Here is a 72,089-nt window from a genome sequence, read left to right as displayed (position 1 = left end):
AACAGTTTTAGGCCCATACAACATGTATTTGTCGAGGTATGAGCATTTTCAGAACATTGGACGGTTTGCTGTCTAGCTGAATTAGAGAAACACCGAACCATTGTCTCTTCAGAGGTGAATGATTCAGAATGCTGCAGTACAGCATAGAAATTTAATTAATATGATGAACTATTATGTGCTTCTTAAGTGTTTCTCACAGATTTCTAGGCCCATCTAACATGTATTTGTGGAGTTATGATCATTTTCATCATTGTGTGCACATGTGGGAAAAAACGCATTTTCAGCCGATTTAAACGTCGAAAAGGGGAATTGGTTAAACGCTTCAGTCATTACTCTGTGTGACAGTGTCAGACAGTTTAAATACAATGGTGAACTAGTATATGCTGCTAAATTGTTGTTTGTCAAACAGTTTTAGGCCCATCTAACATGTATTTGTCGAGTTATGGTCATTTTCATCATTATGTGCACATGTGGGAAAAAACGCATTTTCAGCCGATTTAAACGTCGAAAAGGGGAATTGGTTAAACGCTTCAGTCATTACTCTGTGTGACAGTGTCAGACAGTTTAAATACAATGGTGAACTAGTATATGCTGCTAAAGCGTTGTTTGTCAAACAGTTTTAGGCCCATCTAACATGTATTTTTCGAGTTATGATCATTTTCATCATTATGTGCACATGTGGGAAAAAACGCATTTTCAGCCGATTTAAACGTCGAAAAGGGGAATTGGTTAAACGCTTCAGTCATTACTCTGTGTGACAGTGTCAGACAGTTTAAATACAATGGTGAACTAGTATATGCTGCTAAAGCGTTGTTTGTCAAACAGTTTTAGGCCCATACAACATGTATTTGTCGAGGTATGAGCATTTTAAGAACATTGGACGGTTTGCTGTCTAGCTGAATTAGAGAAACACCGAACCATTGTCTCTTCAGAGGTGAATGATTCAGAATGCTGCAGTACAGCATTGAAATTTAATTAATATGATGAACTATTATGTGCTTCCTAAGTTTTTCTCTCAGATTTCTATGCCCATCTAACATGTATTTCTGGAGTTATGATCATTTTCAGAACTTGTGACGGTTTGCTGTCTAGCTGAATTAGAGAAACACCGAACCATTGTCTCTTCAGAGGTGAATGATTCCGAATGCTGCAGTACAGCATAGAAATTTAATTAATATGATGAACTATTATGTGCTTCTTAAGTGTTTCTCACAGATTTCTAGGCCCATCTAACATGTATTTGTGGAGTTATGATCATTTTCATCATTGTGTGCACATGTGGGAAAAAACGCATTTTCAGCCGATTTAAACGTCGAAAAGGGGAATTGGTTAAACGCTTCAGTCATAACTCTGTGTGACAGTGTCAGACAGTTTAAATACAATGGTGAACTAGTATATGCTACTAAAGTGTTGTTTGTCAAACAGTTTTAGGCCCATGTAAAATGTATTTGTGGAGTTATGATTATTTTCATCATTGTGTGCACATGTGGGAAAAAACGCATTTTCAGCCGATTTAAACGTCGAAAAGGGGAATTGCTTAAACGCTTCAGTCATTACTCTGTGTGACAGTGTCAGACAGTTTAAATACAATGGTGAACTAGTATATGCTGCTAAAGTGTTGTTTTTCAAACAGTTTTAGGCCCATCTAACATGTATTTGTCGAGTTATGATCATTTTCATCATTATGTGCACATGTGGGAAAAAATGCATTTTCAGCCGATTTAAACGTCGAAAAGGGGAATTGGTTAAACGCTTCAGTCATTACTCTGTGTGACAGTGTCAGACAGTTTAAATACAATGGTGAACTAGTATATGCTGCTAAAGCGTTGTTTGTCAAACAGTTTTAGGCCCATACAACATGTATTTGTCGAGGTATGAGCATTTTCAGAACATTGGACGGTTTGCTGTCTAGCTGAATTAGAGAAACACCGAACCATTGTCTCTTCAGAGGTGAATGATTCAGAATGCTGCAGTACAGCATAGAAATTTTATTAATATGATGAACTATTATGTGCTTCCTAAGTTTTTCTCTGAGATTTCTATGCCCATCTAACATGTATTTGTGGAGTTAGGATCATTTTCATCATAGTGTGCACATGTGGGAAAAAACGCATTTTCAGCCGATTTAAACGTCGAAAAGGGGAATTGGTTAAACGCTTCAGTCATAACTCTGTGTGACAGTGTCAGACAGTTTAAATACAATGGTGAACTAGTATATGCTACTAAAGTGTTGTTTGTCAAACAGTTTTAGGCCCATGCAAAATGTATTTGTCGAGTTATGATTATTTTCATCATTGTGTGCACATGTGGGAAAAAACGCATTTTCAGCCGATTTAAACGTCGAAAAGGGGAATTGCTTAAACGCTTCAGTCATTACTCTGTGTGACAGTGTCAGACAGTTTAAATACAATGGTGAACTAGTATATGCTGCTAAAGTGTTGTTTGTCAAACAGTTTTAGGCCCATCTAACATGTATTTGTCGAGTTATGATCATTTTCATCATTATGTGCACATGTGGGAAAAAACGCATTTTCAGCCGATTTAAACGTCGAAAAGGGGAATTGCTTAAACGCTTCAGTCATTACTCTGTGTGACAGTGTCAGACAGTTTAAATACAATGGTGAACTAGTATATGCTGCTAAAGTGTTGTTTTTCAAACAGTTTTAGGCCCATCTAACATGTATTTGTCGAGTTATGATCATTTTCATCATTATGTGCACATGTGGGAAAAAATGCATTTTCAGCCGATTTAAACGTCGAAAAGGGGAATTGGTTAAACGCTTCAGTCATTACTCTGTGTGACAGTGTCAGACAGTTTAAATACAATGGTGAACTAGTATATGCTGCTAAAGCGTTGTTTGTCAAACAGTTTTAGGCCCATACAACATGTATTTGTCGAGGTATGAGCATTTTCAGAACATTGGACGGTTTGCTGTCTAGCTGAATTAGAGAAACACCGAACCATTGTCTCTTCAGAGGTGAATGATTCAGAATGCTGCAGTACAGCATAGAAATTTAATTAATATGATGAACTATTATGTGCTTCTTAAGTGTTTCTCACAGATTTCTAGGCCCATCTAACATGTATTTGTGGAGTTATGATCATTTTCATCATTGTGTGCACATGTGGGAAAAAACGCATTTTCAGCCGATTTAAACGTCGAAAAGGGGAATTGGTTAAACGCTTCAGTCATTACTCTGTGTGACAGTGTCAGACAGTTTAAATACAATGGTGAACTAGTATATGCTGCTAAATTGTTGTTTGTCAAACAGTTTTAGGCCCATCTAACATGTATTTGTCGAGTTATGGTCATTTTCATCATTATGTGCACATGTGGGAAAAAACGCATTTTCAGCCGATTTAAACGTCGAAAAGGGGAATTGGTTAAACGCTTCAGTCATTACTCTGTGTGACAGTGTCAGACAGTTTAAATACAATGGTGAACTAGTATATGCTGCTAAAGCGTTGTTTGTCAAACAGTTTTAGGCCCATCTAACATGTATTTTTCGAGTTATGATCATTTTCATCATTATGTGCACATGTGGGAAAAAACGCATTTTCAGCCGATTTAAACGTCGAAAAGGGGAATTGGTTAAACGCTTCAGTCATTACTCTGTGTGACAGTGTCAGACAGTTTAAATACAATGGTGAACTAGTATATGCTGCTAAAGCGTTGTTTGTCAAACAGTTTTAGGCCCATACAACATGTATTTGTCGAGGTATGAGCATTTTAAGAACATTGGACGGTTTGCTGTCTAGCTGAATTAGAGAAACACCGAACCATTGTCTCTTCAGAGGTGAATGATTCAGAATGCTGCAGTACAGCATTGAAATTTAATTAATATGATGAACTATTATGTGCTTCCTAAGTTTTTCTCTCAGATTTCTATGCCCATCTAACATGTATTTCTGGAGTTATGATCATTTTCAGAACTTGTGACGGTTTGCTGTCTAGCTGAATTAGAGAAACACCGAACCATTGTCTCTTCAGAGGTGAATGATTCCGAATGCTGCAGTACAGCATAGAAATTTAATTAATATGATGAACTATTATGTGCTTCTTAAGTGTTTCTCACAGATTTCTAGGCCCATCTAACATGTATTTGTGGAGTTATGATCATTTTCATCATTGTGTGCACATGTGGGAAAAAACGCATTTTCAGCCGATTTAAACGTCGAAAAGGGGAATTGGTTAAACGCTTCAGTCATAACTCTGTGTGACAGTGTCAGACAGTTTAAATACAATGGTGAACTAGTATATGCTACTAAAGTGTTGTTTGTCAAACAGTTTTAGGCCCATGTAAAATGTATTTGTGGAGTTATGATTATTTTCATCATTGTGTGCACATGTGGGAAAAAACGCATTTTCAGCCGATTTAAACGTCGAAAAGGGGAATTGCTTAAACGCTTCAGTCATTACTCTGTGTGACAGTGTCAGACAGTTTAAATACAATGGTGAACTAGTATATGCTGCTAAAGTGTTGTTTTTCAAACAGTTTTAGGCCCATCTAACATGTATTTGTCGAGTTATGATCATTTTCATCATTATGTGCACATGTGGGAAAAAATGCATTTTCAGCCGATTTAAACGTCGAAAAGGGGAATTGGTTAAACGCTTCAGTCATTACTCTGTGTGACAGTGTCAGACAGTTTAAATACAATGGTGAACTAGTATATGCTGCTAAAGCGTTGTTTGTCAAACAGTTTTAGGCCCATACAACATGTATTTGTCGAGGTATGAGCATTTTCAGAACATTGGACGGTTTGCTGTCTAGCTGAATTAGAGAAACACCGAACCATTGTCTCTTCAGAGGTGAATGATTCAGAATGCTGCAGTACAGCATAGAAATTTTATTAATATGATGAACTATTATGTGCTTCCTAAGTTTTTCTCTGAGATTTCTATGCCCATCTAACATGTATTTGTGGAGTTAGGATCATTTTCATCATAGTGTGCACATGTGGGAAAAAACGCATTTTCAGCCGATTTAAACGTCGAAAAGGGGAATTGGTTAAACGCTTCAGTCATAACTCTGTGTGACAGTGTCAGACAGTTTAAATACAATGGTGAACTAGTATATGCTACTAAAGTGTTGTTTGTCAAACAGTTTTAGGCCCATGCAAAATGTATTTGTCGAGTTATGATTATTTTCATCATTGTGTGCACATGTGGGAAAAAACGCATTTTCAGCCGATTTAAACGTCGAAAAGGGGAATTGCTTAAACGCTTCAGTCATTACTCTGTGTGACAGTGTCAGACAGTTTAAATACAATGGTGAACTAGTATATGCTGCTAAAGTGTTGTTTGTCAAACAGTTTTAGGCCCATCTAACATGTATTTGTCGAGTTATGATCATTTTCATCATTATGTGCACATGTGGGAAAAAACGCATTTTCAGCCGATTTAAACGTCGAAAAGGGGAATTGGTTAAACGCTTCAGTCATTACTCTGTGTGACAGTGTCAGACAGTTTAAATACAATGGTGAACTAGTATATGCTGCTAAAGCGTTGTTTGTCAAACAGTTTTAGGCCCATACAACATGTATTTGTCGAGGTATGAGCATTTTCAGAACATTGGACGGTTTGCTGTCTAGCTGAATTAGAGAAACACCGAACCATTGTCTCTTCAGAGGTGAATGATTCAGAATGCTGCAGTACAGCATAGAAATTTAATTAATATGATGAACTATTATGTGCTTCTTAAGTGTTTCTCACAGATTTCTAGGCCCATCTAACATGTATTTGTGGAGTTATGATCATTTTCATCATTGTGTGCACATGTGGGAAAAAACGCATTTTCAGCCGATTTAAACGTCGAAAAGGGGAATTGGTTAAACGCTTCAGTCATTACTCTGTGTGACAGTGTCAGACAGTTTAAATACAATGGTGAACTAGTATATGCTGCTAAAGCGTTGTTTGTCAAACAGTTTTAGGCCCATCTAACATGTATTTTTCGAGTTATGATCATTTTCATCATTATGTGCACATGTGGGAAAAAACGCATTTTCAGCCGATTTAAACGTCGAAAAGGGGAATTGGTTAAACGCTTCAGTCATTACTCTGTGTGACAGTGTCAGACAGTTTAAATACAATGGTGAACTAGTTTATGCTGCTAAAGTGTTGTTTGTCAAACAGTTTTAGGCCCATCTAACATGTATTTGTCGAGTTATGATCATTTTCATCATTGTGTGCACATGTGGGAAAAAAACGCATTTTCAGCCGATTTAAACGTCGAAAAGGGGAATTGGTTAAACGCTTCAGTCATTACTCTGTGTGACAGTGTCACACAGTTTAAATACAATGGTGAACTAGTATATGCTACTAAAGTGTTTTTTGTCAAACAGTTTTAGGCCCATGTAAAATGTATTTGTCGAGTAATGATTATTTTCTTCATTGTGTGCAGATGTGGGAAAAAACGCATTTTCAGCCGATTTAAACGTCGAAAAGGGGAATTGGTTAAACGCTTCAGTCATAACTCTGTGTGACAGTGTCAGACAGTTTAAATACAATGGTGAACTAGTATATGCTGCTAAAGCGTTGTTTGTCAAACAGTTTTAGGCCCATACAACATGTATTTGTCGAGGTATGAGCATTTTAAGAACATTGGACGGTTTGCTGTCTAGCTGAATTAGAGAAACACCGAACCATTGTCTCTTCAGAGGTGAATGATTCAGAATGCTGCAGTACAGCATTGAAATTTAATTAATATGATGAACTATTATGTGCTTCCTAAGTTTTTCTCTCAGATTTCTATGCCCATCTAACATGTATTTCTGGAGTTATGATCATTTTCAGAACTTGTGACGGTTTGCTGTCTAGCTGAATTAGAGAAACACCGAACCATTGTCTCTTCAGAGGTGAATGATTCAGAATGCTGCAGTACAGCATAGAAATTTAATAATATGATGAACTATTATGTGCTTCTTAAGTGTTTCTCACAGATTTATAGGCCCATCTAACATGTATTTGTCGAGTTATGATCATTTTCATCATTGTGTGCACATGTGGGAAAAAAACGCATTTTCAGCCGATTTAAACGTTGAAAAGGGGAATTGGTTAAACGCTTCAGTCATTACTCTGTGTGACAGTGTCAGACAGTCTAAATACAATGGTGAACTAGTATATGCTACTAAACTGTGTTTGTCAAACAGTTTTAGGCCCATGTAAAATGTATTTGTCCAGTTATGATTATTTTCATCATTATGTGCACATGTGGGAAAAAACGCATTTTCAGCCGATTTAAACGTCGAAAAGGGGAATTGGTTAAACGCTTCAGTCATTACTCTGTGTGACAGTGTCAGACAGTTTAAATACAATGGTGAACTAGTATATGCTGCTAAAGTGTTGTTTGTCAAACAGTTTCAGGCCCATACAACATGTATTTGTCAAGGTATGAGCATTTTCAGAACTTGTGACGGTTTGCTGTCTAGCTGAATTAGAGAAACACCGAACCATTGTCTCTTCAGAGGTGAATGATTCAGAATGCTGCAGTACAGCATAGAAATTTAATTAATATGATGAACTATTATGTGCTTCTTAAGTGTTTCTCACAGATTTCTAGGCCCATCTAACATGTATTTGTGGAGTTATGATTATTTTCATCATTGTGTGCACATGTGGGAAAAAACGCATTTTCAGCCGATTTAAACGTCGAAAAGGTGAATTGCTTAAACGCTTCAGTCATTACTCTGTGTGACAGTGTCAGACAGTTTAAATACAATGGTGAACTAGTATATGCTGCTAAAGTGTTGTTTTTCAAACAGTTTTAGGCCCATCTAACATGTATTTGTCGAGTTATGATCATTTTCATCATTATGTGCACATGTGGGAAAAAATGCATTTTCAGCCGATTTAAACGTCGAAAAGGGGAATTGGTTAAACGCTTCAGTCATTACTCTGTGTGACAGTGTCAGACAGTTTAAATACAATGGTGAACTAGTATATGCTGCTAAAGCGTTGTTTGTCAAACAGTTTTAGGCCCATACAACATGTATTTGTCGAGGTATGAGCATTTTCAGAATATTGGACGGTTTGCTGTCTAGCTGAATTAGAGAAACACCGAACCATTGTCTCTTCAGAGGTGAATGATTCAGAATGCTGCAGTACAGCATAGAAATTTTATTAATATGATGAACTATTATGTGCTTCCTAAGTTTTTCTCTGAGATTTCTATGCCCATCTAACATGTATTTGTGGAGTTAGGATCATTTTCATCATAGTGTGCACATGTGGGAAAAAACGCATTTTCAGCCGATTTAAACGTCGAAAAGGGGAATTGGTTAAACGCTTCAGTCATAACTCTGTGTGACAGTGTCAGACAGTTTAAATACAATGGTGAACTAGTATATGCTACTAAAGTGTTGTTTGTCAAACAGTTTTAGGCCCATGCAAAATGTATTTGTCGAGTTATGATTATTTTCATCATTGTGTGCACATGTGGGAAAAAACGCATTTTCAGCCGATTTAAACGTCGAAAAGGGGAATTGCTTAAACGCTTCAGTCATTACTCTGTGTGACAGTGTCAGACAGTTTAAATACAATGGTGAACTAGTATATGCTGCTTTAGCAGCATATACTAGTTCACCATTGTATTTAAACTGAAAATGCTATTTATTCTGAAAATGCTCATACCTCGACAAATACATGTTGTATGGGCCTAAAACTGTTTGACAAACAACGCTTTAGCAGCATATACTAGTTCACCATTGTATTTAAACTGTCTGACACTGTCACACAGAGTAATGACTGAAGCGTTTAACCAATTCCCCTTTTCGACGTTTAAATCGGCTGAAAATGCATTTTTTCCCACATGTGCACATAATGATGAAAATGATCATAACTCGACAAATACATGTTAGATGGGCCTAAAACTGTTTGAAAAACAACACTTTAGCAGCATATACTAGTTCACCATTGTATTTAAACTGTCTGACACTGTCACACAGAGTAATGACTGAAGCGTTTAAGCAATTCACCTTTTCGACGTTTAAATCGGCTGAAAATGCGTTTTTTCCCACATGTGCACACAATGATGAAAACACGTTGTGTTGTTTGTCAAACAGTTTTAGGCCCATCTAACATGTATTTGTCGAGTTATGATCATTTTCATCATTATGTGCACATGTGGGAAAAAACGCATTTTCAGCCGATTTAAACGTCGAAAAGGGGAATTGGTTAAACGCTTCAGTCATTACTCTGTGTGACAGTGTCAGACAGTTTAAATACAATGGTGAACTAGTATATGCTGCTAAAGCGTTGTTTGTCAAACAGTTTTAGGCCCAAACAACATGTATTTGTCGAGGTATGAGCATTTTCAGAACATTGGACGGTTTGCTGTCTAGCTGAATTAGAGAAACACCGAACCATTGTCTCTTCAGAGGTGAATGATTCAGAATGCTGCAGTACAGCATAGAAATTTAATTAATATGATGAACTATTATGTGCTTCTTAAGTGTTTCTCACAGATTTCTAGGCCCATCTAACATGTATTTGTGGAGATATGATCATTTTCATCATTGTGTGCACATGTGGGAAAAAACGCATTTTCAGCCGATTTAAACGTCGAAAAGGGGAATTGGTTAAACGCTTCAGTCATTACTCTGTGTGACAGTGTCAGACAGTTTAAATACAATGGTGAACTAGTATATGCTGCTAAATTGTTGTTTGTCAAACAGTTTAAGGCCCATCTAACATGTATTTGTCGAGTTATGGTCATTTTCATCATTATGTGCACATGTGGGAAAAAACGCATTTTCAGCCGATTTAAACGTCGAAAAGGGGAATTGCTTAAACGCTTCAGTCATTACTCTGTGTGACAGTGTCAGACAGTTTAAATACAATGGTGAACTAGTATATGCTGCTAAAGCGTTTTTTGTCAAACAGTTTTAGGCCCATACAACATGTATTTGTCGAGGTATGAGCATTTTCAGAACATTGGACGGTTTGCTGTCTAGCTGAATTAGAGAAACACCGAACCATTGTCTCTTCAGAGGTGAATGATTCAGAATGCTGCAGTACAGCATAGAAATTTTATTAATATGATGAACTATTATGTGCTTCCTAAGTTTTTCTCTCAGATTTCTATGCCCATCTAACATGTATTTGTGGAGTTACGATCATTTTCATCATTGTGTGCACATGTGGGAAAAAACGCATTTCCAGCCGATTTAAACGTCGAAAAGGGGAATTGGTTAAACGCTTCAGTCATTACTCTGTGTGACAGTGTCAGACAGTTTAAATACAATGGTGAACTAGTATATGCTGCTAAAGTGTTGTTTGTCAAACAGTTTTAGGCCCATCTAACATGTATTTGTCGAGTTATGATCATTTTCATCATTGTGTGCACATGTGGGAAAAAAACGCATTTTCAGCCGATTTAAACGTCGAAAAGGGGAATTGGTTAAACGCTTCAGTCATTACTCTGTGTGACAGTGTCAGACAGTTTAAATACAATGGTGAACTAGTATATGCTACTAAAGTGTTGTTTTTCAAACAGTTTTAGGCCCATGTAAAATGTATTTGTCGAGTTAGGATTATTTTCATCATTGTGTGCACATGTGGGAAAAAACGCATTTTCAGCCGATTTAAACGTCGAAAAGGGGAATTGCTTAAACGCTTCAGTCATTACTCTGTGTGGCAGTGTCAGACAGTTTAAATACAATGGTGAACTAGTATATGCTGCTAAAGTGTTGTTTGTCAAACAGTTTTAGGCCCATGTAAAATGTATTTTTCGACTAATGATTATTTTCATCATTTTGTGCACATGTGGGAAAAAACGCATTTTCAGCCGATTTAAACGTCGAAAAGGGGAATTGGTTAAACGCTTCAGTCATTACTCTGTGTGACAGTGTCAGACAGTTTAAATACAATGGTGAAATAGTACATGCTGCTAAAGTGTTGTTTGTCAAACAGTTTTAGGCCCATACAACATGTATTTGTCGAGGTATGAGCATTTTCAGAACATTGGACGGTTTGCTGTCTAGCTGAATTAGAGAAACACCGAACCATTGTCTCTTCAGAGGTGAATGATTCAGAATGCTGCAGTACAGCATAGAAATTTTATTAATATGATGAACTATTATGTGCTCCCTAAGTTTTTCTCTCAGATTTCTATGCCCATCTAACATGTATTTGTGGAGTTAGGATCATTTTCATCATAGTGTGCACATGTGGGAAAAAACGCATTTTCAGCCGATTTAAACGTCGAAAAGGGGAATTGGTTAAACGCTTCAGTCATAACTCTGTGTGACAGTGTCAGACAGTTTAAATACAATGGTGAACTAGTATATGCTACTAAAGTGTTGTTTGTCAAACAGTTTTAGGCCCATGTAAAATGTATTTGTCGAGTTATGATTATTTTCATCATTGTGTGCACATGTGGGAAAAAACGCATTTTCAGCCGATTTAAACGTCGAAAAGGGGAATTGCTTAAACGCTTCAGTCATTACTCTGTGTGACAGTGTCAGACAGTTTAAATACAATGGTGAACTAGTATATGCTGCCAAAGTGTTGTTTGTCAAACAGTTTTAGGCCCATCTAACATGTATTTTTCGACTTATGATTATTTTCATCATTATGTGCACATGTGGGAAAAAACGCATTTTCAGCCGATTTAAACGTCGAAAAGGGGAATTGGTTAAACGCTTCAGTCATTACTCTGTGTGACAGTGTCAGACAGTTTAAATACAATGGTGAACTAGTATATGCTGCTAAAGCGTTGTTTGTCAAACAGTTTTAGGCCCATACAACATGTATTTGTCGAGGTATGAGCATTTTCAGAACATTGGACGGTTTGCTGTCTAGCTGAATTAGAGAAACACCGAACCATTGTCTCTTCAGAGGTGAATGATTCAGAATGCTGCAGTACAGCATAGAAATTTTATTAATATGATGAACTATTATGTGCTTCCTAAGTTTTTCTCTCAGATTTCTATGCCCATCTAACATGTATTTGTGGAGTTACGATCATTTTCATCATTGTGTGCACATGTGGGAAAAAACGCATTTCCAGCCGATTTAAACGTCGAAAAGGGGAATTGGTTAAACGCTTCAGTCATTACTCTGTGTGACAGTGTCAGACAGTTTAAATACAATGGTGAACTAGTATATGCTGCTAAAGTGTTGTTTGTCAAACAGTTTTAGGCCCATCTAACATGTATTTGTCGAGTTATGATCATTTTCATCATTGTGTGCACATGTGGGAAAAAACGCATTTTCAGCCGATTTAAACGTCGAAAAGGGGAATTGGTTAAACGCTTCAGTCATTACTCTGTGTGACAGTGTCAGACAGTTTAAATACAATGGTGAACTAGTATATGCTGCTAAAGTGTTGTTTGTCAACCAGTTTTAGGCCCATCTAACATGTACTTGTCGAGTTATGATCATTTTCATCATTATGTGCACATGTGGGAAAAAACGCATTTTCAGCCGATTTAAACGTCGAAAAGGGGAATTGGTTAAACGCTTCAGTCATTACTCTGTGTGACAGTGTCAGACAGTTTAAATACAATGGTGAACTAGTATATGCTGCTAAAGCGTTGTTTGTCAAACAGTTTTAGGCCCATACAACATGTATTTGTCCAGGTATGAGCATTTTCAGAACATTGGACGGTTTGCTGTCTAGCTGAATTAGAGAAACACCGAACCATTGTCTCTTCAGAGGTGAATGATTCAGAATGCTGCAGTACAGCATAGAAATTTTATTAATATGATGAACTATTATGTGCTTCCTAAGTTTTTCTCTCAGATTTCTATGCCCATCTAACATGTATTTGTGGAGTTAGGATCATTTTCATCATAGTGTGCACATGTGGGAAAAAACGCATTTTCAGCCGATTTAAACGTCGAAAAGGGGAATTGGTTAAACGCTTCAGTCATTACTCTGTGTGACAGTGTCAGACAGTTTAAATACAATGGTGAACTAGTATATGCTGCTAAAGCGTTGTTTGTCAAACAGTTTTAGGCCCATACAACATGTATTTGTCGAGGTATGAGCATTTTCAGAACATTGGACGGTTTGCTGTCTAGCTGAATTAGAGAAACACCAAACCATTGTCTCTTCAGAGGTGAATGATTCAGAATGCTGCAGTACAGCATAGAAATTTTATTAATATGATGAACTATTATGTGCTTCCTAAGTTTTTCTCTCAGATTTCTATGCCCATCTAACATGTATTTGTGGAGTTAGGATCATTTTCATCATAGTGTGCACATGTGGGAAAAAACGCATTTTCAGCCGATTTAAACGTCGAAAAGGGGAATTGCTTAAACGCTTCAGTCATTACTCTGTGTGACAGTGTCAGACAGTTTAAATACAATGGTGAACTAGTATATGCTGCCAAAGTGTTGTTTGTCAAACAGTTTTAGGCCCATCTAACATGTATTTTTCGACTTATGATTATTTTCATCATTATGTGCACATGTGGGAAAAAACGCATTTTCAGCCGATTTAAACGTCGAAAAGGGGAATTGGTTAAACGCTTCAGTCATTACTCTGTGTGACAGTGTCAGACAGTTTAAATACAATGGTGAACTAGTATATGCTGCTAAAGCGTTGTTTGTCAAACAGTTTTAGGCCCATACAACATGTATTTGTCGAGGTATGAGCATTTTCAGAACATTGGACGGTTTGCTGTCTAGCTGAATTAGAGAAACACCGAACCATTGTCTCTTCAGAGGTGAATGATTCAGAATGCTGCAGTACAGCATAGAAATTTTATTAATATGATGAACTATTATGTGCTTCCTAAGTTTTTCTCTCAGATTTCTATGCCCATCTAACATGTATTTGTGGAGTTACGATCATTTTCATCATTGTGTGCACATGTGGGAAAAAACGCATTTCCAGCCGATTTAAACGTCGAAAAGGGGAATTGGTTAAACGCTTCAGTCATTACTCTGTGTGACAGTGTCAGACAGTTTAAATACAATGGTGAACTAGTATATGCTGCTAAAGTGTTGTTTGTCAAACAGTTTTAGGCCCATCTAACATGTATTTGTCGAGTTATGATCATTTTCATCATTGTGTGCACATGTGGGAAAAAACGCATTTTCAGCCGATTTAAACGTCGAAAAGGGGAATTGGTTAAACGCTTCAGTCATTACTCTGTGTGACAGTGTCAGACAGTTTAAATACAATGGTGAACTAGTATATGCTGCTAAAGTGTTGTTTGTCAACCAGTTTTAGGCCCATCTAACATGTACTTGTCGAGTTATGATCATTTTCATCATTATGTGCACATGTGGGAAAAAACGCATTTTCAGCCGATTTAAACGTCGAAAAGGGGAATTGGTTAAACGCTTCAGTCATTACTCTGTGTGACAGTGTCAGACAGTTTAAATACAATGGTGAACTAGTATATGCTGCTAAAGCGTTGTTTGTCAAACAGTTTTAGGCCCATACAACATGTATTTGTCCAGGTATGAGCATTTTCAGAACATTGGACGGTTTGCTGTCTAGCTGAATTAGAGAAACACCGAACCATTGTCTCTTCAGAGGTGAATGATTCAGAATGCTGCAGTACAGCATAGAAATTTTATTAATATGATGAACTATTATGTGCTTCCTAAGTTTTTCTCTCAGATTTCTATGCCCATCTAACATGTATTTGTGGAGTTAGGATCATTTTCATCATAGTGTGCACATGTGGGAAAAAACGCATTTTCAGCCGATTTAAACGTCGAAAAGGGGAATTGGTTAAACGCTTCAGTCATTACTCTGTGTGACAGTGTCAGACAGTTTAAATACAATGGTGAACTAGTATATGCTGCTAAAGCGTTGTTTGTCAAACAGTTTTAGGCCCATACAACATGTATTTGTCGAGGTATGAGCATTTTCAGAACATTGGACGGTTTGCTGTCTAGCTGAATTAGAGAAACACCGAACCATTGTCTCTTCAGAGGTGAATGATTCAGAATGCTGCAGTACAGCATAGAAATTTTATTAATATGATGAACTATTATGTGCTTCCTAAGTTTTTCTCTCAGATTTCTATGCCCATCTAACATGTATTTCTGGAGTTATGATCATTTTCAGAACTTGTGACGGTTTGCTGTCTAGCTGAATTAGAGAAACACCGAACCATTGTCTCTTCAGAGGTGAATGATTCAGAATGCTGCAGTAAAGCATAGAAATTTAATTAATATGATGAACTATTATGTGCTTCTTAAGTGTTTCTCACAGATTTCTAGGCCCATCTAACATGTATTTGTGGAGTTATGATCATTTTCATCATTGTGTGCACATGTGGGAAAAAACGCATTTTCCGCCGATTTAAACGTCGAAAAGGGGAATTGCTTAAACGCTTCAGTCATTACTCTGTGTGACAGTGTCAGACAGTTTAAATACAATGGTGAACTAGTATATGCTGCCAAAGTGTTGTTTGTCAAACAGTTTTAGGCCCATCTAACATGTATTTTTCGACTTATGATTATTTTCATCATTATGTGCACATGTGGGAAAAAACGCATTTTCAGCCGATTTAAACGTCGAAAAGGGGAATTGGTTAAACGCTTCAGTCATTACTCTGTGTGACAGTGTCAGACAGTTTAAATACAATGGTGAACTAGTATATGCTGCTAAAGCGTTGTTTGTCAAACAGTTTTAGGCCCATACAACATGTATTTGTCGAGGTATGAGCATTTTCAGAACATTGGACGGTTTGCTGTCTAGCTGAATTAGAGAAACACCGAACCATTGTCTCTTCAGAGGTGAATGATTCAGAATGCTGCAGTACAGCATAGACATTTTATTAATATGATGAACTATTATGTGCTTCCTAAGTTTTTCTCTCAGATTTCTATGCCCATCTAACATGTATTTGTGGAGTTACGATCATTTTCATCATTGTGTGCACATGTGGGAAAAAACGCATTTCCAGCCGATTTAAACGTCGAAAAGGGGAATTGGTTAAACGCTTCAGTCATTACTCTGTGTGACAGTGTCAGACAGTTTAAATACAATGGTGAACTAGTATATGCTGCTAAAGTGTTGTTTGTCAAACAGTTTTAGGCCCATCTAACATGTATTTGTCGAGTTATGATCATTTTCATCATTGTGTGCACATGTGGGAAAAAACGCATTTTCAGCCGATTTAAACGTCGAAAAGGGGAATTGGTTAAACGCTTCAGTCATTACTCTGTGTGACAGTGTCAGACAGTTTAAATACAATGGTGAACTAGTATATGCTGCTAAAGTGTTGTTTGTCAACCAGTTTTAGGCCCATCTAACATGTACTTGTCGAGTTATGATCATTTTCATCATTATGTGCACATGTGGGAAAAAACGCATTTTCAGCCGATTTAAACGTCGAAAAGGGGAATTGGTTAAACGCTTCAGTCATTACTCTGTGTGACAGTGTCAGACAGTTTAAATACAATGGTGAACTAGTATATGCTGCTAAAGCGTTGTTTGTCAAACAGTTTTAGGCCCATACAACATGTATTTGTCCAGGTATGAGCATTTTCAGAACATTGGACGGTTTGCTGTCTAGCTGAATTAGAGAAACACCGAACCATTGTCTCTTCAGAGGTGAATGATTCAGAATGCTGCAGTACAGCATAGAAATTTTATTAATATGATGAACTATTATGTGCTTCCTAAGTTTTTCTCTCAGATTTCTATGCCCATCTAACATGTATTTGTGGAGTTAGGATCATTTTCATCATAGTGTGACATGTGGGAAAAAACGCATTTTCAGCCGATTTAAACGTCGAAAAGGGGAATTGGTTAAACGCTTCAGTCATTACTCTGTGTGACAGTGTCAGACAGTTTAAATACAATGGTGAACTAGCATATGCTGCTAAAGCGTTGTTTGTCAAACAGTTTTAGGCCCATACAACATGTATTTGTCGAGGTATGAGCATTTTCAGAACATTGGACGGTTTGCTGTCTAGCTGAATTAGAGAAACACCGAACCATTGTCTCTTCAGAGGTGAATGATTCAGAATGCTGCAGTACAGCATAGAAATTTTATTAATATGATGAACTATTATGTGCTTCCTAAGTTTTTCTCTCAGATTTCTATGCCCATCTAACATGTATTTCTGGAGTTATGATCATTTTCAGAACTTGTGACGGTTTGCTGTCTAGCTGAATTAGAGAAACACCGAACCATTGTCTCTTCAGAGGTGAATGATTCAGAATGCTGCAGTAAAGCATAGAAATTTAATTAATATGATGAACTATTATGTGCTTCTTAAGTGTTTCTCACAGATTTCTAGGCCCATCTAACATGTATTTGTGGAGTTATGATCATTTTCATCATTGTGTGCACATGTGGGAAAAAACGCATTTTCCGCCGATTTAAACGTCGAAAAGGGGAATTGGTTAAACGCTTCAGTCATTACTCTGTGTGACAGTGTCAGACAGTTTAAATACAATGGTGAACTAGTATATGCTGCTAAAGTGTTGTTTGTCAACCAGTTATAGGCCCATCTAACATGTATTTGTGGAGTTATGATCATTTTCATCATTATGTGCACATGTGGGAAAAAATGCATTTTCAGCCGATTTAAACGTCGAAAAGGGGAATTGGTTAAACGCTTCAGTCATTACTCTGTGTGACAGTGTCAGACAGTTTAAATACAATGGTGAACTAGTATATGCTGCTAAAGCGTTGTTTGTCAAACAGTTTTAGGCCCAAACAACATGTATTTGTCGAGGTATGAGCATTTTCAGAACATTGGACAGTTTGCTGTCTAGCTGAATTAGAGAAACACCGAACCATTGTCTCTTCAGAGGTGAATGATTCAGAATGCTGCAGTACAGCATTGAAATTTAATTAATATGATGAACTATTATGTGCTTCCTAAGTTTTTCTCTCAGATTTCTATTCCCATCTAACATGTATTTCTGGAGATATGATCATTTTCAGAACTTGTGACGGTTTGCTGTCTAGCTGAATTAGAGAAACACCGAACCATTGTCTCTTCAGAGGTGAATGATTCAGAATGCTGCAGTACAGCATAGAAATTTTATTAATATGATGAACTATTATGTGCTTCCTAAGTTTTTCTCTCAGATTTCTATGCCCATCTAACATGTATTTGTGGAGTTAGGATCATTTTCATCATAGTGTGCACATGTGGGAAAAAACGCATTTTCAGCCGATTTAAACGTCGAAAAGGGGAATTGGTTAAACGCTTCAGTCATTACTCTGTGTGACAGTGTCAGACAGTTTAAATACAATGGTGAACTAGTATATGCTGCTAAAGCGTTGTTTGTCAAACAGTTTTAGGCCCATACAACATGTATTTGTCGAGGTATGAGCATTTTCAGAACATTGGACGGTTTGCTGTCTAGCTGAATTAGAGAAACACCGAACCAATGTCTCTTCAGAGGTGAATGATTCAGAATGCTGCAGTACAGCATAGAAATTTTATTAATATGATGAACTATTATGTGCTTCCTAAGTTTTTCTCTCAGATTTCTATGCCCATCTAACATGTATTTCTGGAGTTATGATCATTTTCAGAACTTGTGACGGTTTGCTGTCTAGCTGAATTAGAGAAACACCGAACCATTGTCTCTTCAGAGGTGAATGATTCAGAATGCTGCAGTAAAGCATAGAAATTTAATTAATATGATGAACTATTATGTGCTTCTTAAGTGTTTCTCACAGATTTCTAGGCCCATCTAACATGTATTTGTGGAGTTATGATCATTTTCATCATTGTGTGCACATGTGGGAAAAAACGCATTTTCCGCCGATTTAAACGTCGAAAAGGGGAATTGGTTAAACGCTTCAGTCATTACTCTGTGTGACAGTGTCAGACAGTTTAAATACAATGGTGAACTAGTATATGCTGCTAAAGTGTTGTTTGTCAACCAGTTATAGGCCCATCTAACATGTATTTGTGGAGTTATGATCATTTTCATCATTATGTGCACATGTGGGAAAAAATGCATTTTCAGCCGATTTAAACGTCGAAAAGGGGAATTGGTTAAACGCTTCAGTCATTACTCTGTGTGACAGTGTCAGACAGTTTAAATACAATGGTGAACTAGTATATGCTGCTAAAGCGTTGTTTGTCAAACAGTTTTAGGCCCAAACAACATGTATTTGTCGAGGTATGAGCATTTTCAGAACATTGGACAGTTTGCTGTCTAGCTGAATTAGAGAAACACCGAACCATTGTCTCTTCCTAGGTGAATGATTCAGAATGCTGCAGTACAGCATTGAAATTAAATTAATATGATGAACTATTATGTGCTTCCTAAGTTTTTCTCTCAGATTTCTATGCCCATCTAATATGTATTTCTGGAGTTATGATCATTTTCAGAACTTGTGACGGTTTGCTGTCTAGCTGAATTAGAGAAACACCGAACCATTGTCTCTTCAGAGGTGACTGATTCAGAATGCTGCAGTACAGCATAGAAATTTAATTAATATGATGAACCATTATGTGCTTCTTAAGTGTTTCTCACAGATTTCGAGGCCCATCTAACATGTATTTGTGGAGTTATGATCATTTTCATCATTGTGTGCACATGTGGGAAAAAACGCATTTTCAGCCGATTTAAACGTCGAAAAGGGGAATTGGTTAAACGCTTTAGTCATTACTCTGTGTGACAGTGTCAGACAGTTTAAATACAATGGTGAACTAGTATATGCTGCTAAAGTGTTGTTTGTCAACCAGTTATAGGCCCATCTAACATGTATTTGTCGAGTTATGATCATTTTCATCATTATGTGTACATGTGGGAAAAAACGCATTTTCAGCCGATTTAAACGTCGAAAAGGGGAATTGCTTAAACGCTTCAGTCATTACTCTGTGTGACAGTGTCAGACAGTTTAAATACAATGGTGAACTAGTATATGCTGCTAAAGTGTTGTTTGTCAAACAGTTTTAGGCCCATCTAACATGTATTTGTCGAGTTATGGTCATTTTCATCATTATGTGCACATATGGGAAAAAACGCATTTTCAGCCGATTTAAACGTCGAAAAGGGGAATTGCTTAAACGCTTCAGTCATTACTCTGTGTGACAGTGTCAGACAGTTTAAATACAATGGTGAACTAGTATATGCTGCTAAAATGTTGTTTATCAAACAGATTTAGGCCCATCTAACATGTATTTGTCGAGTTATGATCATTTTCATCATTATGTGCACATGTGGGAAAAAACGCATTTTCAGCCGATTTAAACGTCGAAAAGGGGAATTGGTTAAACGCTTCAGTCATTACTCTGTGTGACAGTGTCAGACAGTTTAAATACAATGGTGAACTAGTATATGCTGCTAAAGCGTTGTTTGTCAAACAGTTTTAGGTCCATACAACATGTATTTGTCGAGGTATGAGCATCTTCAGAACATTGGACGGTTTGCTGTCTAGCTGAATTAGAGAAACACCGAACCATTGTCTCTTCAGAGGTGAATGATTCAGAATGCTGCAGTACAGCATTGAAATTTTATTAATATGATGAACTATTATGTGCTTCCTAAGTTTTTCTCTCAGATTTCTATGCCCATCTAAAATGTATTTGTGGAGTTAGGATCATTTTCATCATAGTGTGCACATGTGGGAAAAAACGCATTTTCAGCCGATTTAAACGTCGAAAAGGGGAATTGGTTAAACGCTTCAGTCATTACTCTGTGTGACAGTGTCAGACAGTTTAAATACAATGGTGAACTAGTATATGCTTCTAAAGTGTTGTTTGTCAACCAGTTTTAGGCCCATCTAACATGTATTTGTCGAGTTATGATCATTTTCATCATTATGTGTACATGTGGGAAAAAACGCATTTTCAGCCGATTTAAACGTCGAAAAGGGGAATTGGTTAAACGCTTCAGTCATTACTCTGTGTGACAGTGTCAGACAGTTTAAATGCAATGGTGAACTAGTATATGCTGCTAAAGCGTTGTTTGTCAAACAGTTTTAGGCCCATACAACATGTATTTGTCGAGGAATGAGCATTTTCAGAACATTGGACGGTTTGCTGTCTAGCTGAATTAGAGAAACTCCGAACCATTGTCTCTTCAGAGGGGAATGATTCAGAATGCTGCAGTACAGCATTGAAATTTAATTAATGTGATGAACTATTATGTGCTTCCTAAGTTTTTCTCTCAGATTTCTATGCCCATCTAACATGTATTTCTGGAGTTATGATCATTTTCAGAACTTGTGACGGTTTTCTGTCTAGCTGAATAAGAGAAACACCGAACCATTGTCTCTTCAGAGGTGAATGATTCAGAATGCTGCAGTACAGCATTGAAATTTAATTAATATGATGAACTATTATGTGCTTCCTAAGTTTTTCTCTCAGATTTCTATTCCCATCTAACATGTATTACTGGAGATATGATCATTTTCAGAACTTGTGACGGTTTGCTGTCTAGCTGAATTAGAGAAACACCGAACCATTGTCTCTTCAGAGGTGAATGATTGAGAATGCTGCAGTACAGCATAGAAATTTAATTAATATGATGAACTATTATGTGCTTCTTAAGTGTTTCTCACAGATTTCTAGGCCCATCTAACATGTATTTGTGGAGTTATGATCATTTTCATCATTGTGTGCACATGTTGGAAAAAACGCATTTTCAGCCGATTTAAACGTCGAAAAGGGGAATTGGTTAAACGCTTTAGTCATTACTCTGTGTGACAGTGTCAGACAGTTTAAATACAATGGTGAACTAGAATATGCTGCTAAAGTGTTGTTTGTCAACCAGTTTTAGGCCCATCTAACATGTATTTGTCGAGTTATGATCATTTTCATCATTATGTGTACATGTGGGAAAAAACGCATGTTCAGCCGATTTAAACGTCGAAAAGGGGAATTGCTTAAACGCTTCAGTCATTACTCTGTGTGACAGTGTCAGACAGTTTAAATACAATGGTGAACTAGTATATGCTGCTAAAGTGTTGTTTGTCAACCAGTTTTAGGCCCATCTAACATGTATTTGTCGAGTTATGGTCATTTTCATCATTATGTGCACATGTGGGAAAAAACGCATTTTCAGCCGATTTAAACGTCGAAAAGGGGAATTGCTTAAACGCTTCAGTCATTACTCTGTGTGACAGTGTCAGACAGTTTAAATGCAATGGTGAACTAGTATATGCTGCTAAAGCGTTGTTTGTCAAACAGTTTTAGGCCCATACAACATGTATTTGTCGAGGTATGAGCATTTTCAGAACATTGGACGGTTTGCTGTCTAGCTGAATTAGAGAAACACCGAACCATTGTCTCTTCAGAGGTGAATGATTCAGAATGCTGCAGTACAGCATTGAAATTTAATTAATATGATGAACTATTATGTGCTTCCTAAGTTTTTCTCTCAGATTTCTATTCCCATCTAACATGTATTTCTGGAGATATGATCATTTTCAGAACTTGTGACGGTTTGCTGTCTAGCTGAATTAGAGAAACACCGAACCATTGTCTCTTCAGAGGTGAATGATTGAGAATGCTGCAGTACAGCATAGAAATTTAATTAATATGATGAACTATTATGTGCTTCTTAAGTGTTTCTCACAGATTTCTAGGCCCATCTAACATGTATTTGTGGAGTTATGATCATTTTCATCATTGTGTGCACATGTGGGAAAAAACGCATTTTCAGCCGATTTAAACGTCGAAAAGGGGAATTGGTTAAACGCTTTAGTCATTACTCTGTGTGACAGTGTCAGAAAAAAAGAAAGATTGAAAGAAAGATTGAAAAAAGAAAGAAAGATTGAAAGATTGAAAGAATTATTGAAAGACAGAAAGATTGAAAGAAATAATGAAAGAAAGATTGAAAGATTAAAAAAAAGAATGAAAGAATGAAAGAAAGATTGAAAGATTAAACAATTGAAAGAAAGATTGAAAGAAAGAATGAAAGAAAGATTGAAAGAAAGAATGAAAGAAAGATTGAAAGATTGAAAGAAAGAATGAAGGAAAGATTGAAAGATTGAAATATTGAAAGAAAGAATGAAAGAAATATTGAAAGATTGAAAGAAAGATTGAAAAAAAGATTGAAAGACTGAAAGAAAGAATGAAAGAAAGATTGAAAGAAAGATTTAAAGGAGGATTGAAAGATTGAAATATTGAAAGAAAGATTTAAAGAAAGATTGATTGAAAGAAAGATATAAAGAATGAAAGATTTAAAGAAAGATTGAAAGACTAAAAGTAAGAATGAAAAAAAAGAATGAAAGAAAGATTGAAAAAAAGAAAGATTGAAAGAAAGAAAGATTTATAGAAAGAATGAAAGAACGATTGAAAAAAGAAAGAAAGATTGAAAGAAAGATTGAAAGAAAGAAAGATTGAAAGAAATATTGAAAGAAAGATTGAAAGATTGAAAGAAAGAATGAAAGAAAGACTGAAAAAAAGATTTAAAAAAAGAAAGATTGAAAGAAAGATTGAAAGAAAGATTGAAAGATTGAAAGAAAGAATGAAAGAAAGATTGAAAGATTAAAAGAAAGAATGAAAGAAAAATTGAAAGATTGAAAGATAGAAAGAAAGATTGAAAGAAAGATTTAAAGAAAGATTGAAAGACTGAAAGAAAGAATGAATAAAAGAATTAAAGAAAGATTGAAAGATTGAAAGAAAGAATGAAAGAAAGATTGAAAAAAAGATTGAAAAAAGAAAGAATGAAAGAAAGATTGAAAGAAAGATTGAAAGAAAGATTGAAAGATTGAAAAAAAGAATGAAAGAAAGATTGAAAGATTGAAAGAAAGAATGAAAGATAGATTGAAAAAATGATTGAAAAAAAGAAAGATTGAAAGAAAGATTGAAAAAAGAAAGAAAGATTGAAAGATTGAAAGAAATATTGAAAGACAGAAAGATTGAAAGAAATAATGAAAGAAAGATTGAAAGATTAAAAGAAATATTGAAAGACAGAAAGATTGAAAGAAATAATGAAAGAAAGATTGAAAGATTAAAAGAAATAATGAAAGAATGAAAGAAAGATTGAAAGATTAAACAATTGAAAGAAAGATTGAAAGATTGAAATATTGAAAGAAAGAATGAAAGAAAGATTGAAAGATTGAAAGAAAGATTGAAAAAAAGATTGAAAGACTGAAAGAAAGAATGAAAGAAAGATTGAAAGAAAGATTTAAAGGAGGATTGAAAGATTGAAATATTGAAAGAAAGATTGAAAGAAAGATTGATTGAAAGAAAGATATAAAGAATGAAAGATTTAAAGAAAGATTGAAAGACTAAAAGTAAGAATGAAAAAAAAGAATGAAAGAAAGATTGAAAAAAAGAAAGATTGAAAGAAAGAAAGATTTATAGAAAGAATGAAAGAACGATTGAAAAAAGAAAGAAAGATTGAAAGAAAGATTGAAAGAAAGAAAGATTGAAAGAAATATTGAAAGAAAGATTGAAAGATTGAAAGAAAGAATGAAAGAAAGATTTAAAGAAAGATTGAAAGACTGAAAGAAAGAATGAATCAATGAATTAAAGAAAGATTGAAAGATTGAAAGAAAGAATGAAAGAAAGATTGAAAAAAAGATTGAAAAAAAGAAAGAATGAAAGAAAGATTGAAAGATTGAAAAAAAGAATGAAAGAAAGATTGAAAGATTGAAAGAAAGAATGAAAGAAAGATTGAAAAAAAGATTGAAAAAAAGAAAGATTGAAAGAAAGATTGAAAAAAGAAAGAAAGATTGAAAGATTGAAAGAAATATTGAAAGACAGAAAGATTGAAAGAAATAATGAAAGAAAGATTGAAAGATTAAAAGAAATAATGAAAGAATGAAAGAAAGATTGAAACATTAAACAATTGAAAGAAAGATTGCAAGAAAGATTGAAAAAAGAAAGATTGAAAGAAAGAATGAAAGAAAGATTGAAAGAAAGATGGAAAGAAAGATTGAAAGAAAGTTTGAAAGAAATAATGAAAGAAAGATTGAACGATTGGAAGAAATATTGAAAGATAGAAAAATTGAAAGTAAGAAAGATTGAAAGAAAGAATGAAAGAAAGATTGAAAGATTGAAAGAAAGAATGAAAGAAAGATTGAAAGATTGAAATTTTGAAAGAAAGAATGAAAGAAAGATTGAAAGATTGAAAGAAAGATTGAAAAAAAGTTTGAAAGACCGAAAGAAAGAATGAAAGAAAGATTGAAAGATAAAACAATTGAAAGAAAGATTGCAAAAAAGATTGAAAAAACAAAGAATGAAAGAAAGAATGAAAGAAAGATTGAAAGATTGAAATATTGAAAGAAAGAAAGATTGAAAGATTGAACGATTGAAAGAAAGATTGAAAGAAAGATTGAAAGATTGAAAGATTGAAATAAAGATTGAAAGTTTGAAAGAAAGATTGAAAGAAAGATTTAAAGAAAGAAAGATTGAAATATTGAAATTAAGATTGAAAGTTTGAAAGAAAGATTGAAAGAAAGATTTAAAGAAAGAAAGATTGAAAGTAATAAAGATTGAAAGAAATATTCAAAGAAAGATTGAAATATTGAAAGAAAGAATGAAAGAAAGATTGAAAGAAAGATTGAAAGAAAGATTGAAAGTAATAAAGATTGAAAGAAAGAATGAAAGAAAAATTGAAAGATTGAAAGATTGAAAGAAAGATTGAAAGAAAGATTTAAAGAAAGATTGAAAGACTGAAAGAAAGAATGAATAAAAGATTTATAGAAAGATTGAAAGATTGAAAGATTGAAAGAAAGATTGAAATAAAGAAAGATTTATAGTAAGAATGAGAGAAAGATTGAAAAAAGAAAGAAAGATTGAAAGAAAGATTAAAAGAAAGAATGAAAGAAAGATTGAAAGAAAGATTGAAAAAAATAAAGATTGTAAGAAATATTGAAAGAATGAAAGAAACATTGAAAGAGAGATGGAAAGAAAGATTGAAAGAAAGAAAGATTGAAAGAATAACAAAAGAAAGATTGAAATAAAGATTGAAAGACTGAAGGAAAGAATGAAAGAAAGATGGAAAGAAAGATTGAAAGAAAGAAAGATTGTAAGAAATATTGAAAGAATGAAAGAAACATTGAAAGAGAGATGGAAAGAAAGATTGAAAGAAAGAAAGATTGAAAGAATAACAAAAGAAAGATTGAAAGATTGGAAGAAATATTGAAAGATAGAAAAATTGAAAGAAAGAAAGATTGAAAGAAAGATGGAAAGAAAGATTGAAAGCTTGAAAGAAAGATTGATAGAAAGATATTAAGCAAGGTTGAACGACTGAAAGAAAGAATGAAAGATTGAAAGAAAGAATGAAAGAACGATTGAAAGAATGAATGAAAGAATGAAAGAAAGATTGAAAGCTTGAAAGAAATATTGAAAGAAAGAGAGAATGAAAGTAAGAAAGATTGAAAGAAAGAATGAAAGAAAAATTGAAAGATTGAAAGATTGAAAGAAAGAATGAAAGAAAAATTGAAAGATTGAAAGATTGAAAGAAAGATTGAAGGAAAGATTTAGAGAAAGATTGAATGATTGAAATATTGAAAGAAAGATTGAAAGAAAGATTGAAAGAAAGAAAGATATAAAGAATGAAAGATTTAAAGAAAGATTGAAAGACTAAAAGAAAGAATGAAAAAAAAGAATGAAAGAAAGATTGAAAAAAAGAAAGATTGAAAGAAAGAAAGATTTATAGAAAGAATGAAAGAACGATTGAAAAAAGAAAGAAAGATTGAAAGAAAGATTGAAAGAAAGATTGAAAGAAAGATTGAAAGATTGAAAGAAAGAATGAAAGAAAGATTGAAAGATTGAAAGAAAGATTGAAAGAAAGATTGAAAGATTGAAAGAAAGAATGAAAGAAAGATTGAAAGATTAAACAATTGAAAGAAAGATTGCAAGAAAGATTGAAAAAAGAAAGATTGAAAGAAAGAATGAAAGAAAGATTGAACGATTGGAAGAAAGAATGAAAGAAAGATTGAAGGATTGAAATATTGAAAGAAAGAATGAAAGAAAGATTGAAATATTGAAAGAAAGATTGAAAAAAGATTGAAAGACTGAAAGAAAGAATGAAAGAAAGATTGAAAGATAAAACAATTGAAAGAAAGATTGCAAAAAAGATTTAATAAACAAAGATTGAAATAAAGAATGAAAGAAAGATTGAAAGATTGGAAGAAATATTGAAAGATAGAAAAATTGAAAGAAAGAAAGATTGAAAGAAAGAATTAAAGAAAGATTGAAAGATTGAAAGAAAGAATGAAAGAAAGATTGAAAGATTGAAATATTGAAAGAAAGAATGAAAGAAAGATTGAACGATTGAAAGAAAGATTGAAAGATTGAAAGATTGAAATAAAGATTGAAAGTTTGAAAGAAAGATTGAAAGAAAGATTTAAAGAAAGATAGATTGAAATATTGAAATAAAGATTGAAAGTTTGAAAGAAAGATTGAAAGAAATATTTAAAGAAAGAAAGATTGAAAGTAAGAAAGATTGAAAGAAATATTCAAAGAAAGATTGAAAGTAATAAAGATTGAAAGAAAGAATGAAAGAAAAATTGAAAGATTGAAAGATTGAAAGAAAGATTGAAAGAAAGATTTAAAGAAAGATTGAAAGACTGAAAGAAAGAATGAATAAAAGATTTAAAGAAAGATTGAAAGATTGAAAGATTGAAAGAAAGATTGAAAGAAAGAAAGATTTATAGAAAGAATGAAAGAAAGATTGAAAAAAGAAAGAAAGATTGAAAGAAAGATCGAAAGATTGTAAGAAAGAATGAAGGAAAGATTAAAAGAAAGATTGAAAAAAATAAAGATTGAAAGAAAGATTGAAATAAAGATTGAAAGACTGAAGGAAAGAATGAAAGAAAGATGGAAAGAAAGATTGAAAGAAAGAAAGATTGAAAGAAATATTGAAAGAAAGATTGAAAGATTGAAAGAAAGAATGAAAGAAAGATTGAAGGATTGAAATATTGAAAGAAAGAATGAAAGAAAGATTGAAAGATTGAAAGAAAGATTGAAAAAAAGATTGAAAGACTGAAAGAAAGAATGAAAGAAAGATTGAAAGATAAAACAATTGAAAGAAAGATTGCAAAAAAGATTGAAAAAACAAAGAATGAAATAAAGAATGAAAGAAAGATTGAAAGATTGGAAGAAATATTAAAAGATAGAAAAAGTGAAAGAAAGAAAGATTGAAAGAAAGAATTAAAGAAAGATTGAAAGATTGAAAGAAAGAAAGATTGAAAGAAAGAAAGATTTATAGAAAGAATGAAAGAACGATTGAAAAAAGAAAGAAAGATTGAAAGAAAGATTGAAAGAAAGAAAGATTTAAAGAAATATTGAAAGAAAGATTGAAAGATTGAAAGAAAGAATGAAAGAAAGATTGAAAAAAAGATTGAAAAAAAGAAAGATTGAAAGAAAGATTGAAAGAAAGATTGAAAGATTGAAAGAAAGAATGAAAGAAAGATTGAACGATTAAAAGAAAGAATGAAAGAAAAATTGAAAGATTGAAAGATTGAAAGAAAGATTGAAAGAAAGATTTAAAGAAAGATTGAAAGACTGAAAGAAAGAATGAATAAAATAATTAAAGAAAGATTGAAATATTGAAAGAAAGAATGAAAGAAAGATTGAAAAAAAGATTGAAAAAAAGAAAGAATGAAAGAAAGATTGAAAGAAAGATTGAAAGAAAGATTGAAAGATTGAAAAAAAGAATGAAAGAAAGATTGAAAGATTGAAAGAAAGAATGAAAGAAAGATTGAAAAAAAGATTGAAAAAAAGAAAGATTGAAAGAAAGATTGAAAAAAGAAAGAAAGATTGAAAGAAAGAATTAAAGAAAGATTGAAAGATTGAAAGAAAGAAAGATTGAAAGAAAGAAAGATTTATAGAAAGAATGAAAGAACGATTGAAAAAAGAAAGAAAGATTGAAAGAAAGATTGAAAGAAAGAAAGATTGAAAGAAATATTGAAAGAAAGATTGAAAAATTGAAAGGAAGAATGAAAGAAAGATTGAAAAAAAGATTGAAAAAAAGAAAGATTGAAAGAAAGATTGAAAGAAAGATTGAAAGATTGAAAGAAAGAATGAAAGAAAGATTGAACGATTAAAAGAAAGAATGAAAGAAAAATTGAAAGATTGAAAGATTGAAAGAAAGATTGAAAGAAAGATTTAAAGAAAGATTGAAAGACTGAAAGAAAGAATGAATAAAAGAATTAAAGAAAGATTGAAAGATTGAAAGAAAGAATGAAAGAAAGATTGAAAAAAAGATTGAAAAAAAGAAAGAATGAAAGAAAGATTGAAAGAAAGATTGAAAGAAAGATTGAAAGATTGAAAAAAAGAATGAAAGAAAGATTGAAAGATTGAAAGAAAGAATGAAAGAAAGATTGAAAAAAAGATTGAAAAAAAAGAAAGATTGAAAGAAAGATTGAAAAAAGAAAGAAAGATTGAAAGATTGAAAGAAATATTGAAAGACAGAAAGATATAAAGAAAGATTGAAAGAAAGAAAGATATAAAGAATGAAAGATTTAAAGAAAGATTGAAAGACTAAAAGTAATAATGAAAAAAAAGAATGAAAGAAAGATTGAAAAAAAGAAAGATTGAAAGAAAGAAAGATTTATAGGAAGAATGAAAGAACGATTGAAAAAAGAAAGAAAGATTGAAAGAAAGAAAGATTGAAAGAAATATTGAAAGAAAGATTGAAAGATTGAAAGAAAGAATGAAGGAAAGATTGAAAAAATGATTGAAAAAAAGAAAGATTGAAAGAAAGATTGAAAGATTGAAAGAAAGAATGAAAGAAAGATTGAACGATTATAGGAAAGAATGAAAGAAAAATTGAAAGATTGAAAGATTGAAAGAAAGATTGAAAGAAAGATTTAAAGAAAGATTGAAAGACTGAAAGAAAGAATGAATAAAATAATTAAAGAAAGATTGAAATATTGAAAGAAAGAATGAAAGAAAGATTGAAAAAAAGATTGAAAAAAAGAAAGAATGAAAGAAAGATTGAAAGAAAGATTGAAAGAAAGATTGAAAGAAAGATTGAAAGATTGAAAAAAAGAACGAAAGAAAGATTGAAAGATTGAAAGAAAGAATGAAAGAAAGATTGAAAAAAAGATTGAAAAAAAGAAAGATTGAAAGAAAGATTGAAAAAAGAAAGAAAGATTGAAAGAAAGAATTAAAGAAAGATTGAAAGAAAGAAAGATTGAAAGAAAGAAAGATTTATAGAAAGAATGAAAGAACGATTGAAAAAAGAAAGAAAGATTGAAAGAAAGATTGAAAGAAAGAAAGATTGAAAGAAATATTGAAAGAAAGATTGAAAGATTGAAAGAAAGAATGAAAGAAAGATTGAAAAAAAGATTGAAAAAAAGAAAGATTGAAAGAAAGATTGAAAGAAAGATTGAAAGATTGAAAGAAAGAATGAAAGAAAGATTGAACGATTAAAAGAAAGAATGAAAGAAAAATTGAAAGATTGAAAGATTGAAAGAAAGATTGAAAGAAAGATTTAAAGAAAGATTGAAAGACTGAAAGAAAGAATGAATAAAAGAATTAAAGAAAGATTGAAAGATTGAAAGAAAGAATGAAAGAAAGATTGAAAAAAAGATTGAAAAAAAGAAAGAATGAAAGAAAGATTGAAAGAAAGATTGAAAGAAAGATTGAAAGATTGAAAAAAAGAATGAAAGAAAGATTGAAAGATTGAAAGAAAGAATGAAAGAAAGATTGAAAAAAAGATTGAAAAAAAGAAAGATTGAAAGAAAGATTGAAAAAAGAAAGAAAGATTGAAAGATTGAAAGAAATATTGAAAGACAGAAAGATATAAAGAAAGATTGAAAGAAAGAAAGATATAAAGAATGAAAGATTTAAAGAAAGATTGAAAGACTAAAAGTAATAATGAAAAAAAAGAATGAAAGAAAGATTGAAAAAAAGAAAGATTGAAAGAATGAAAGATTTATAGAAAGAATGAAAGAACGATTGAAAAAAGAAAGAAAGATTGAAAGAAAGATTGAAAGAAAGATTGAAAGAAAGAATGAAAGAAAGATTGAAAAAAAATTGAAAAAAAGAAAGATTGAAAGAAAGATTGAAAGAAAGATTGAAAGATTGAAAGAAAGAATGAAAGAAAGATTGAAAGATTGAAAGAAAGAATGAAAGAAAGATTGAAAGATTAAACAATTGAAAGAAAGATTGCAAGAAAGATTGAAAAAAGAAAGATTGAAAGAAAGAATGAAAGAAAGTTTGAAAGAAAGATGGAAAGAAAGATTGAAAGAAAGAAAGTTTGAAAGAAATAATGAAAGAAAGATTGTACGATTGGAAGAAATATTGAAAGATAGAAAAATTGAAAGTAAGAAAGATTGAAAGAAAGAATGAAAGAAAGATTGAAAGATGAAAGAAAGAATGAAAGAAAGATTGAAGGATTGAAATATTGAAAGAAAGAATGAAGGAAAGATTGAAAGATTGAAAGAAAGATTGAAAAAAAGATTGAAAGACTGAAAGAAAGAATGAAAGAAAGATTGAAAGATAAAACAATTGAAAGAAAGATTGCAAAAAAGATTGAAAAAACAAAGATTGAAATAAAGAATGAAAGAAAGATTGAAAGATTGGAAGAAATATTGAAAGATAGAAAAATTGAAAGAAAGAAAGATTGAAAGAAAGAATTAAAGAAAGATTGAAAGATTGAAAGAAAGAATGAAAGAAAGATTGAAAGATTGAAATATTGAAAGAAAGAATGAAAGAAAGATTGAAAGATTGAAAGAAAGATTGAAAGAAAGATTGAAAGAAAGATTGAAAGATTGAAAGATTGAAATAAAGATTGAAAGTTTGAAAGAAAGATTGAAAGAAAGATTTAAAGAAAGATAGATTGAAATATTGAAATAAAGATTGAAAGTTTGAAAGAAAGATTGAAAGAAATATTTAAAGAAAGAAAGATTGAAAGTAAGAAAGATTGAAAGAAATATTCAAAGAAAGATTGAAAGATTGAAAGAAAGAATGAAAGAAAGATTGAAAGAAAGATTGAAAGAAAGATTGAAAGTAATAAAGATTGAAAGAAAGAATGAAAGAAAAATTGAAAGATTGAAAGATTGAAAGAAAGATTGAAAGAAAGATTTAAAGAAAGATTGAAAGACTGAAAGAAAGAATGAATAAAAGATTTAAAGAAAGATTGAAAGATTGAAAGATTGAAAGAAAGATTGAAAGAAAGAAAGATTTATAGAAAGAATGAAAGAAAGATTGAAAAAAGAAAGAAAGATTGAAAGAAAGATTGAAAGATTGAAAGAAAGAATGAAGGAAAGATTGAAAGAAAGATTGAAAAAAATTAAGATTGAAAGAAAGATTGAAATAAAGATTGAAAGACTGAAGGAAAGAATGAAAGAAAGATGGAAAGAAAGATTGAAAGAAAGAAAGATTGAAAGAAATATTGAAAGAAAGATTGAAAGATTGAAAGAAAGAATGAAAGAAAGATTGAAGGATTGAAATATTGAAAGAAAGAATGAAAGAAAGATTGAAAGATTGAAAGAAAGATTGAAAGAAAGAATGAAAGAAAGATTGAAAGATAAAACAATTGAAAGAAAGATTGCAAAAAAGATTGAAAAAACAAAGATTGAAATAAAGAATGAAAGAAAGATTGAAAGATTGGAAGAAATATTGAAAGATAGAAAAATTGAAAGAAAGAAAGATTGAAAGAAAGAATTAAAGAAAGATTGAAAGATTGAAAGAAAGAATGAAAGAAAGATTGAAAGACTGAAATATTGAAAGAAAGAATGAAAGAAAGATTGATAGATTGAAAGAAAGATTGAAAGAAAGATTGAAAGAAAGATAGATTGAAATATTGAAATAAAGATTGAAAGTTTGAAAGAAAGATTGAAAGAAATATTTAAAGAAAGAAAGATTGAAAGTAAGAAAGATTGAAAGAAATATTCAAAGAAAGATTGAAAGATTGAAAGAAAGAATGAAAGAAAGATTGAAAGAAAGATTGAAAGAAAGATTGAAAGTAATAAAGATTGAAAGAAAGAATGAAAGAAACATTGAAAGAGAGATGGAAAGAAAGATTGAAAGAAAGAAAGATTGAAAGAATAACAAAAGAAAGATTGAAAGATTGGAAGAAATATTGAAAGATAGAAAAATTGAAAGAAAGAAAGATTGAAAGAAAGATGGAAAGAAAGATTGAAAGCTTGAAAGAAAGATTGATAGAAAGATATTAAGCAAGGTTGAACGACTGAAAGAAAGAATGAAAGATTGAAAGAAAGAATGAAAGAACGATTGAAAGAATGAATGAAAGAATGAAAGAAAGATTGAAAGCTTGAAAGAAATATTGAAAGAAAGAGAGAATGAAAGTAAGAAAGATTGAAAGAAAGAATGAAAGAAAAATTGAAAGATTGAAAGATTGAAAGAAAGAATGAAAGAAAAATTGAAAGATTGAAAGATTGAAAGAAAGATTGAAGGAAAGATTTAGAGAAAGATTGAATGATTGAAATATTGAAAGAAAGATTGAAAGAAAGATTGAAAGAAAGAAAGATATAAAGAATGAAAGATTTAAAGAAAGATTGAAAGACTAAAAGAAAGAATGAAAAAAAAGAATGAAAGAAAGATTGAAAAAAAGAAAGATTGAAAGAAAGAAAGATTTATAGAAAGAATGAAAGAACGATTGAAAAAAGAAAGAAAGATTGAAAGAAAGATTGAAAGAAAGATTGAAAGAAAGATTGAAAGATTGAAAGAAAGAATGAAAGAAAGATTGAAAGATTGAAAGAAAGATTGAAAGAAAGATTGAAAGATTGAAAGAAAGAATGAAAGAAAGATTGAAAGATTAAACAATTGAAAGAAAGATTGCAAGAAAGATTGAAAAAAGAAAGATTGAAAGAAAGAATGAAAGAAAGATTGAACGATTGGAAGAAAGAATGAAAGAAAGATTGAAGGATTGAAATATTGAAAGAAAGAATGAAAGAAAGATTGAAATATTGAAAGAAAGATTGAAAAAAGATTGAAAGACTGAAAGAAAGAATGAAAGAAAGATTGAAAGATAAAACAATTGAAAGAAAGATTGCAAAAAAGATTTAATAAACAAAGATTGAAATAAAGAATGAAAGAAAGATTGAAAGATTGGAAGAAATATTGAAAGATAGAAAAATTGAAAGAAAGAAAGATTGAAAGAAAGAATTAAAGAAAGATTGAAAGATTGAAAGAAAGAATGAAAGAAAGATTGAAAGATTGAAATATTGAAAGAAAGAATGAAAGAAAGATTGAACGATTGAAAGAAAGATTGAAAGATTGAAAGATTGAAATAAAGATTGAAAGTTTGAAAGAAAGATTGAAAGAAAGATTTAAAGAAAGATAGATTGAAATATTGAAAGAAAGAATGAAAGAAAGATTGAAAGATTGAAAGAAAGATTGAAAGAAAGAATGAAAGAAAGATTGAAAGATAAAACAATTGAAAGAAAGATTGCAAAAAAGATTGAAAAAACAAAGATTGAAATAAAGAATGAAAGAAAGATTGAAAGATTGGAAGAAATATTGAAAGATAGAAAAATTGAAAGAAAGAAAGATTGAAAGAAAGAATTAAAGAAAGATTGAAAGATTGAAAGAAAGAATGAAAGAAAGATTGAAAGACTGAAATATTGAAAGAAAGAATGAAAGAAAGATTGATAGATTGAAAGAAAGATTGAAAGAAAGATTGAAAGAAAGATAGATTGAAATATTGAAATAAAGATTGAAAGTTTGAAAGAAAGATTGAAAGAAATATTTAAAGAAAGAAAGATTGAAAGTAAGAAAGATTGAAAGAAATATTCAAAGAAAGATTGAAAGATTGAAAGAAAGAATGAAAGAAAGATTGAAAGAAAGATTGAAAGAAAGATTGAAAGTAATAAAGATTGAAAGAAAGAATGAAAGAAACATTGAAAGAGAGATGGAAAGAAAGATTGAAAGAAAGAAAGATTGAAAGAATAACAAAAGAAAGATTGAAAGATTGGAAGAAATATTGAAAGATAGAAAAATTGAAAGAAAGAAAGATTGAAAGAAAGATGGAAAGAAAGATTGAAAGCTTGAAAGAAAGATTGATAGAAAGATATTAAGCAAGGTTGAACGACTGAAAGAAAGAATGAAAGATTGAAAGAAAGAATGAAAGAACGATTGAAAGAATGAATGAAAGAATGAAAGAAAGATTGAAAGCTTGAAAGAAATATTGAAAGAAAGAGAGAATGAAAGTAAGAAAGATTGAAAGAAAGAATGAAAGAAAAATTGAAAGATTGAAAGATTGAAAGAAAGAATGAAAGAAAAATTGAAAGATTGAAAGATTGAAAGAAAGATTGAAGGAAAGATTTAGAGAAAGATTGAATGATTGAAATATTGAAAGAAAGATTGAAAGAAAGATTGAAAGAAAGAAAGATATAAAGAATGAAAGATTTAAAGAAAGATTGAAAGACTAAAAGAAAGAATGAAAAAAAAGAATGAAAGAAAGATTGAAAAAAAGAAAGATTGAAAGAAAGAAAGATTTATAGAAAGAATGAAAGAACGATTGAAAAAAGAAAGAAAGATTGAAAGAAAGATTGAAAGAAAGATTGAAAGAAAGATTGAAAGATTGAAAGAAAGAATGAAAGAAAGATTGAAAGATTGAAAGAAAGATTGAAAGAAAGATTGAAAGATTGAAAGAAAGAATGAAAGAAAGATTGAAAGATTAAACAATTGAAAGAAAGATTGCAAGAAAGATTGAAAAAAGAAAGATTGAAAGAAAGAATGAAAGAAAGATTGAACGATTGGAAGAAAGAATGAAAGAAAGATTGAAGGATTGAAATATTGAAAGAAAGAATGAAAGAAAGATTGAAATATTGAAAGAAAGATTGAAAAAAGATTGAAAGACTGAAAGAAAGAATGAAAGAAAGATTGAAAGATAAAACAATTGAAAGAAAGATTGCAAAAAAGATTTAATAAACAAAGATTGAAATAAAGAATGAAAGAAAGATTGAAAGATTGGAAGAAATATTGAAAGATAGAAAAATTGAAAGAAAGAAAGATTGAAAGAAAGAATTAAAGAAAGATTGAAAGATTGAAAGAAAGAATGAAAGAAAGATTGAAAGATTGAAATATTGAAAGAAAGAATGAAAGAAAGATTGAACGATTGAAAGAAAGATTGAAAGATTGAAAGATTGAAATAAAGATTGAAAGTTTGAAAGAAAGATTGAAAGAAAGATTTAAAGAAAGATAGATTGAAATATTGAAATAAAGATTGAAAGTTTGAAAGAAAGATTGAAAGAAATATTTAAAGAAAGAAAGATTGAAAGTAAGAAAGATTGAAAGAAATATTCAAAGAAAGATTGAAAGTAATAAAGATTGAAAGAAAGAATGAAAGAAAAATTGAAAGATTGAAAGATTGAAAGAAAGATTGAAAGAAAGATTTAAAGAAAGATTGAAAGACTGAAAGAAAGAATGAATAAAAGATTTAAAGAAAGATTGAAAGATTGAAAGATTGAAAGAAAGATTGAAAGAAAGAAAGATTTATAGAAAGAATGAAAGAAAGATTGAAAAAAGAAAGAAAGATTGAAAGAAAGATCGAAAGATTGTAAGAAAGAATGAAGGAAAGATTAAAAGAAAGATTGAAAAAAATAAAGATTGAAAGAAAGATTGAAATAAAGATTGAAAGACTGAAGGAAAGAATGAAAGAAAGATGGAAAGAAAGATTGAAAGAAAGAAAGATTGAAAGAAATATTGAAAGAAAGATTGAAAGATTGAAAGAAAGAATGAAAGAAAGATTGAAGGATTGAAATATTGAAAGAAAGAATGAAAGAAAGATTGAAAGATTGAAAGAAAGATTGAAAAAAAGATTGAAAGACTGAAAGAAAGAATGAAAGAAAGATTGAAAGATAAAACAATTGAAAGAAAGATTGCAAAAAAGATTGAAAAAACAAAGAATGAAATAAAGAATGAAAGAAAGATTGAAAGATTGGAAGAAATATTAAAAGATAGAAAAAGTGAAAGAAAGAAAGATTGAAAGAAAGAATTAAAGAAAGATTGAAAAATTGAAAGAAAGAAAGATTGAAAGAAAGAAAGATTTATAGAAAGAATGAAAGAACGATTGAAAAAAGAAAGAAAGATTGAAAGAAAGATTGAAAGAAAGAAAGATTTAAAGAAATATTGAAAGAAAGATTGAAAGATTGAAAGAAAGAATGAAAGAAAGATTGAAAAAAAGATTGAAAAAAAGAAAGATTGAAAGAAAGATTGAAAGAAAGATTGAAAGATTGAAAGAAAGAATGAAAGAAAGATTGAACGATTAAAAGAAAGAATGAAAGAAAAATTGAAAGATTGAAAGATTGAAAGAAAGATTGAAAGAAAGATTTAAAGAAAGATTGAAAGACTGAAAGAAAGAATGAATAAAATAATTAAAGAAAGATTGAAATATTGAAAGAAAGAATGAAAGAAAGATTGAAAAAAAGATTGAAAAAAAGAAAGAATGAAAGAAAGATTGAAAGAAAGATTGAAAGAAAGATTGAAAGATTGAAAAAAAGAATGAAAGAAAGATTGAAAGATTGAAAGAAAGAATGAAAGAAAGATTGAAAAAAAGATTGAAAAAAAGAAAGATTGAAAGAAAGATTGAAAAAAGAAAGAAAGATTGAAAGAAAGAATTAAAGAAAGATTGAAAGATTGAAAGAAAGAAAGATTGAAAGAAAGAAAGATTTATAGAAAGAATGAAAGAACGATTGAAAAAAGAAAGAAAGATTGAAAGAAAGATTGAAAGAAAGAAAGATTGAAAGAAATATTGAAAGAAAGATTGAAAGATTGAAAGGAAGAATGAAAGAAAGATTGAAAAAAAGATTGAAAAAAAGAAAGATTGAAAGAAAGATTGAAAGAAAGATTGAAAGATTGAAAGAAAGAATGAAAGAAAGATTGAACGATTAAAAGAAAGAATGAAAGAAAAATTGAAAGATTGAAAGATTGAAAGAAAGATTGAAAGAAAGATTTAAAGAAAGATTGAAAGACTGAAAGAAAGAATGAATAAAAGAATTAAAGAAAGATTGAAAGATTGAAAGAAAGAATGAAAGAAAGATTGAAAAAAAGATTGAAAAAAAGAAAGAATGAAAGAAAGATTGAAAGAAAGATTGAAAGAAAGATTGAAAGATTGAAAAAAAGAATGAAAGAAAGATTGAAAGATTGAAAGAAAGAATGAAAGAAAGATTGAAAAAAAGATTGAAAAAAAAGAAAGATTGAAAGAAAGATTGAAAAAAGAAAGAAAGATTGAAAGATTGAAAGAAATATTGAAAGACAGAAAGATATAAAGAAAGATTGAAAGAAAGAAAGATATAAAGAATGAAAGATTTAAAGAAAGATTGAAAGACTAAAAGTAATAATGAAAAAAAAGAATGAAAGAAAGATTGAAAAAAAGAAAGATTGAAAGAAAGAAAGATTTATAGGAAGAATGAAAGAACGATTGAAAAAAGAAAGAAAGATTGAAAGAAAGAAAGATTGAAAGAAATATTGAAAGAAAGATTGAAAGATTGAAAGAAAGAATGAAGGAAAGATTGAAAAAATGATTGAAAAAAAGAAAGATTGAAAGAAAGATTGAAAGATTGAAAGAAAGAATGAAAGAAAGATTGAACGATTATAGGAAAGAATGAAAGAAAAATTGAAAGATTGAAAGATTGAAAGAAAGATTGAAAGAAAGATTTAAAGAAAGATTGAAAGACTGAAAGAAAGAATGAATAAAATAATTAAAGAAAGATTGAAATATTGAAAGAAAGAATGAAAGAAAGATTGAAAAAAAGATTGAAAAAAAGAAAGAATGAAAGAAAGATTGAAAGAAAGATTGAAAGAAAGATTGAAAGAAAGATTGAAAGATTGAAAAAAAGAACGAAAGAAAGATTGAAAGATTGAAAGAAAGAATGAAAGAAAGATTGAAAAAAAGATTGAAAAAAAGAAAGATTGAAAGAAAGATTGAAAAAAGAAAGAAAGATTGAAAGAAAGAATTAAAGAAAGATTGAAAGAAAGAAAGATTGAAAGAAAGAAAGATTTATAGAAAGAATGAAAGAACGATTGAAAAAAGAAAGAAAGATTGAAAGAAAGATTGAAAGAAAGAAAGATTGAAAGAAATATTGAAAGAAAGATTGAAAGATTGAAAGAAAGAATGAAAGAAAGATTGAAAAAAAGATTGAAAAAAAGAAAGATTGAAAGAAAGATTGAAAGAAAGATTGAAAGATTGAAAGAAAGAATGAAAGAAAGATTGAACGATTAAAAGAAAGAATGAAAGAAAAATTGAAAGATTGAAAGATTGAAAGAAAGATTGAAAGAAAGATTTAAAGAAAGATTGAAAGACTGAAAGAAAGAATGAATAAAAGAATTAAAGAAAGATTGAAAGATTGAAAGAAAGAATGAAAGAAAGATTGAAAAAAAGATTGAAAAAAAGAAAGAATGAAAGAAAGATTGAAAGAAAGATTGAAAGAAAGATTGAAAGATTGAAAAAAAGAATGAAAGAAAGATTGAAAGATTGAAAGAAAGAATGAAAGAAAGATTGAAAAAAAGATTGAAAAAAAGAAAGATTGAAAGAAAGATTGAAAAAAGAAAGAAAGATTGAAAGATTGAAAGAAATATTGAAAGACAGAAAGATATAAAGAAAGATTGAAAGAAAGAAAGATATAAAGAATGAAAGATTTAAAGAAAGATTGAAAGACTAAAAGTAATAATGAAAAAAAAGAATGAAAGAAAGATTGAAAAAAAGAAAGATTGAAAGAATGAAAGATTTATAGAAAGAATGAAAGAACGATTGAAAAAAGAAAGAAAGATTGAAAGAAAGATTGAAAGAAAGATTGAAAGAAAGAATGAAAGAAAGATTGAAAAAAAATTGAAAAAAAGAAAGATTGAAAGAAAGATTGAAAGAAAGATTGAAAGATTGAAAGAAAGAATGAAAGAAAGATTGAAAGATTGAAAGAAAGAATGAAAGAAAGATTGAAAGATTAAACAATTGAAAGAAAGATTGCAAGAAAGATTGAAAAAAGAAAGATTGAAAGAAAGAATGAAAGAAAGTTTGAAAGAAAGATGGAAAGAAAGATTGAAAGAAAGAAAGTTTGAAAGAAATAATGAAAGAAAGATTGTACGATTGGAAGAAATATTGAAAGATAGAAAAATTGAAAGTAAGAAAGATTGAAAGAAAGAATGAAAGAAAGATTGAAAGATGAAAGAAAGAATGAAAGAAAGATTGAAGGATTGAAATATTGAAAGAAAGAATGAAGGAAAGATTGAAAGATTGAAAGAAAGATTGAAAAAAAGATTGAAAGACTGAAAGAAAGAATGAAAGAAAGATTGAAAGATAAAACAATTGAAAGAAAGATTGCAAAAAAGATTGAAAAAACAAAGATTGAAATAAAGAATGAAAGAAAGATTGAAAGATTGGAAGAAATATTGAAAGATAGAAAAATTGAAAGAAAGAAAGATTGAAAGAAAGAATTAAAGAAAGATTGAAAGATTGAAAGAAAGAATGAAAGAAAGATTGAAAGATTGAAATATTGAAAGAAAGAATGAAAGAAAGATTGAAAGATTGAAAGAAAGATTGAAAGAAAGATTGAAAGAAAGATTGAAAGATTGAAAGATTGAAATAAAGATTGAAAGTTTGAAAGAAAGATTGAAAGAAAGATTTAAAGAAAGATAGATTGAAATATTGAAATAAAGATTGAAAGTTTGAAAGAAAGATTGAAAGAAATATTTAAAGAAAGAAAGATTGAAAGTAAGAAAGATTGAAAGAAATATTCAAAGAAAGATTGAAAGATTGAAAGAAAGAATGAAAGAAAGATTGAAAGAAAGATTGAAAGAAAGATTGAAAGTAATAAAGATTGAAAGAAAGAATGAAAGAAAAATTGAAAGATTGAAAGATTGAAAGAAAGATTGAAAGAAAGATTTAAAGAAAGATTGAAAGACTGAAAGAAAGAATGAATAAAAGATTTAAAGAAAGATTGAAAGATTGAAAGATTGAAAGAAAGATTGAAAGAAAGAAAGATTTATAGAAAGAATGAAAGAAAGATTGAAAAAAGAAAGAAAGATTGAAAGAAAGATTGAAAGATTGAAAGAAAGAATGAAGGAAAGATTGAAAGAAAGATTGAAAAAAATTAAGATTGAAAGAAAGATTGAAATAAAGATTGAAAGACTGAAGGAAAGAATGAAAGAAAGATGGAAAGAAAGATTGAAAGAAAGAAAGATTGAAAGAAATATTGAAAGAAAGATTGAAAGATTGAAAGAAAGAATGAAAGAAAGATTGAAGGATTGAAATATTGAAAGAAAGAATGAAAGAAAGATTGAAAGATTGAAAGAAAGATTGAAAGAAAGAATGAAAGAAAGATTGAAAGATAAAACAATTGAAAGAAAGATTGCAAAAAAGATTGAAAAAACAAAGATTGAAATAAAGAATGAAAGAAAGATTGAAAGATTGGAAGAAATATTGAAAGATAGAAAAATTGAAAGAAAGAAAGATTGAAAGAAAGAATTAAAGAAAGATTGAAAGATTGAAAGAAAGAATGAAAGAAAGATTGAAAGACTGAAATATTGAAAGAAAGAATGAAAGAAAGATTGATAGATTGAAAGAAAGATTGAAAGAAAGATTGAAAGAAAGATAGATTGAAATATTGAAATAAAGATTGAAAGTTTGAAAGAAAGATTGAAAGAAATATTTAAAGAAAGAAAGATTGAAAGTAAGAAAGATTGAAAGAAATATTCAAAGAAAGATTGAAAGATTGAAAGAAAGAATGAAAGAAAGATTGAAAGAAAGATTGAAAGAAAGATTGAAAGTAATAAAGATTGAAAGAAAGAATGAAAGAAAAATTGAAAGATTGAAAGATTGAAAGAAAGATTTAAAGAAAGATTGAAAGAAAGATTGAAAGACTGAAAGAAAGAATGAATAAAATATTTAAAGAAAGATTGAAAGATTGAAAGATTGAAAGAAAGATTGAAAGAAAGAAAGATTTAAATAATGAATGAAAGAAAGATTGAAAAAATAAAGAAAGATTGAAAGAAAGATTGAAAGATTGAAAGAAAGAATGAAAGAAAGATTGAAAGAAAGAATGAAAAAAAGAAAGATTGAAAGAAAGATTGATATAAAGATTGAAAGACTGAAGGAAAGAATGAAAGAAAGATGGAAAGAAAGATTGAAAGAAAGAAAGATTGAAAGAAATATTGAAAGAAAGATTGAAAGATTGAAAGAAAGATTGAAATAAAGATTGAAAGAATGAAAGAAAGATTGAAAGATAGATGGAAAGAAAGATTGAAAGAAAGAAAGATTGAAAGAATAACAAAAGAAAGATTGAAAGATTGGAAGAAATATTGAAAGATAGAAAAATTGAAAGAAAGAAAGATTGAAAAAAAGAATTAAAGAAAGATTGAAAGATTGAAAGAAAGAATGAAAGAAAGATTGAAAAATTGAAATATTGAAAGAAAGAATGAAAGAAAGATTCAAAAATTTAAAGAAAGATTGAAAGAAAGATTGAAAGATTCAAAGATTGAAATAAAGATTGAAAGTTTGAAAGAAAGATTGAAAGAAAGATTTAAAGAAAGAAAGATTGAAAGTAAGAAAGATTGAAAGAAATATTCAAAGAAAGATTGAAAGATTGAAAGAAAGAATGAAAGAAAGATTGAAAGAAAGATTGAAAGAAAGATTGAAAGTAATAAAGATTGAAAGAAAGAATGAAAGAAAAATTGAAAGATTGAAAGATTGAAAGAAAGATTGAAAGAAAGATTTAAAGAAAGATTGAAAGATTGAAAGAAAGAATGAAAGAAAGATTGAAAGAAAGATTGAAAAAAGAAAGATTGAAAGAAAGAATGAAAGAAAGATTGAAAGAAAGATGGAAAGAAAGATTGAAAGAAAGAAAGTTTGAAAGAAATAATGAAAGAAAGATTGAACGATTGGAAGAAATATTGAAAGATAGAAAAATTGAAAGTAAGAAAGATTGAAAGAAAGAATGAAAGAAAGATTGAAAGATTGAAAGAAAGAATGAAAGAAAGATTGAAAGATTGAAATATTGAAAGAAAGAATGAAAGAAAGATTGAAAGATTGAAAGAAAGATTGAAAAAAAGATTGAAAGACGGAAAGAAAGAATGAAAGAAAGATTGAAAGATAAAACAATTGAAAGAAAGATTGCAAAAAAGATTGAAAAAACAAAGATTGAAATAAAGAATGAAAGAAAGATTGAAAGATTGGAAGAAATATTGAAAGATAGAAAAATTGAAAGAAAGAAAGATTGAAAGAAAAAATTGAAGACAGATTGAAAGATTGAAAGAAAGAATGAAAGAAAGATTGAAAGATTGAAATATTGAAAGAAAGAATGAAAGAAAGATTGAAAGATTGAAAGAAAGATTGAAAGAAAGATTGAAAGATTGAAAGATTGAAATAAAGATTGAAAGTTTGAAAGAAAGATTGAAAGAAAGATTTAAAGAAAGAAAGATTGAAACATTGAAATAAAGATTGAAAGTTTGAAAGAAAGATTGAAAGAAATATTTAAAGAAAGAAAGATTGAAAGTAAGAAAGATTGAAAGAAATATTCAAAGAAAGATTGAAAGATTGAAAGAAAGAATGAAAGAAAGATTGAAAGAAAGATTGAAAGAAAGATTGAAAGTAATAAAGATTGAAAGAAAGAATGAAAGAAAAATTGAAAGATTGAAAGATTGAAAGAAAGATTGAAAGAAAGATTTAAAGAAAGATTGAAAGACTGAAAGAAAGAATGATAAAAGATTTAAAGAAAGATTGAAAGATTGAAAGATTGAAAGAAAGATTGAAAGAAAGAAAGATTTATAGAAAGAATGAAAGAAAGATTGAAAAAAGAAAGAAAGATTGAAAGAAAGATTGAAAGATTGAAAGAAAGAATGAAAGAAAGATTGAAAGAAAGATTGAAAAAAAGAAAGAATGAAAGAAAGATGGAAAGAAAGATTGAAAGAAAGAGAGATTGAAAGAAATATTGAAAGAAAGATTGAAAGATTGAAAGAAAGATTGAAATAAAGATTGAAAAGAATGAAAGAAAGATTGAAAGATAGATGGAAAGAAAGATTGAAAGAAAGAAAGATTGAAAGAATAACAAAAGAAAGATTGAAAGATTGGAAGAAATATTGAAAGATAGAAAAATTGAAAGAAAGAATGATTGAAAGAAAGAATTAAAGAAAGATTGAAAGATTGAAAGAAAGAATGAAAGAAAGATTGAAAGATTGAAATATTGAAAGAAAGAATGATTGAAAGAAAGAATTAAAGAAAGATTGAAAGATTGAAAGAAAGAATGAAAGAAAGATTGAAAGATTGAAAGAAAGAATGAAAGAAAGATTGAAAGATTGAAATATTGAAAGAAAGAATGATTGAAAGAAAGAATTAAAGAAAGATTGAAAGATTGAAAGAAAAAATGAAAGAAAGATTGAAAGATGGAAATATTGAGAGAAAGAATGAAAGAAAGATTCAAAGATTGAAAGATTGAAATAAAGATTGAAAGTTTGAAAGAAAGATTGAAAGAAAGATTTAAAGAAAGAAAGATTGAAAGTAAGAAAGATTGAAAGAAATATTCAAAGAAAGATTGAAAGATTGAAAGAAAGAATGAAAGAAAGATTGAAAGAAAGATTGAAAGAAAGATTGAAAGATTGAAAGAATGAAAGAAAGATTGAAAGATTGAAAGAATGAAAGAAAGATTGAAAGTTTGAAAGAAAGATTGAAAGACTGAAAGAAAGATTGCAAGAAAGATTGAAAAAAAAGAAAGATTTAAAGATAGAATAAAAGAAAGATTGAAAGAAAGATTGAAAAAAGAAAGAAAGATTGAAAGATTGAAAGAAATATTGAAAGACAGAAAGATTGAAAGAAACAATGAAAGAAAGATTGAAAGATTAAAAGAAAGAATGAAAGAAAGATTGAAAGATTGAAATATTGAAAGAAAGAATGAAAGAAAGATTCAAAGATTGAAATAAAGATTGAAAGAAAGATTGAATGATTGAAAGATTGAAAGAAAGATTGAAAGACTGAAAGAATGAAAGAAAGATTGAAAGTTTGAAAGAAAGATTGAAAGACTGAAAGAAAGATTGCAAGAAAGATTGAAAAAAAAGAAAGATTTAAAGATAGAATAAAAGAAAGATTGAAAGAAAGATTGAAAAAAGAAAGAAAAATTGAAAGATTTAAAGAAATATTGAAAGACAGAAAGATTGAAAGAAACAATGAAAGAAAGATTGAAAGATTAAAAGAAAGAATGAAAGAAAGATTGAAAGATTGAAATATTGAAAGAAAGAATGAAAGAAAGATTCAAAGATTGAAATAAAGATTGAAAGAAAGATTGAATGATTGAAAGATTGAAAGAAAGATTGAAAGACTGAAAGAAAGATTGCAAGAAAGATTGAAAAAAAAGAAAGATTTAAAGATATAATAAAAGAAAGATTGAAAGATAGATTGAACAATTGAAAGAAATTTTGAAAGACAGAAAGATTGAAAGAAACAATGAAAGAAAGATTGAAAGATTGAAAGATTGAAAGAAAGACTAAAAGAAAGAAAGAACGATTGAAAGAAAGATTGAAAGAAAGATTGAAAGAAAGAAAGATTGAAAGAAAGAATGAAATAAAGATTGAAATAAAGAATGAAAGAAAGATTAAAAGAAAGATTGAAAGAAAGATAGAAAGAAAGATTGAAAGAAAGAAAGATTGAAAGATTGAAATATTGAAAGAAAGATTGAAAGAAAGATTGAAAGCTTGAAAGATAGATTGAAAGAAAGATTTTAAGAAAGCTTGAAAGACTGAAAGAAAGACTGAAAGATTGAAAGAAAGAATGAAAGAACGATTGAAAGAAAGAATGAAAGAATGAAAGAAAGATTGAAAGATTGAAAAAAATATTGAAAGAAAGAGAGAATGAAACTAAGAAAGATTGAAAGAAAGATTGAAAGTAATAAAGATTGAAAGAAAGAATGAAAGAAAAATTGAACGATTGATAGATTGAAAGAAAGATTGAAAGAAAGATTTAAAGAAAGATTGAAAGACTGAAAGAAAGAATGAATAAAATAATTAAAGAAAGATTGAAAGATTGAAAGATTGAAAGAAAGATTGAAAGAAAGAAAGATTTATAGAAAGAATGAAAGAAAGATTGAAAAAAGAAAGAAAGATTGAAAGAAAGATTGAGAGATTGAAAGAAAGAATGAAAGAAAGATTGAAAAAAATATTGAAAAAAAGAAAAATTGAAAGAAAGATTGAAAGAAATATTGAAAGACTGAAGGAAAGAATGAAAGAAAGATGGAAAAAAAGATGGAAAGAAAGATTGAAAGAAAGAAAAATTTAAAGTAAGAAAGATTGAAAGAAATATTGAAAGAAAGATTGAAAGATTGAAAGAAAGAATGAAAGAAAGATTGAAAGATTGAAAGATTGAAAGATTGAAAGAAAGAATGAAAGAAAGACTGAAAGATTGAAAGAAAAATTGAAAGAAAGATTGAAAGATTGAAAGATTGCAAGAAAGATTGAAAAAAAAGAAAGATTTAAAGATAGAATAAAAGAAAGATTGAAAGAAAGATTGAAAAAAGACAGAAAGATTGAAAGATTGAAAGAAATATTGAAAGACAGAAAGATTGAAAGAAACAATGAAAGAAAGATTGAAAGATTAAAAGAAAGAATGAAAGAAAGATTGAAAAATTGAAAGATTGAAAGAAAGACTAAAAGAAAGAAAGAACGATTGAAAGAAAGATTGAAAGAAAGATTGAAAGAAAGAAAGATTGAAAGAAAGAATGAAACAAAGATTGAAATAAAGAATGAAAGAAAGATTGAAAGAAAGATTGAAAGAAAGATAGAAAGAAATATTGAAAGAAAGAAAGATTGAAAGATTGAATGATTGACAGAAAGATTGAAAGAAAGAATGAAAGAAAGATTGAAATAAAGAATGAAAGAAAGATTGAAAGAAAGATTGAAAGAAAGAAAGATTGAAAGATTGAATGATTGAAAGAAAGATTGAAAGAAAGATTGAAAGGTTGAAAGAAAGATTGAAAGAAAGATTTTAAGAAAGGTTGAAAGACTGAAAGAAAGACTGAAAGATTGAAAGAAAGAATGAAAGAACGATTGAAAGAAAGAATGAAAGAATGAAAGAAAGATTGAAAGATTGAAAGAAATATTGAAAGAAAGAGAGAATGAAAGTAAGAAAGATTGAAAGAAAGATTGAAAGAAAGATTTAAAGAAAGATTGAAAGACTGAAAGAAAGAATGAATAAAATAATTAAAGAAAGATTGAAAGAATGAAAGATTGAAAGAAAGATTGAAAGAAAGAAAGATTTATAGAAAGAATGAAAGAAAGATTGAAAAAAGAAAGAAAGATTGAAAGAAAGATTGAAAGATTGAAAGAAAGAATGAAAGAAAGATTGAAAAAAGATTGAAAAAAAGAAAAATTGAAAGAAAGATTGAAAGAAATATTGAAAGACTGAAGGAAAGAATGAAAGAAAGATGGAAAGAAAGATTGAAAGAAAGAAAGATTGAAAGTAAGAAAGATTGAAAGAAAGATTGAAAGATTGAAAGAAAGAATGAAAGAACGATTGAAAGAAAGAATGAAAGAATGAAAGAAAAATTGACAGATTGAAAGAAATATTGAAAAAAGAAAGATTGAAAGAAAGAATGAAAGAAAGATTGAAAGAAAGATGGAAAGAAAGATTGAAAGAAAGAAAGATTTATAGAAAGAATGAAAGAAAGATTGAAAAAAGAAAGATTGAAAGAAAGATTGAAAGATTGAAAGAAAGAATGAAAGAAAGAATTAAAAAATGATTGAAAAAAAGAAAGATTGAAAGAAAGATTGAAAGACTGAAGGAAAGAATGAAAGAAAGATTGAAAGAAAGATGGAAAGATTGAAAGAAAGAATGAAAGAAAGATTGAAAGATTGAAAGAAAGAAAGATTGAAAGAAATATTGAAAGAAAGATTGAAAGATTGAAAGAAAGAATGAAAGAAAGATTGAAAGACTGAAAGATTGAAAGATTGAAAGAAAGAATGAACGAAAGACTGAAAGATTGAAAGAAAAATTGAAAGAAAGATTGAAAGATTGAAAGATGGAAAGAAAGATTGAAAGAAAGAAAGACTGAAAGTAAGAAAGATTGAAAGAAATATTGAAAGAAAGATTGAAAGATTGAAAGAAAGAATGAAAGAAAGATTGAAAGATTGAAAGATTGAAAGATTGAAAATAAGAATGAAAGAAAGACTGAAAGATTGAAAGATGAAAGAAAGAATGAAAGAAAGATTGAAAGATTGAACGAAAGATTGAAAAAAAGATTGAAAGACTGAAAGAAAGAATGAAAGAAAGATTGAAAGATAAAACAATTGAAAGAAAGATTGCAAAAAAGATTGAAAAAACAAAGATTGAAATAAAGAATGAAAGAAAGATTGAAAGATTGGAAGAAATATTGAAAGATAGAAAAATTGAAAGAAAGAAAGATTGAAAGAAAGAATTAAAGAAAGATTGAAAGATTGAAAGAAAGAATGAAAGAAAGATTGAAAGACTGAAATATTGAAAGAAAGATTGAAAGAAAGATTGATAGATTGAAAGAAAGATTGAAAGAAAGATTGAAAGAAAGATAGATTGAAATATTGAAATAAAGATTGAAAGTTTGAAAGAAAGATTGAAAGAAATATTTAAAGAAAGAAAGATTGAAAGTAAGAAAGATTGAAAGAAATATTCAAAGAAAGATTGAAAGATTGAAAGAAAGAATGAAAGAAAGATTGAAAGAAAGATTGAAAGAAAGATTGAAAGTAATAAAGATTGAAAGAAAGAATGAAAAAAAAATTGAAAGATTGAAAGATTGAAAGAAAGATTTAAAGAAAGATTGAAAGAAAGATTGAAAGACTGAAAGAAAGAATGAATAAAAGATTTAAAGAAAGATTGAAAGATTGAAAGATTGAAAGAAAGATTGAAAGAAAGAAAGATTTAAAGAAAGAATGAAAGAAAGATTGAAAAAATAAAGAAAGATTGAAAGAAAGATTGAAAGATTGAAAGAAAGAATGAAAGAAAGATTGAAAGAAAGAATGAAAAAAAGAAAGATTGAAAGAAAGATTGATATAAAGATTGAAAGACTGAAGGAAAGAATGAAAGAAAGATGGAAAGAAAGATTGAAAGAAAGAAAGATTGAAAGAAATATTGAAAGAAAGATTGAAAGATTGAAAGAAAGATTGAAATAAAGATTGAAAGAATGAAAGAAAGATTGAAAGATAGATGGAAAGAAAGATTGAAAGAAAGAAAGATTGAAAGAATAACAAAAGAAAGATTGAAAGATTGGAAGAAATATTGAAAGATAGAAAAATTGAAAGAAAGAAAGATTGAAAAAAATAATATAAGAAAGATTGAAAGATTGGAAGAAATATTGAAAGATAGAAAAATTGAAAGAAAGAAAGATTGAAAAAAAGAATTAAAGAAAGATTGAAAGATTGAAAGAAAGAATGAAAGAAAGATTGAAAAATTGAAATATTGAAAGAAAGAATGAAAGAAAGATTCAAAAATTGAAAGAAAGAATGAAAGAAAGATTGAAAGATTGAAATATTGAAAGATAGAATGAAAGAAAGATTCAAAGATTGAAATAAAGATTGAAAGAAAGATTGAATGATTGAAAGATTGAAAGAAAGATTGAAAGACTGAAAGAAAGATTGCAAGAAAGATTGAAAAAAAAGAAAGATTTAAAGATATAATAAAAGAAAGATTGAAAGATAGATTGAACAATTGAAAGAAATTTTGAAAGACAGAAAGATTGAAAGAAACAATGAAAGAAAGATTGAAAGATTGAAAGATTGAAAGAAAGACTAAAAGAAAGAAAGAACGATTGAAAGAAAGATTGAAAGAAAGATTGAAAGAAAGAAAGATTGAAAGAAAGATTGAAACAAAGATTGAAATAAAGAATGAAAGAAAGATTAAAAGAAAGATTGAAAGAAAGATAGAAAGAAAGATTGAAAGAAAGAAAGATTGAAAGATTGAAATATTGAAAGAAAGATTGAAAGAAAAATTGAAAGCTTGAAAGATAGATTGAAAGAAAGATTTTAAGAAAGGTTGAAAGACTGAAAGAAAGACTGAAAGATTGAAAGAAAGAATGAAAGAACGATTGAAAGAAAGAATGAAAGAATGAAAGAAAGATTGAAAGATTGAAAAAAATATTGAAAGAAAGAGAGAATGAAACTAAGAAAGATTGAAAGAAAGATTGAAAGTAATAAAGATTGAAAGAAAGAATGAAAGAAAAATTGAACGATTGATAGATTGAAAGAAAGATTGAAAGAAAGATTTAAAGAAAGATTGAAAGACTGAAAGAAAGAATGAATAAAAGAATTAAAGAAAGATTGAAAGATTGAAAGATTGAGAGAAAGATTGAAAGAAAGAAAGATTTATAGAAAGAATGAAAGAAAGATTGAAAAAAGAAAGAAAGATTGAAAGAAAGATTGAGAGATTGAAAGAAAGAATGAAAGAAAGATTGAAAAAAATATTGAAAAAAAGAAAAATTGAAAGAAAGATTGAAAGAAATATTGAAAGACTGAAGGAAAGAATGAAAGAAAGATGGAAAAAAAGATGGAAAGAAAGATTGAAAGAAAGAAAAATTTAAAGTAAGAAAGATTGAAAGAAATATTGAAAGAAAGATTGAAAGATTGAAAGAAAGAATGAAAGAAAGATTGAAAGATTGAAAGATTGAAAGATTGAAAGAAAGAATGAAAGAAAGACTGAAAGATTGAAAGAAAAATTGAAAGAAAGATTGAAAGATTGAAAGATTGCAAGAAAGATTGAAAAAAAAGAAAGATTTAAAGATAGAATAAAAGAAAGATTGAAAGAAAGATTGAAAAAAGACAGAAAGATTGAAAGATTGAAAGAAATATTGAAAGACAGAAAGATTGAAAGAAACAATGAAAGAAAGATTGAAAGATTAAAAGAAAGAATGAAAGAAAGATTGAAAAATTGAAAGATTGAAAGAAAGACTAAAAGAAAGAAAGAACGATTGAAAGAAAGATTGAAAGAAAGATTGAAAGAAAGAAAGATTGAAAGAAAGAATGAAACAAAGATTGAAATAAAGAATGAAAGAAAGATTGAAAGAAAGATTGAAAGAAAGATAGAAAGAAATATTGAAAGAAAGAAAGATTGAAAGATTGAATGATTGACAGAAAGATTGAAAGAAAGAATGAAAGAAAGATTGAAATAAAGAATGAAAGAAAGATTGAAAGAAAGATTGAAAGAAAGAAAGATTGAAAGATTGAATGATTGAAAGAAAGATTGAAAGAAAGATTGAAAGGTTGAAAGAAAGATTGAAAGAAAGATTTTAAGAAAGGTTGAAAGACTGAAAGAAAGACTGAAAGATTGAAAGAAAGAATGAAAGAACGATTGAAAGAAAGAATGAAAGAATGAAAGAAAGATTGAAAGATTGAAAGAAATATTGAAAGAAAGAGAGAATGAAAGTAAGAAAGATTGAAAGAAAGATTGAAAGAAAGATTTAAAGACTGAAAGAAAGAATGAATAAAATAATTAAAGAAAGATTGAAAGAATGAAAGATTGAAAGAAAGATTGAAAGAAAGAAAGATTTATAGAAAGAATGAAAGAAAGATTGAAAAAAGAAAGAAAGATTGAAAGAAAGATTGAAAGATTGAAAGAAAGAATGAAAGAAAGATTGAAAAAAAGATTGAAAAAAAGAAAAATTGAAAGAAAGATTGAAAGAAATATTGAAAGACTGAAGGAAAGAATGAAAGAAAGATGGAAAGAAAGATTGAAAGAAAGAAAGATTGAAAGTAAGAAAGATTGAAAGAAAGATTGAAAGATTGAAAGAAAGAATGAAAGAACGATTGAAAGAAAGAATGAAAGAATGAAAGAAAAATTGACAGATTGAAAGAAATATTGAAAAAAGAAAGATTGAAAGAAAGAATGAAAGAAAGATTGAAAGAAAGATGGAAAGAAAGATTGAAAGAAAGAAAGATTTATAGAAAGAATGAAAGAAAGATTGAAAAAAGAAAGATTGAAAGAAAGATTGAAAGATTGAAAGAAAGAATGAAAGAAAGAATTAAAAAATGATTGAAAAAAAGAAAGATTGAAAGAAAGATTGAAAGACTGAAGGAAAGAATGAAAGAAAGATTGAAAGAAAGATGGAAAGAAAGATTGAAAGAAAGAAAGATTGAAAGAAATATTGAAAGAAAGATTGAAAGATTGAAAGAAAGAATGAAAGAAAGATTGAAAGATTGAAAGAAAGAAAGATTGAAAGAAATATTGAAAGAAAGATTGAAAGATTGAAAGAAAGAATGAAAGAAAGATTGAAAGACTGAAAGATTGAAAGATTGAAAGAAAGAATGAACGAAAGACTGAAAGATTGAAAGAAAAATTGAAAGAAAGATTGAAAGATTGAAAGATGGAAAGAAAGATTGAAAGAAAGAAAGACTGAAAGTAAGAAAGATTGAAAGAAATATTGAAAGAAAGATTGAAAGATTGAAAGAAAGAATGAAAGAAAGATTGAAAGATTGAAAGATTGAAAGATTGAAAATAAGAATAAAAGAAAGACTGAAAGATTGAAAGAAAAATTGAAAGAAAGATTGAAAGATTGAAAGAAATATTGAAAGACTGAAAGAAAGATTGCAAGAAAGATTGAAAAAAAAGAAAGATTTAAAGATAGAATAAAAGAAAGATGGAAAGAAAGATTGAAAAAAGAAAGAAAGATTGAAAGATTGAAAGAAATATTGAAAGACAGAAAGATTGAAAGAAACAATGAAAGAAAGATTGAAAGATTAAAAGAAAGAATGAAAGAAAGATTGAAAAATTGAAAGATTGAAAGAAAGACTAAAAGAAAGATAGAAAGAAAGATTGAAAGAAAGAAAGATTGAAAGATTGAATGATTGAAAGAAAGATTGAAAGAAAGATTGAAAGCTTGAAAGAAAGATTGAAAGAAAGATTTTAAGAAAGGTTGAAAGACTGAAAGAAATATTGGAAGAAAGAGAGAATGAAAGTAAGAAAGATTGAAAGAAAGATTTAAAGTAATAAAGATTGAAAGAAAGAATGAAAGAAAAATTGAAAGATTGAAAGATTGAAAGAAAGATTTAAAGAAAGATTGAAAGACTGAAAGAAAGAATGAATAAAAGAATTAAAGAAAGATTGAAAGATTGAAAGATTGAAAGAAAGATTGAAAGAAAGAAAGATTTATAGAAAGAATGAAAGAAAGATTGAAAAAAGAAAGAAAGATTGAAAGAAAGATTGAAAGAAATATTGAAAGACTGAAGGAAAGAATGAAAGAAAGATGGAAAGAAAGATTGAATGAAAGAAATATTGAAAGTAAGAAAGATTGAAAGAAATATTGAAAGAAAGATTGAAAGATTGAAAGAAAGAATGAAAGAAAGATTGAAAGATCGAAAGATTGAACGATTGAAAGAAAGAATGAAAGACTGAAAGATTGAAAGAAAAATTGAAAGAAAGATTGAAAGATTGAAAGATTGAAAGAAAGATTGAAAGTTTGAAAGATTGAAAGATTGAAAGATTGAAAGAAAGAATGAAAGAATTAAAGAAAGATTGAAAGAAATATTGAAAAAAAGAATGAAAGAAAGATTGAAAGATTAAACAATTGAAAGAAAGATTGCAAGAAAGATTGAAAAAAGAAAGATTGAAAGAAATAATGAAAGAAAGATTGAACGATTGGAAGAAATATTGAAAGATAGAAAAATTGAAAGTAAGAAAGTTTGAAAGAAATAATGAAAGAAAGATTGAAAGATTGAAAGAAAGAATGAAAGAAAGATTGAAAGATTGAAAAAAGAAAGATTGAAAGAAAGAATGAAAGAAAGATTGAAAGATTGATGGAAAGAAAGATTGAAAGAAAGAAAGATTGAAAGAATAACAAAAGAAAGATTGAAAGATTGGAAGAAATATTGAAAGATAGAAAAATTGAAAGAAAGAAAGATTGAAAGAAAGAATTAAAGAAAGATTGAAAGATTGAAAGAAAGAATGAAAGAAAGATTGAAAGATTGAAATATTGAAAGAAAGAATGAAAGAAAGAAAGATATAAAGAATGAAAGATTTAAAGAAAGTTTGAAAGACTAAAAGTAAGAATGAAAAAAAACAATGAAAGAAAGATTGAAAAAAAGAAAGATTGAAAGAAAGAAAGATTTATAGAAAGAATGAAAGAACGATTGAAAAAAGAATGAAAGATTGAAAGAAAGATTGAAAGAAAGATTGAAAGAAAGAAAGATTGAAAGAAATATTGAAAGAAAGATTGAAAGATTGAAAGAAAGAATGAAAGAAAGATTGAAAAAAAGATTGAAAAAAGAAAGATTGAAAGAAAGATTGAAAAAAAAGAAAGATTTAAAGATAGAATAAAAGAGAGATTCAAAGAAAGATTGAAAAAAGAAAGAAAGATTGAAAGATTGAAAGAAATATTGAAAGACAGAAAGATTGAAAGAAACAATGAAAGAAAGATTGAAAGATTAAAAGAAAAAATGAAAGAAAGATTGAAAAATTGAAAGATTGAAAGAAAGACAAAAAGAAAGATTGAAAGATTGAATGATTGAAAGAAAGATTGAAAGCTTGAAAGAAAGATTGAAAGAAAGATTTTAAGAAAGGTTGAAAGACTGAAAGAAAGAATGAAAGATTGAAAGAAAGAATGAAAGAACGATTGAAAGAAAGAATGAAAGAATGAAAGAAAGATTGAAAGAAAGATTTTAAGAAAGGTTGAAAGACTGAAAGAAAGAATGAAAGATTGAAAGAAAGAATGCAAGAACGATTGAAAGAAAGAATGAAAGAATGAAAGAAAGATTGAAAGATTGAAAGAAATATTGAAAGAAAGAGAGAATGAAAGTAAGAAAGATTGAAAGAAAGATTGAAAGTAATAAAGATTGAAAGAAAGAATGAAAGAAAAATTGAAAGATTGATAGATTGAAAGAAAGATTGAAAGAAAGATTTAAAGAAAGATTGAAAGACTGAAAGAAAGAATGAATAAAAGAATTAAAGAAAGATTGAAAGATTGAAAGATTGAAAGAAAGATTGAAAGAAAGAAAGATTTATAGAAAGAATGAAAGAAAGATTGAAAAAAGAAAGAAAGATTGAAAGAAAGATTGAAAGATTGAAAGAAAGAATGAAAGAAAGATTGAAAAAAGATAGAAAAATTGAAAAATTGAAAGATTGAAAGATTGAAAGAAAGATTGAAAGAAAGATTTAAAGAAAGATTGAAAGACTGAAAGAAAGAATAAATAAAAGATTTAAAGAAAGATTGAAAGATTGAAAGATTGAAAGAAAGATTGAAAGAAAGAAAGATTTATAGAAAGAATGAAAGAAAGATTGAAAAAAGAAAGAAAGAAAGATTTGAAGTAAGAATGAAATATTAAAAGAAAGATTTTAGGAAAGGTTGAAAGACTGAAAGAAAGAATGAAAGAAAGAATGAAAGAAAGATTGAAAGATTGGAAGATTGAAAGAAAGAATGAAAGATTGAAAGAAAGATTGAAAGAAAGATTGAAAGATTGAAAGAAATATTGAAAGAAAGAGAATTTGAAAGTAAGAAAGATTGAAAGAGAGATTGAAAGTAATAAAGATTGAAAGAAAGAATAAAAGAAAAATTGAAAGATTGAAAGATTGAAAGAAAGATTGAAAGAAAGTTTTAAAGAAAAAATTGAAAGACTGAAAGTAAGAATGAAAGAAAGATTGAAAGTTTGAAAGAAAGAATGAAAGAATTAAAGAAAGATTGAAAGAAATATTGAAAGAAAGAATGAAAGAAAGATTGAAAGATTAAACAATTGAAAGAAAGATTGCAAGAAAGATTGAAAAAAGAAAGATTGAAAGAAAGAATGAACGAAAGATTGAAAGAAAGATGGAAAGAAAGATTGAAAGAAAGAAAGATTGAAAGAAATAACAAAAGAAAGATTGAAAGAAATAATGAAAGAAAGATTGAAAGATTGAAAGAAAGAATGAAAGAAAGATTGAAAAAAAGATTGAAAAAAGAAAGATTGAAAGAAAGATTGAAAAAAGAAAGAAAGATTGAAAGATTGAAAGAAATATTGAAAGACAGAAAGATTGAAAGAAATAATGAAAGAAAGATTGAAAGATTAAAAGAAAGAATGAAAGAAAGATTGAAAGATTAAACAATTGAAAGAAAGATTGCAAGAAAGATTGAAAAAAGAAAGATTGAAAGAAAGAATGAAAGAAAGATTGAAAGATAGATGGAAAGAAAGATTGAAAGAAAGAAAGATTGAAAGAATAACAAAAGAAAGATTGAAAGATTGGAAGAAATATTGAAATATAGAAAAATTGAAAGTAAGAAAGATTGAAAGAAAGAATGAAAGAAATATTGAAAGAAAGAATGAAAGAAAGATTGAAAGATTGAAATATTGAAAGAAAGAATGAAAGAAAGATTGAAAGATTGAAAGATTGAAATAAAGATTGAAAGTTTGAAAGAAAGATTGAAAGAAAGATTTAAAGAAAGAAAGATTGAAAGTAAAAAAGATTGAAAGAAAGAATGAAAGACTGAATTAAAGAATTAAAGAAAGATTGAAAGAAAAATTGAAAGAAAGATTGAAAGAAAGATTGAAAGACTGAAGGAAAGAATGAAAGAAAGATGGAAAGAAAGATGGAAAGAAAGATTGACAGAAAGAAAGATTGAAAGAAATATTGAAAGAAAGATTGAAAGAATGAAAGAAAGAATGAAAGAAAGATTGAAAGAATGAAAGATTGAAAGATTGAAAGAAAGAATGAAAGAAAGACTGAAAGATTGAAAGAAAAGTTGAAAGAAAGATTGAAAGATTGAAAGATTGAAAGAACGATTGAAAGTTTGAAAGACAGATTGAAAGACTGAAAGAAAGATTGCAAGAAAGATTGAAAAAAAAGAAAGATTTAAAGATAGAATAAAAGAAAGATTGAAAGAAAGATTGAAAAAAGAAAGAAAGATTGAAAGATTGAAAGAAATATTGAAAGACAGAAAGATTGAAAGAAACAATGAAAGAAAGATTGAAGATTAAAAGAAAGAATGAAAGAAAGATTGAAAGAAAGATTGAAAGAAAGATTGAAAGAAAGATTGAAAGAAAGATTGAAAGAAAGATTGAAAGAAAGAATGAAAGAAAGATTGAAAGAAAGATAGAAAGAAAGATTGAAAGATTGAAAGAAAGATTGAAAAAAAGATTGAAAGACTGAAAGAAAGAATGAAAGAAAGATTGAAAGATTAAACAATTGAAAGAAAGTTTGCAAGAAAGATTGAAAAAAGAAAGATTGAAAGAAAGAATGAAAGAAAGATTGAAAGATAGATGGAAAGAAAGATTGAAAGAAAGAAAGATTGAAAGAATAACAAAAGAAAGATTGAAAGATTGGAAGAAATATTGAAAGATAGAAAAATTGAAAGAAAGAAAGATTGAAAGAAAGAATTAAAGAAAGATTGAAAGATTAAAATAAAGAATGAAAGAACGATTGAAAGAAATATTGAAAGAAAGATTGAAAGAAAGATTGAAAGAAAGATTGAATGAAAGATTGAAAGAAAGAATGAAACAAAGATTGAAATAAAGAATGAAAGAAAGACTGAAAGAAAGAATGACGGACAGAAAGATTGAACGAAAGAAAGTTTGAAAGTAATAATGAAAGAAAGATTGAACGATTGGAAGAAATATTGAAAGATAGAAAAATTGAAAGTAAGAAAGATTGAAAGAAAGAATGAAAGAAATATTGAAAGAAAGAATGAAAGAAAGATTGAAAGATTGAAATATTGAAAGAAAGAATGAAAGAAAGATTGAAAGATTGAAAGATTGAAATAAAGATTGAAAGTTTGAAAGAAAGATTGAAAGAAAGATTTAAAGAAAGAAAGATTGAAAGTAAAAAAGATTGAAAGAAAGAATGAAAGACTGAATTAAAGAATGAAAGAAAGATTGAAAGAAAAATTGAAAGAAAGATTGAAAGAAAGATTGAAAGACTGAAGGAAAGAATGAAAGAAAGATGGAAAGAAAGATGGAAAGAAAGATTGACAGAAAGAAAGATTGAAAGAAATATTGAAAGAAAGATTGAAAGATTGAAAGAAAGAATGAAAGAAAGATTGAAAGAATGAAAGATTGAAAGATTGAAAGAAAGAATGAAAGAAAGACTGAAAGATTGAAAGAAAAATTGAAAGAAAGATTGAAAGATTGAAAGATTGAAAGAACGATTGAAAGTTTGAAAGACAGATTGAAAGACTGAAAGAAAGATTGCAAGAAAGATAGAATGAAAGAAAGATTGAAAGAAAGATTGAAAAAAGAAAGAAAGATTGAAAGACAGAAAGATTGAAAGAAACAATGAAAGAAAGATTGAAAGATTAAAAGAAAGAATGAAAGAAAGATTGAAAGAAAGATTGAAAGAAAGATTGAAAGAAAGATTGAAAGAAAGAAAGATTGAAAGAAAGAATGAAACAAAGATTGAAATAAAGAATGAAAGAAAGATTGAAAGAAAGATAGAAAGAAAGATTGAAAGATTGAAAGAAAGATTGAAAAAAAGATTGAAAGACTGAAAGAAAGAATGAAAGAAAGATTGAAAGATTAAACAATTGAAAGAAAGTTTGCAAGAAAGATTGAAAAAAGAAAGATTGAAAGAAAGAATGAAAGAAAGATTGAAAGATAGATGGAAAGAAACATTGAAAGAAAGAAAGATTGAAAGAATAACAAAAGAAAGATTGAAAGATTGGAAGAAATATTGAAAGATAGAAAAATTGAAAGAAAGAAAGATTGAAAGAAAGAATTAAAGAAAGATTGAAAGATTAAAATAAAGAATGAAAGAACGATTGAAAGAAAGATTGAAAGAAAGATTGCAAGAAAGATTGAAAGAAAGATTGAATGAAAGATTGAAAGAAAGAATGAAACAAAGATTGAAATAAAGAATGAAAGAAAGACTGAAAGAAAGAATGACGGACAGAAAGATTGAACGAAAGAAAGTTTGAAAGAAATAATGAAAGAAAGATTGAAAGATAGATGGAAAGAAAGATTGAAAGAAAGAAAGATTGAAAGAATAACAAAAGAAAGATTGAAAGATTGGAAGAAATATTGAAATATAGAAAAATTGAAAGTAAGAAAGATTGAAAGAAAGAATGAAAGAAATATTGAAAGAAAGAATGAAAGAAAGATTGAAAGATTGAAATATTGAAAGAAAGAATGAAAGAAAGATTGAAAGATTGAAAGATTGAAATAAAGATTGAAAGTTTGAAAGAAAGATTGAAAGAAAGATTTAAAGAAAGAAAGATTGAAAGTAAAAAAGATTGAAAGAAAGAATGAAAGATTGAATTAAAGAATGAAAGAAAGATTGAAAGAAAAATTGAAAGAAAGATTGAAAGAAAGATTGAAAGACTGAAGGAAAGAATGAAAGAAAGATGGAAAGAAAGATGGAAAGAAAGATTGACAGAAAGAAAGATTTAAAAAAATATTGAAAGAAAGATTGAAAGATTGAAAGAAAGAATGAAAGAAAGATTGAAAGAATGAAAGATTGAAAGATTGAAAGAAAGAATGAAAGAAAGACTGAAAGATTGAAAGAAAAATTGAAAGAAAGATTGAAAGATTGAAAGATTGAAAGAACGATTGAAAGTTTGAAAGACAGATTGAAACACTGAAAGAAAGATTGCAAGAAAGATTGAAAAAAAAGAAAGATTTAAAGATAGAATAAAAGAAAGATTGAAAGAAAGATTGAAAAAAGAAAGAAAGATTGAAAGATTGAAAGAAATATTGAAAGAAAGATAGAAAGAAAGATTGAAAGATTAAAAGAAAGATTGAACAAAAAGATTGAAAGACTGAAAGAAAGAATGAAAGAAAGATTGAAAGATTAAACAATTGAAAGAAAGTTTGCAAGAAAGATTGAAAAAAGAAAGATTGAAAGAAAGAATGAAAGAAAGATTGAAAGATAGATGGAAAGAAAGATTGAAAGAAAGAAAGATTGAAAGAATAACAAAAGAAAGATTGAAAGATTGGAAGAAATATTGAAAGATAGAAAAATTGAAAGAAAGAAAGATTGAAAGAAAGAATTAAAGAAAGATTGAAAGATTGAAAGAAAGAATGAAAGAAAGATTGAAAGATTGAAATATTGAAAGAAAGAATGAAAGAAAGATTGAAAGATTGAAAGATTGAAATAAAGATTGAAAGTTTGAAAGAAACATTGAAAGAAAGATTTAAAGATTGAAAGAAAGATTGAAAGAAAGAATGAAAGAAAGATTGAACGATTGAAATATTGAAATAAAGAATGAAAGTTTGAAAGAAAGATTGAAAGAAAGATTTAAAGAAAGAAAGATTGAAAGTAAAAAAGATTGAAAGAAATATTGAAAGAAAGATTGAAAGATTGAAAGAAGGAATGAATCAAAGATTGAAAGAAAGATTGAAAGAAAGATTGAAAGATTGAAGGAAAGAATGAAAGAAAGATTGAAAGAAAAATTGAAAGAAAGATTGAAAGAAAGATTGAAAGACTGAAGGAAAGAATGAAAGAAAGATGGAAAGAAAGATGGAAAGAAAGATTGACAGAAAGAAAGATTGAAAGAAATATTGAAAGAAAGATTGAAAGATTGAAAGAAAGAATGAAAGAAAGATTGAAAGAAACAATGAAATAAAGATTGAAAGATTAAAAGAAAGAATGAAAGAAAGATTGAAAAATTGAAAGATTGAAAGAAAGACTAAAAGAAAGAAAGAACGATTGAAAGAAAGATTGAAAGAAAGAATGAAAGAATGAATGAAAGAAAGATTGAAAGATTAAACAATTGAAAGAAAGATTGCAAGAAAGATTGAAAAAAGAAAGATTGAAAGAAAGAATGAAAGAAAGATTGAAAGAAAGATGGAAAGAAAGATTGAAAGAAAGAAAGATTGAAAGAGATAAAAGAAAGATTGAAAGAAATAATGAAAGAAAGATTGAACGATTGGAAGAAATATTGAAAGAGAAAAATTGAAAGTAAGAAAGATTGAAAGAAAGAATGAAAGAAAGATTGAAAGATTGAAAGAAAGATTGAAAGAAAGATTGAATGATTGAAATATTCAAAGAAAGATTGAAAGATTGAAAGAAAGAATGAAAGAAAAATTGACTGATTGAAAGAAATATTGAAAAAAGAAACATTGAAAGAAAGAATGAAAGAAAGATTGAAAGAAAGATGGAAAGAAAGATTGAAAGAAAGAAAGATTGAAAGAAATAATGAAAGAAAGATTGAACGATTGGAAGAAATATTAAAAGATAGAAAAATTTAAAGTAAGAAAGATTGAAAGAAAGAATGAAAGAAAGATTGAAAGATTGAAAGAAAGAATGAAAGAAAAATTGAAAGATTGAAAGATTGAAAGAAAGATTGAAAGATAGATTTAAAGAAAGATTGAAAGACTGAAAGAAAGATTGAAAGAAAGAAAGATTTATAGAAAGAATGAAAGAAAGATTGAAAAAAGAAAGATAGATTGAAAGAAAGATTGAAAGATTGAAAGAAAGAATGAAAGAAAGATTTAAAAAAAGATTGAAAAAAAGAAAGATTGAAAGAAAGATTGAAAGAAAGATTGAAAGACTGAAGGAAAGAATGAAAGAAAGATGGAAAGAAAGATGGAAAGAAAGATTGAAAGAAAGAAAGATTGAAAGAAATATTGAAAGAAAGATTGAAAGATTGAAAGAAAGAATGAAAGAAAGATTGAAAGATAGATGGATGGAAAGATTGAAAGAAAGAAAGATTGAAAGAATAACAAAAGAAAGATTGAAAGATTGGAAGAAATATTGAAAGATAGAAAAATTGAAAGTAAGAAAGATTGAAAGAAAGAATTAAAGAAAGATTGAAAGATTGAAAGAAAGAATGAAAGAAAGATTGAAATATTGAAAGATTGAAATAAAGATTGAAAGTTTGAAAGAAAGATTGAAAGAAAGATTTAAAGAAAGATAGATTGAAAGAAATATTGAAAGAAAGATTGAAAGATTGAAAGAAAGATTGAAAGAAAGAATGAAAGAAAGATTGAAAGATTGAAAGATTGAAATAAAGAATGAAAGAAAGATTGAAAGATTGAAAGATTGAAATAAAGAATGAAAGTTTGAAAGAAAGATTGAAAGAAATATTTAAAAAAAGAAAGATTGAAAGTAAGAAAGATTGAAAGACATATTGAAAGAAAGATTGAAAGATTGAAAGAAAGATTGAAAGAAAGAATGAAAGAAAGATTGAAAGAAAGATTGAAAGACTGAAGGAAAGAATGAAAGAAAGATTGAAAGAAAGATTGAAAGAAAGAAAGATTGAAAGATTGAATGATTGAAAGATTGAAAGAAAGATTGAACGACTGAGAGATTGAAAGAAATATTTAAAGTTTGAAAGAAAGATTGAAAGACTGAAAGATAGATTGAAAGATTGAAGATTGAAAGATTGAAAGAAAGATTGAAAGAAAGATTGAACGACTGAAAGATTGAAAGAAAGATTGAAAGTTTGAAAGATTGAAAGAATAACAAAAGAAAGATTGAAAGATTGGAAGAAATATTGAAAGATAGAAAAATTGAAAGTAAGAAAGATTGAAAGAAAGAATTAAAGAAAGATTGAAAGATTGAAAGAAAGAATGAAAGAAAGATTGAAATATTGAAAGATTGAAATAAAGATTGAAAGTTTGAAAGAAAGATTGAAAGAAAGATTTAAAGAAAGATAGATTGAAAGAAATATTGAAAGAAAGATTGAAAGATTGAAAGAAAGATTTAAAGAAAGAATGAAAGAAAGATTGAAAGATTGAAAGATTGAAATAAAGAATGAAAGAAAGATTGAAAGATTGAAAGATTGAAATAAAGAATGAAAGTTTGAAAGAAACATTGAAGGAAAGATTTAAAAAAAGAAAGATTGAAAGTAAGAAAGATTGAAAGACATATTGAAAGAAAGATTGAAAGATTGAAAGAAAGATTGAAAGAAAGAATGAAAGAAAGATTGAAAGAAAGATTGAAAGACTGAAGGAAAGAATGAAAGAAAGATTGAAAGAAAGATTGAAAGAAAGAAAGATTGAAAGATTGAATGATTGAAAGATTGAAAGAAAGATTGAAAGAAAGATTGAACGACTGAGAGATTGAAAGAAATATTGAAAGTTTGAAAGAAAGATTGAAAGACTGAAAGATAGATTGAAAGATTGAAGATTGAAAGATTGAAAGAAAGATTGAAAGAAAGATTGAACGACTGAAAGATTGAAAGAAAGATTGAAAGTTTGAAAGAAAGATTGAAATACTGAAAGAAATAATGAAAGAAAGATTGAAAGAAAGAATGAAAGAAAGATTGAAAGAAAGATGGAAAGAAAGATTGAAAGTAAGAAAGATTGAAAGATATAACAAAAGAAAGATTGAAAGAAATAATGAAAGAAAGATTGAACGATTGGAAGAAATATTGAAAGATAGAAAAATTGAAAGATTGAAAGATTGAAAGAAAGAATGAAAGAAAGATTGAAAGATTGAAAGAAAGAATGAAAGAAAGATTGAAAGATTGAAATATTGAAAGAAAGAATGAAAGAAAGACTGAAAGATTGAAAGAAAGATTAAAAGAAAGATTGAAAGATTGAAATATTTAAAGAAAGATTGAAAGAAAGAATGAAAGAACAATTGAAAGAAAGAATGAAAGAATGAAAGAAAAATTGACAGATTGAAAGAAATATTGAAAAAAGAAAGATGAAAGAAAGAATAAAAGAAAGATTGAAAGAAAGATGGAAAGAAAGATTGAAAGAAAGAAAGATTGAAAGAAATAATAAAAGAAAGATTGAACGATTGGAAGAAATATTGAAAGATAGAAAAATTGAAAGTAAGAAAGATTGAAAGAAAGAATGAAAGAAAGATTGAAAGATTGACAGAAAGAATGACAGAAAGATTGAAAGATTGAAATAATGAAAGAAAGATTGAAAGATAGATTTAAAGAAAGATTGAAAGACTGAAAGAAAGATTGAAAGAAAGAAAGATTGAAAGAAATATTGAAAGAAAGATTGAAAGATTGAAAGAAAGAATGAAAGAAAGATTGAAAGATAGATGGATAGAAAGATTGAAAGAAAGAAAGATTGAAAGAATAACAAAAGAAAGATTGAAAGATTGGAAGAAATATTGAAAGATAGAAAAATTGAAAGTAAGAAAGATTGAAAGAAAGAATTAAAGAAAGATTGAAAGATTGAAAGAAAGAATGAAAGAAAGATTGAAATATTGAAAGATTGAAATAAAGATTGAAAGTTTGAAAGAAAGATTGAAAGAAAGATTGAAAGAAAGATAGATTGAAAGAAATATTGAAAGAAAGATTGAAAGATTGAAAGAAAGATTGAAAGAAAGAATGAAAGAAAGATTGAAAGATTGAAAGATTGAAATAAAGAATGAAAGAAAGATTGAAAGATTGAAAGATTGAAATAAAGTATGAAAGTTTGAAAGAAAGATTGAAAGAAAGATTTAAAAAAAGAAAGATTGAAAGTAAGAAAGATTGAAAGACATATTGAAAGAAAGATTGAAAGATTGAAAGAAAGATTGAAAGAAAGATTGAAAGAAAGAAAGATTGAAAGATTGAATGATTGAAAGATTGAAAGAAAGATTGAAAGAAAGATTGAACGACTGAGAGATTGAAAGAAATATTGAAAGTTTGAAAGAAAGATTGAAAGACTGAAAGATAGATTGAAAGATTGAAGATTGAAAGATTGAAAGATAGATTGAAAGAAAGATTGAACGACTGAAAGATTGAAAGAAAGATTGAAAGTTTGAAAGAAAGATTGAAAGACTGAAAGAAATAATGAAAGAAAGATTGAAAGAAAGAATGAAAGAAAGATTGAAAGAAAGATGGAAAGAAAGATTGAAAGTAAGAAAGATTGAAAGATATAACAAAAGATTGAAAGAAAAAATGAAAGAAAGATTGAACGATTGGAAGAAATATTGAAAGATAGAAAAATTGAAAGATTGAAAGATTGAAAGAAAGAATGAAAGAAAGATTGAAAGATTGAAAGAAAGAATGAAAGAAAGATTGAAAGATTGAAATATTTAAAGAAAGATTGAAAGAAAGAATGAAAGAACAATTGAAAGAAAGAATGAAAGAATGAAAGAAAAATTGACAGATTGAAAGAAATATTGAAAAAAGAAAGATTGAAAGAAAGACTGAAAGAAAGATTGAAAGAAAGATGGAAAGAAAGATTGAAAGAAAGAAAGATTGAAAGAAATAATAAAAGAAAGATTGAACGATTGGAAGAAATATTGAAAGATAGAAAAATTGAAAGTAAGAAAGATTGAAAGAAAGAATGAAAGAAAGATTGAAAGATTGACAGAAAGATTGAAAGATTGAAATATTGAAAGAAAGAATGAAAAAAAGATTGAAAGACTGAAAGAAAGAATGAAAGAAAGATTAAAAGATTAAACAATTGAAAGAAAGTTTGCAAGAAAGATTGAAAAAAGAAAGATTGAAAGAATGAATGAAAAAAAGATTGATAGATTGATGGATAGAAAGATTGAAAGAAAGAAAGATTGAAAGAATAACAAAAGAAAGATTGAAAGATTGGAAGAAATATTGAAAGATAGAAAAATTGAAAGTAAGAAAGATTGAAAGAAAAAATTAAAGAAAGATTCAAAGATTGAAAGAAAGAATGAAAGAAAGAATGAAAGAAAGGTTGAAAGATTGAAATATTGAAAGAAAGAATGAAAGAAAGATTGAAAGATTGAAAGAAAGATTGAAAGAAAGATTGAAATATTGAAAGATTGAAATAAAGATTGAAAGTTTGAAAGAAAGACTGAAAGAAAGATTTAAAGAAAGAAAGATTGAAAGAAATATTGAAAGAAAGATTGAAAGATTGAAAGAAAGATTGAAAGAAAGAATGAAAGAAAGATTGAAAGATTGAAAGATTGAAATAAAGAATGAAAGTTTGAAAGAAAGATTGAAAGAAAGATTTTAAGAAAGAAAGATTGAAAGTAAGAAAGATTGAAAGAAATATTGAAAGAAAGAATGAAAGATTGAAAGAAAGAATGAAAGAAAGAATGAAAGAAAGATTGAAAGAAAGATTGAAAGAAAGATTGAAAGACTGAAGGAAAGAGTGAAAGAAAGATTGAAAGAAAGATTGAACGAAAGATTGAAAGAAAGATGGAAAGAAAGATTGAAAGAAAGAAAGATTGAAAGAAATAACAAAAGAAAGATTGAAAGAAATAATGAAAGAAAGATTGAACGATTGGAAGAAATATTGAAAGATAGAAAAATTGAAAGTAAGAAAGATTGAAAGAAAGAATGAAAGAAAGATTGAAAGATTGAAAGAAAGAATGAAAGAAAGATTGAAAGATTGAAATATTGAAAGAAAGAATGAAAGACAGATTGAACGATTGAAAGAAAGATTGAAAGAAAGATTGAAAGATTGAAATATTGAAAGAAAGATTGAAAGAAAGAATGAAAGAAAGATTGAAAAAAGAAAAATTGAAAGATTGAAAGATTGAAAGATTGAAAGAAAGATTGAAAGTTTGAAAGAAATATTGAAAGACAGAAAGATTGAAAGAAAGAATGAAAGAACGATTGAAAGAAAAAATGAAAGAATGAAAGAAAAATTGACAGATTGACAGAAATATTGTAAGAAAGAGAGATGAAAAGATTGAAAGAAAGAATGAAGGAAAAACTGAAAGATTGAAAGACTGAAATAATGAATGAAAGAAAGATTGAAAGATTGAAAGAAAAAATGAAAAACTTAGAAGAAAGAAATATTGAAAGATAGATTGAAAGATTGAATGAAAGAAAGATTGAAAGAAAGAATGAAAGAAAGATTGTAAGAAAGAATGAAAGTAAGAAAGAAAGATTGAAAGATATATTGAAAGAAAGAAAGATTGAAAGTAAGAACGATTGAAAGAACGATTGAAAGAAAGATGGAAAGAAAGATTGAAAGCTTGAAAGAAAGATTGAAAGAAAGATTTTAAGAAAGGTTGAAAGACTGAAAGAAAGAATGAAAGATTGAAAGAAAGAATGAAAGAACGATTGAAAGAAAGAATGAAAGAATGAAAGAAAGATTGAAAGCTTGAAAGAATTATTGAAAGAAAGAGAGAATGAAAGTAAGAAAGATTGAAAGAAAGAATGAAAGAAAAATTGAAAAAAAGATTGAAAAAAAGAAAGATTGAAAGAAAGATTGAAATATTGAAAGAAAGAATGAAAGACAGATTGAACGATTGAAAGAAAGAATGAAAGAAAGATTGAAAAAAAGATTGAAAAAAAGAAAGATTGAAAGAAAGATTGAAAGATTGAAAGAAAGAATGAAAGAAAGATTGAAAAAAAGATTGAAAAAAGAAAGATTGAAAGAAAGATTGAAAAAAGAAAGAAAGATTGAAAGATTGAAAGAAATATTGAAAGACAGAAAGATTGAAAGAAATAATGAAAGAAAGATTGAAAGATTAAAAGAAAGAATGAAAGAAAGATTGAAAGATTAAACAATTGAAAGAAAGATTGCAAGAAAGATTGAAAAAAGAAAGATTGAAAGAAAGAATGAAAGAAAGATTGAAAGAAAGATGGAAAGAAAGATTGAAAGAAAGAAAGATTGAAAGAAATAATGAAAGAAAGATTGAACGATTGGAAGAAATATTGAAAGATAGAAAAATTGAAAGTAAGAAAGATTGAAAGAAAGAATGAAAGAAATATTGAAAGAAAGAATGAAAGAAAGATTGAAAGATTGAAATATTGAAAGAAAGAATGAAAGAAAGATCGAAAGATTGAAAGATTGAAAGAAAGATTGAAAGATTGAATGATTGAAAGAAAGACTGAAAGATAGATTGAAAGATTGAAGATTGAAAGATTCAAAGAAAGATTGAAAGAAAGATTGAACGACTGAAAGATTGAAAGAAAGATTGAAAGAAAGAAAGATTGAAAGATTGAATGATTGAAAGAAAGATTGAAAGAAAGATTGAAAGCTTGAAAGATAGATTGAAAGAAAGATTTTAAGAAAGGTTGAAAGACTGAAAGAAAGACTGAAAGATTGAAAGAAAGAATGAAAGAATGATTGAAAGAAAGAATGAAAGATTGAAAGAAAGATTGAAAGATTGAAAGAAATATTGAAAGAAAGAGAATTTGAAAGTAAGAAAGATTGAAAGAAAGATTGAAAGTAATAAAGATAGAAAGAAAGAATAAAAGAAAAATTGAAAGATTGAAAGATTGAAAGAAAGATTGAAAGAAAGATTTAAAGAAAAAATTGAAAGACTGAAAGTAAGAATGAAAGAAAGATTGAAAGTTTGAAAGAAAGAATGAAAGAATTAAAGAAAGATTGAAAGAAATATTGAAAGAAAGAATGAAAGAAAGATTGAAAGATTAAACAATTGAAAGAAAGATTGCAAGAAAGATTGAAAAAAGAAAGATTGAAAGAAAGAATGAACGAAAGATTGAAAGAAAGATGGAAAGAAAGATTGAAAGAAAGAAAGATTGAAAGAAATAACAAAAGAAAGATTGAAAGAAAGAATGAAAGAAAGATTGAAAGATTGAAATATTGAAAGAAAGAATGAAAGACAGATTGAAAGATTGAAAGAAAGATTGAAAGAAAGATTGAAAGATTGAAATATTGAAAAAAGATTTAAAGAAAGAATGAAAGAAAGATTGAAAAAAAGATTGAAAAAGAAAAATTGAAAGATTGAAAGATTGAAAGAAAGATTTAAAGAAAGATTGAAAGACTGAAAGAAAGAATGAATAAAAGAAAGATTGAAAGAAAGAAAGGTTGAAAGAAATATTGAAAGAAAGATTGAAAGATTGAAAGAAAGAATGAAAGAAAGATTGAAAGATTGATATAAAATTTTAAAGAAAGATTGAAAGATTGAAAGATTGAAAGAAAGATTGAAAGTTTGAAAGAAATATTTAAAGACAGAAAGATTGAAAGAAAGAATGAAATAAAGATTGAAAGATTGAAATATTGAAAGAAATAATGAAATAAAGATTGAAAGATTGAAAGAAAGCTTGAAAGAAAGATTGAAAGATTGAAATATTTAAAGAAAGATTGAAAGAAAGAATGAAAGAACGATTGAAAGAAAAAATGAAAGAATGAAAGAAAAATTGACAGATTGAAAGAAATATTGTAAGAAAGAGAGATTGAAAAAATAAAAGATTGAAAGAAAGATTGAAAGTTATGAAGATTGAAAGAAAGAATGAAGGAAAAACTGAAAGATTGAAAGACTGAAATAATGAATGAAAGAAAGATTGAAAGATTGAAAGAAAAAATGAAAAACTTAGAAGAAAGATAGATTGAAAGATTGAATGAAAGAAAGATTGAAAGAAAGAATGAAAGAAAGATTGTAAGAAAGAATGAAAGTAAGAAAGAAAGATTGAAAGATATATTGAAAGAAAGAAAGATTGAAAGTAAGAACGATTGAAAGAACGATTGAAAGAAAGATGGAAAGAAAGATTGAAAGCTTGAAAGAAAGATTGAAAGAAAGATTTTAAGAAAGGTTGAAAGACTGAAAGATTGAAAGAAAGAATGAAAGAACGATTGAAAGAAAGAATGAAAGAATGAAAGAAAGATTGAAAGCTTGAAAGAAATATTGAAAGAAAGAGAGAATGAAAGTAAGAAAGATTGAAAGAAAGAATGAAAGAAAAATTGAAAGATTGAAAGATTGAAAGAAAGATTGAAAGAAAGATTTAAAGAAAGATTGAAAGATTGAAAGATTGAAAGAAAGATTGAAAGAAAGATTGAAAGAAAGAAAGATATAAAGAATGAAAGATTTAAAGAAAGATTGAAAGACTAAAAGTAAGAATGAAAAAAAAGAATGAAAGAAAGATTGAGAAAAAGAAAGATTGAAAGAAAGATTGAAAGACAGATTGAAAGAAAGAAAGATTGAAAGAAATATTGAAAGAAAGATTGAAAGATTGAAAGAAAGAATGAAAGAAAGAGTGAAAAAAAGATTGAAAAAAAGAAAGATTGAAAGAAAGATTGAAAGAAAGATTGAAAGATTGAAAGAAAGAATGAAAGAAAGATTGAAAAAAAGATTGAAAAAAGAAAGATTGAAAGATTAAACAATTGAAAGAAAGATTGCAAGAAAGATTGAAAAAAGAAAGATTGAAAGAAAGAATGAAAGAAAGATTGAAAGAAAGATGGAAAGAAAGATTGAAAGAAAGAAAGTTTGAAAGAAATAATGAAAGAAAGATTGAACGATTGGAAGAAATATTGAAAGATAGAAAATTTGAAAGTAAGAAAGATTGAAAGAAAGAATGAAAGAAAGATTGAAAGATTGACAGAAAGAATGACAGAAAGATTGAAAGATTGAAATATTGAAAGAAAGATTAAAAGATAGATTTAAAGAAAGATTGAAAGACTGAAAGAAAGATTGAAAGAAAGAAAGATTTATAGAAAGAATGAAAGAAAGATTGAAAAAAGAAAGATAGATTGAAAGAAAGATTGAAAGATTGAAAGAAAGAATTAAAGAAAGATTTAAAAAAAGATTGAAAAAAAGAAAGATTGAAAGAAAGATTGAAAGAAAGATTGAAAGACTGAAGGAAAGAATGAAAGAAAGATGGAAAGAAAGATGGAAAGAAAGATTGAAAGAAAGAAAGATTGAAAGAAATATTGAAAGAAAGATTGAAAGATTGAAAGAAAGAATGAAAGAAAGATTGAAAGATAGATGGATGGAAAGATTGAAAGAAAGAAAGATTGAAAGAATAACAAAAGAAAGATTGAAAGATTGGAAGATATATTGAAAGATAGAAAAATTGAAAGTAAGAAAGATTGAAAGAAAGAATTAAAGAAAGATTGAAAGATTGAAAGAAAGAATGAAAGAAAGATTGAAATATTGAAAGATTGAAATAAAGATTGAAAGTTTGAAAGAAAGATTGAAAGAAAGATTTAAAGAAAGATAGATTGAAAGAAATATTGAAAGAAAGATTGAAAGATTGAAAGAAAGATTGAAAGAAAGAATGAAAGAAAGATTGAAAGATTGAAAGATTGAAATAAAGAATGAAAGAAAGATTGAAAGATTGAAAGATTGAAATAAAGAATGAAAGTTTGAAAGAAAGATTGAAAGAAAGATTTAAAAAAAGAAAGATTGAAAGTAAGAAAGATTGAAAGACATATTGAAAGAAAGATTGAAAGATGGAAAGAAAGATTGAAAGAAAGAATGAAAGAAAGATTGAAAGAAAGATTGAAAGACTGAAGGAAAGAATGAAAGAAAGATTGAAAGAAAGATTGAAAGAAAGAAAGATTGAAAGATTGAATGATTGAAAGATTGAAAGAAAGATTGAAAGATTGAAAGAAAGATTGAAAGTTTGAAAGAAATATTTAAAGACAGAAAGATTGAAAGAAAGAATGAAATAAAGATTGAAAGATTGAAATATTGAAAGAAATAATGAAATAAAGATTGAAAGATTGAAAGAAAGCTTGAAAGAAAGATTGAAAGATTGAAATATTTAAAGAAAGATTGAAAGAAAGAATGAAAGAACGATTGAAAGAAAAAATGAAAGAATGAAAGAAAAATTGACAGATTGAAAGAAATATTGTAAGAAAGAGAGATTGAAAAAATAAAAGATTGAAAGAAAGATTGAAAGTTATGAAGATTGAAAGAAAGAATGAAGGAAAAACTGAAAGATTGAAAGACTGAAATAATGAATGAAAGAAAGATTGAAAGATTGAAAGAAAAAATGAAAAACTTAGAAGAAAGATAGATTGAAAGATTGAATGAAAGAAAGATTGAAAGAAAGAATGAAAGAAAGATTGTAAGAAAGAATGAAAGTAAGAAAGAAAGATTGAAAGATATATTGAAAGAAAGAAAGATTGAAAGTAAGAACGATTGAAAGAACGATTGAAAGAAAGATGGAAAGAAAGATTGAAAGCTTGAAAGAAAGATTGAAAGAAAGATTTTAAGAAAGGTTGAAAGACTGAAAGATTGAAAGAAAGAATGAAAGAACGATTGAAAGAAAGAATGAAAGAATGAAAGAAAGATTGAAAGCTTGAAAGAAATATTGAAAGAAAGAGAGAATGAAAGTAAGAAAGATTGAAAGAAAGAATGAAAGAAAAATTGAAAGATTGAAAGATTGAAAGAAAGATTGAAAGAAAGATTTAAAGAAAGATTGAAAGATTGAAAGATTGAAAGAAAGATTGAAAGAAAGATTGAAAGAAAGAAAGATATAAAGAATGAAAGATTTAAAGAAAGATTGAAAGACTAAAAGTAAGAATGAAAAAAAAGAATGAAAGAAAGATTGAGAAAAAGAAAGATTGAAAGAAAGATTGAAAGACAGATTGAAAGAAAGAAAGATTGAAAGAAATATTGAAAGAAAGATTGAAAGATTGAAAGAAAGAATGAAAGAAAGAGTGAAAAAAAGATTGAAAAAAAGAAAGATTGAAAGAAAGATTGAAAGAAAGATTGAAAGATTGAAAGAAAGAATGAAAGAAAGATTGAAAAAAAGATTGAAAAAAGAAAGATTGAAAGAAAGATTGAAAAAAGAAAGAAAGATTGAAAGATTGAAAGAAATATTGAAAGACAGAAAGATTGAAAGAAATAATGAAAGAAAGATTGAAAGATTAAACAATTGAAAGAAAGATTGCAAGAAAGATTGA

This window comes from Zeus faber, assembly GCF_960531495.2.
Source record: "Zeus faber genome assembly, chromosome: 19".
Classification (NCBI taxonomy): Eukaryota; Metazoa; Chordata; class Actinopteri; order Zeiformes; family Zeidae; genus Zeus; species Zeus faber.
This window is presented reverse-complemented; position numbering follows the sequence as displayed.